The sequence below is a fragment of the Panicum hallii genome, chromosome 2 (genome assembly GCF_002211085.1).
Source record: "Panicum hallii strain FIL2 chromosome 2, PHallii_v3.1, whole genome shotgun sequence".
Lineage (NCBI taxonomy): Eukaryota > Viridiplantae > Streptophyta > Magnoliopsida > Poales > Poaceae > Panicum > Panicum hallii.
The window spans coordinates 39,092,347-39,163,707 of record NC_038043.1 but is presented as its reverse complement, the minus strand read 5'-3'; the positions used below and the strand labels follow the sequence as shown (position 1 = coordinate 39,163,707).

Here is a 71,361-nt window from a genome sequence, read left to right as displayed (position 1 = left end):
CCATGCGTCTCGGGGAACGTGAGGTCAGCACCTCCTTCCCCTGCACCGATACTCGATCCTCCTACCGGCTTGGTACCGCGCTTGCTAAGTCCGGACCGGGCCCACCCTCATAATGGGTAAGTGGTGTGCACGCTTACAAAGTCCCACAAGTCATGGTTACTCTCACCCGGTCCTTATCTGCCGGAGCGGGCATCTTCGTCAAAGGCGTATCCACCACGGTGGTCCGCAACTGCACCCTTAACGGGTGCCCCAAACACCTCACACGAAAACAAAACTGTACCCGCCACAGGTACTCCGTAGGGTGTGCCAAGATACACACCCCAAGCCCTCGATCCACGATCGAGTTAGGTCGCCCACTCCCGGCTAAGCCCTAATCACCAACTCCTGATAGGAACCTCTTCACACACGCCAAGACTATCCATCCATATCCCACACATACACTTTCAAGGGTTTACAAGGCATATCATATAATAAACAATTCAAGATGGGTTGACAAGGAGTATGGGTCGTAAAGAGGCCATGCAGGTTTATCTCGATATATATATATATATACACACATACAGCAATAGCATGTCTACAAGCAAATGTCTAATAGGAGTTCAATTCGTAGATGGGCGTGAACCTGGCGTCTCCTCGAAGTCCTCCTGAGTCTCCGGGTAGTCCTGGTCGTCGGTCAGCTCCTCGCGGACGGGTCCTATTCGTAAATACGAGTAAGAGTAGGGTCCATAGTGCAAAAGTGCACAAAAGGTTGCAAATAAGATCCAATTCATCACAAAACCTACTCTAACAGGTGGTTCATGATTTTAGAAGAATTATGAAACTGGTTTCATAATTTTTGGAGGTCCGGATAATTTATTATGAATTTCCTAAGGAAAAATCTATTTCTGAAATTAATAAAGGATTTTCAGAAAAGAAGGCCTGAAAACAGGGACACGTGGCAGCACCAGGGCGTGCCACGTGGCATGCTGACGTCAGCATGACGTCAGCAGAGGGGGTCCTGGATGATGACGTCAGCAGTGGGCCCTGCTGACGTCAGCGTTGACCGGTCAACGTTGACCGGTCAACGGTCAACGGTCAACGCGGGTCAGCGGTCAAGGGTCAGCGGGCCCCACCGGTCAGCCTCAGCCCGAGGCTGACGGATGGGCCCCACGGGTCAGGCTGGGTAAAAGGAAAAAGTCACGGTTCGATTCTGGGCCGAAAGGAAGTGGGCCGGCTCGAGGCCCGGCTAAACTCGGCTAGGCTCGTGTTGCGGCTCGGGGTTCAGCTCGGCCTGCGGCTCAGCAGGCCGGCTCGGGCAGCGGGCCAGCTACGCGTGAGAAACGGCTCGGCTTGACTCGGCTCGGATCCTTCCGCGGGCCGGCTTCCCCTCCTTCCTGGGCTGGGCCTCCTCTTCTCCCTCTCTTTCCTTCTGGCTGGGCTGGCTCTTCGTCTTCTGCTCCTCGCGGGCCGGCGGCGTCGCTTCCTTCTCCTCTCTGACAGGACGGGCCCAGGCGTCAGCGTCTGCGGGATCCGGTGTGGCGGCCCGGATCCGGTGTAGCGGTGCAGGCGCGCGTGTGTGTGTGTGTGGCGCCCGAGGGCGCGTGCGGTGAAGCTCCCGGAGGGTGCTCGGGGAAATGCCCCAGTGACCCGGCCGCGACGCGAACGCGATGTCACGGTCGCGTCGCGGGGTGGGCGCGCACGGCGAGGCTGGGCCAAGGCACGGCAGCAGCACGGCCCGGGCTCGTGCTGGGGGTGCGCACGCACGCGCGCGGGTTCTGGTTTTCCAGAGCCGCGGCGTGGCCGTGCCGTGCGCGGAGCACCGGCGGCCCGGGTCCGCGGCACGACGCGGCGGCGAGGGGCGACGGCGGCAGCGGGGGAAGAAGCGGCGCGACGGGCTCCTGCAAGAAAAGCGGCACGGCGGCCGGAAAGGGAAGTGGGGGGTTCCTAAGGCTCCTATAGAGGGCTCATCGGCTCGGCCGGCAGCAACGGGGTAAGGGAAAAAGGGCGGCGGCCGTGGTGCTCACCGGTGGGCTCGCTGGTGTGGGTGCGCGGTGCGGTGACGAGCTGACGCGGCGAGTCGGAGCAGTGCAGGTCGCGCGGGAACGTCGACGTAGACGATCGGGGCGCCGGCTCGGTGAAGCTCCGGCGTGGGGGCGGCGTCTTCCTCCTCGCGCAGCTCCGGGCGGCGGCGGTGTCCTTCTCCTCGCGCAGCTCCGGGTGGCGTCGTCCTCCGGGCTCCTCTCCTCCTTCTCCTCCTCTCCCTTCACTTCTCCTCGGGTGCGCCGGCGGAATGGGGAAGATGGCGTAGGTGGTTAGGGTTCCGGGGTGGCGGCCGAGGGCTTCTTATGGGGCGGTCCTAGGGTTTGTGGCACGGGCTCGGGCGCCGAGGGCGGTGATGCCCGGCGTCCGTGCCACGGCCACGCGGCGGCCATCGAGCGGCGGTAGCGAGGGCTAGGGCTCGGCAGCGCGGTCGGCCGAGGCGGGGGAAAAAAAAAAAGGGAGCGCGCGGGCGGTCGCGGCGGCTGTCGCGGAGCGGGGACAGGGAGGCGCGGCTGCCAGGTGACGCAAGGGGAGCGGGGCCGCGGCCGGGGGGAGAAAGGAGAAAAGGGAGCGCGGGCGGTTGCGGTTCCTGTCGCGACGCGGGAGCGGGCGGCGACGCGGGGCGGAGCGAGCCGGGAGAGGGCGCGGCGGAGGTAGAAGGGAAAGCTGACGGGTGGGTCCCGCCCGTCAGCTGCCCCGGGTGAAAGGAAAGGGGCGTCGCGGGGGTTCGCGAGGCCGGACTGGGCCGGGGGGTTGGGCCGGCTCACGTGGGCTGACGTGCGTGGGGAAGAGAAAAGAGAAAGGGAGGTTGGGCTCGGGTTGCGTGGGCTGGCGGCCCACGGGAGTATTAGGGTTTAAAGGTTTAGATTTGAATTTGAATGCCCATTCAAATTCAAATCTCACACAAAGAAATCAAACAATTTCGAAAATTCAATTCAAGTAAGATGCAATAGCTATTCAAATCAAGTCCATTCACAAAAAATTTTGAAATCCACGAATTTTGTTAAGAAATTCCCATAAGTTTTTAACATGGAATGTTACAGTTGAGAAGCCCCGATTTCGGTTGTGAGAGGTTTTGTGCTCACCTTGCCGGAGTGGTGAAGAGCAACTCTAGTGAAATCGAGGTGTGGAGCGGTTCCTTGTTTCTAGCCGGCTCAAGATCAAGAGGTTCTTGATAGAGGAGCGGTTAATTCTTGGAATCCACCTCAACGTGGATTAGGGGTGACCGGCAAGTCATCGACACCACGGGATAAATTTGTGTGTCAAGCTTGGTTGTCTCTCTTGCTCATCTTTATCTTTGTTTTACTTTGAGCAATTTAATTTATTAGAGCTTGAATTGTATCTTGTCACCCTAGGTTGCAAACCTTTTAGAGATTGTAGTAGCATGACATAGGACTCTCTTGTGTTACTAATTAAATTTTCTCTAGTGTTGTGAGTTTTAGTTTTAAACCGCCTATTCACCCCCCCCTCTAGTCGGTGTTCTTGATCCTACAGCGGCACCAAGATAGCAATCTGAGGCGCCCAAAGGACAACCGCAACGACAAAGGCCAGCGGGACTATTCGGGTCCACCTCGAAAGCGCAAGCCAGATCATCTCATCACGGCTATGGATCGTCCCTCGCGGGGCAAGAAGTCGATGACACAGGAGGAGTTCGAGAAGCTCCTGCAGAAGAAGTGCCCATGACATCCAGGTGCCAATCACGCGGCCATTGACTGCTACCACCTCCGGAGGACGTTCAGCAACTCCGGTGGTGGTAAGAAAAACAAGAAGCCTGCGGACAAAGAACCCGAGGATGATGACCACGAGGATCAAGGGCGCAACCCCAAGTTCCAGGATGCTTCGAAGACCGTCAATGTCATCTTCGGGGGAGATGGGGATTTCAGCTCCAGGCGGGACCAAAAGCTGCTCCTTCGGGAGATCATGTCCGTTGAGCCGGCAGCACCACAACCACTCCATTGGTCGGAGCTTCCCATTTCGTTTTCACGCGATGATCAATGGACGAGTTTCTCAGAGCCTGGCAAGTTTCCCCTGGTTCTGGATCCTGTGGTGGCTGAGGTCAGGCTCACCAAGGTCCTCATCGATGGTGGAAGCGGTCTCAACCTCATCTTCGCCAGCACTCTGAGGAAGATGGGCCTGGACTTCAAGAACATGCTGGTTCCCCCTTCTACGGCATCGTCCCAGGTAACGCGGCGCACCCACTTGGTACGGTAGTTCTCCCAGTCACCTTCAGCACGAGGGAGAATTATCGCACTGAGTTCATTAAATTCGAAGTGGCCAGCTTCGAATCTTCTTATCATGCAATATTGGGTTGTCCGGCACTCACCAAGTTTATGGCAGTGCCTCATTAAGTCTATCTACTTCTCAAGATGCCAGGACTAAGTGGAGCACTTACTCTCCGGGGCGACTTGAAGAAGTCGTACGACTGCAATCAGGAGGCGATCCAGTATGCTTCGACTTCTCGTGTGCCAGATGCTTCAGGGGAAGTACTCGCGGCCGCGCGGCAGCTCTCCCAGTCCAGGCTGGAGATTCCCTCGAGAAAGGCCAGCAAGTCGAGCATCCAGTCGACTAACGACGTGGACCTCAAGACGATCCAGCTCCAGGAGGGTGATTCATCTAAGACCGCTGTCATTGGTGCGGGCTTAGGTGAGAAATAGGAACTCGCACTCGTCAGTTTCCTTCAGGCTAACCGAGACATCTTCGCATGGAAACCAGTGGACATGCCAGGGGTGACCAGGGAGCTGATCGAGCATAGTCTGAAAGTACATCCAAAGGCCGTGCCTAAAAAGCAACGCCTGCGACGGTTTGCCCACGATGAGCGTGAGGCCATCAAACGGGAGATAGCTAAACTCCTTGCGGCTGGATTCATTAAAGAAGTAATCCATCCAGAGTGGTTAGCTAATCCTGTCCTTATACGAAAAAAGAATAATGAATGGAGAATGTGTGTTGACTACACTGATCTCAACAAACACTGCCCAAAAGATCACTTTGGGCTACCGCGCATTGACCAAGTTGTCGACTCGACGGCTGGTTGTGTCCTTCTCTGTTTTCTTGATTGTTATTCAGGATATCATCAGATTGCGCTCAAGGAGGCGGACCAAATCAAGACAGCGTTCATCACCCCGTACGGGACATATGCCTACAAAACCATGTCCTTCGGGTTGAAAAATGCAGGAGCAACCTATCAGCGTGCGATCCAGATATGCTTCGCAGATCAGCTGCACCGGAATGTTGAGGCCTATGTGGATGATGTGGTCATCAAGACCAGGGATTCCGACGACTTGATTGCAGATTTGGAAGAAAAGTTCAGCAGTCTGCGCAGATTTCGATGGAAGCTCAACCCAACCAAGTGCGTTTTTGGAGTACCTTCAGGGAAATTGCTCGGGTTCATCGTCAGCAACCGGGGCATTGAAGCCAACCCTATAAAGATCACGGCCATCACTTATATGGAGGCTCCGGCAACAATCAAGGATGTGCAGAAGCTAACAGGATGCATGGCAGCCCTGAACAGATTCATCTCCCGACTCGGGGAGAGAGGACTACCTTTCTTCAAGCTCCTGAAATGCCAAGATAAATTCCAATGGACGGAGGAGGCCAAGCAGGCTTTGCAAGATCTGAAACATCTCCTTCAGTCTCCTCTGATCCTCACAGCACCATTGCCGGGGGAAGATCTACTACTTTACATTGTGGCAACAACTCATGTTGTCAGCAGTGCTATTGTACACTACAAGAAATGTTGGCTTTTATGACAAACCGAATCTGTCATGTAAAGTACGCAATTGGTCATAAAAAGTATGTTATGACCAAAATCCCCGCGTCACAGGGTCGTCACAAAACGACCGTCACATAAAGTACGTCGTGACGTTTTTATGGTCCACGGTCACAAAATGTCTGTATATTTTGTGACGGAAGATTTGTGGCGTCACATATTGCTACCTTTTATGACCACTACTTATGTCATATATTAGCTAGTCAACGCATCACATTATGTACGAGTCGTCACAAATGCTAAGAAGAAGAACAAGTTTCGATGGTTTTTTGTGACACCGCAGTGTCGTCATGTATAGTTTTTGTAGATTATGTGACACTTATATTTTGTCATGTTCTGTACTGGTTCGTATGGTATTTAGACACATTTGCAGACGAGTCTGTGGCGTCACAAATTGGCATTCTATTCATGACGGCGTCGCCCCACTGGTCTTTCATCACAGCATACAAAAGCATAATTAATACACATATATCAGCCATCATCCACAGGAATGACCCCACAATTCACAAATCATTCAGAATTCACAGATCGACAAAATTCACTGAAGCCATCATGCATACACATGTTCCAACCACAAACTTGCAGCATACTTGTTCAACCACATAGTTCCAGGTTCTAGGTTGCAGCACATTGTTCCAGGGTCCAGCAAACAAACAAATATATGGCACAATCTAACATACAACCAGATGGCATATAGTTCTCACAAAGTTCCAAGCACAGACTAAGTTGAAGCAATGTAGCAAAAGCTTAGACAAAGGCCTCATCCTCAGAAACTGCAGTCATACCTCAATCTTTCTGAAGTTTAAGGACAGCTCGCAGCAGCGCATTAGTCTCCTCAAACCTGCTAGTCATCCCCCTCACTTCCTCTTGGGTCTGCCGCAGCAAATTTTGGTTTTCTTCAAGTGCGGCCTGCTAAGCTTGAAGCTGTGCCTGCAACTCTTCCTGTTTCCTAGCAGCTTCCTCTCTTTGAGCTTGGAGGCTTGCCTCAAACTCAGCTTGGATGCGTGCTTGTGCTGCTGTCGATGAGGACTGAGCATTCTTTGATGGTCGAGGGGCACCAATGTTAGGAAGAAATGTGGATGAGCGGCTGATCTCGCTAAGGGTTTCATCAACAATCTTGGTGGGAGATTTTTTTGCTTCTCCTTCTTCTGGCTCTCTATCCTTCTCTGCCACCATCCGTTCCTACATAAAGAGAATGCAGTTAATAACAAGGCCAGGCACGTACTTGAGTACAATAGATGTATCAAATCATTTTGGAACTTACATATATTTCATTGGCAAGAGGAGTGTGACCATTTTTGGAACTATTCATACATTCCCCAAAGAACTCTACAGCATCTGGATCGCTGTTGTTGTACTTAGGCCTCTGCAGCATGTAGAAGCCTTGGATGACTTTCAAGCACACATCTCAGTTTGCATTGCATAGTAACAAAAGGATCCAGCAGAACACCAGGCAATCAGTGTGCATACAGAACAAAATAATCACATACAGTACAAGAAGCAAAATGTTTAGTATCAGAAAGAGCCTTGCCCTTTTCATCCATATTTCTCAGTTTCCCTCTGCAAATAAATTCCAAAAAGAAAAACACTACAAATAGCTATTCAGTAGAGGAAAAACACTACAAATAGCCATGAACTACATTTTCCTTTGCAACATAACAGGAGCTTAAAAATGTTGAACATACAACCCAAAAGCACCCCAAAAGTGCCCCAAAGTGAAAGCAATAGTATTACCAGGCTGTATCGATAGGCTATGTAGGACCTAGAACCAGTTTTTTGCTGAAGCTGCACCTTGGATCGGTTTACTTTATTCTTCGCAGATTTCTCCTGCACCACAAATGCAATACAAACTTCTAATTCACAGGCACAGTTTGATTGCATGTTAACAAAAAGCAGTGATGCAAGGCATGGACCTGATTCTTTGGTCACACCGGTACTTTACGAGCTCGATCCACTCCTCTTTCTTCATTTTAGGTGGAGGTTCTTTGGCCAACAGCTGTTCCATTATCAGGGACTCATCGAAGTACTTCCTTTTTAGGTGATACCTCTGCTGCTTTACTCCCTTCTTAATGATATCAGTGCATGCAGATTTGCTTGGTCCATCATTCTTAACATCCACATCCAACCTATTGTGCAGTCACACAAATCATTTATTTGACAAAATTTGTTACATGGGAGTAGAGCTAGATAATGAAAGAAAGTAGTTGAAGTGAATTAGGTGTCTCACCGCCACTTTATCAAGCACTTTTTGTACTTCTACTGGCCCCCCACCTTTTTCATAAAGCTTTCAAGATGTGTAGATAGGCAGCTTGTCTCTAAGAGCTACACCAGTTTCTGATGCCAGCTTCGCTGCTTGATGTGGGACATCAGGTCTTTTCTTCCCTTCAGCCACTTGGATAGGCAGCTTGTTTCCTCTCTTTATCATCTTCTCTAAGCCAACCCCTATGGTTTTCTTGCGGACTTCCTTTCGGGGCGCTGCATTGGCAAATAACATGCAAAATGGGTAATTATAGCAGCCACAAATGTAGATATTGAATGTAGAAAATAATGGTTGGAAACACATATTGATTACCAGGAACAAAGTCACCAACTGGTTCTCCTTCAATTGTATGACCCTCTGAACCGGCATCAACTTGGTCATTTGAGTCATTGATGTCATTGCTTTGCCTAGAGCTCTGTACACCTGGCGAGGTTTCTATAGGAACTGATTGGTTAACACTAGTCGTGGGAGTAACGTGCGGAAACACGGCAAGGTGGGTGTAGGAGTAGGAGTACTATGCTCGGTGTTTCCACCAGGCGTAGATATGGGTGTACTGGTGCTGGGTAATCTAGAAGCACTGGAAATGGGATTAGTTTTAGGGTTGGCTTTTGAAGCGGTCTTAGGAGGCAGGGGCAATCTTTCCCTAGGTGGTGGACGGCCTCCAGGCGATGCCATGGCTGCCTGTTGCCTAGTCAATCTGGTAGGCGTGCACGGTGGCAGCTGGTTTGCATCCCTAGGTGGTGGACGGCCTCCAGGCGATGCCATGGCTGCCTGTTGCCTAGTCAATCTGGTAGGCGTGCACGGTGGCAGCTGGTTTGCATCCCTAGGTGGTGGACGGCCTCCAGTAGGCCTGGCTGCCTGTTTCCTAGTAAATTTGGTAGGCGAGCACGGTGGCAGCTGGTTTGCAGCCGCCATTTGTGCCGTCTTTTGCTTCTTAGGGCGAGTTCCTGGAACCATCGCTCGTACCTGCCAAGAGAAACATGCATCTTATCAATTAAGGAACAAGTGTCAAGTACTTTAAAAGACTACAATGAAGTACATGATTGAAAAAGACTAACAACATACTTGTTAATTGGCCTAGTAATGCATCTCACCTCAGTATTATCCTCGTTATTTAGGTCATCATCATAGTCATCATCACTGTCACATTGGTTATCAATGTCATAGGATGGGTCATATTCATTGTCAGAGTCTATTGTCTTCCCAAGCACTTTTCCTTTGTGGAAAAAACATCTCTAACATCCTGAGCTAGTATTGGAATACCCAGAGACGCAAAAAGTTCCTGGACATTCCTTACCCTTTCATCCCTTTCCAGCTCGTACGGGGTTTTTTTCATTTCTTACTTAGTTTCATCAAACGCATAGAGAGCAGAAACTGGATTCAGTTTCTGTAAAAGAGATGCAAAAGAACTAACAAATCAGTATTCTTTAAAATGTTAGGAAGAAGAAAAAATAACAATTAACAAAATGTAAGACAAAACCAGGTCCTTGGCAGAACCTGCCTTCATGATTCATTAATTCATTTGCAGGCAACAACTTCAGTATTCAGACTGTAACTTTTCTGAACATTTCTAGACGTGCCAATACCAAGCAATGGAGGAGAAGGGGGAAGCAGAGTACCTTTGGAGGAGGAGGAAGCAGAGTATAGCCGGCGTTGAGGAGTGCACGTGGATGCCGTCGGGGCGCCTCTGTCAGAGCAAAGTTCAGGATGTCGACGGGGCTCTCCGGCCTCTGGCGTTGAGGTGGACGTCGTCCGCGCTGGGCGCCGCTAAGTGGTGGGGAGGTAGAAGGAGGCCATGCTCGTTGACGTTGCAGGCTTGAGGGACAGCGGGGGTGGTGGGTCGGCACGGCAGCGTGTCGGCGAGGAGAGGGGACCAAGGATTGGGGATTTTTTCCCCTAGCCCTAGCCGGGCAAGAGGATAAGGCGAGGGGGGATTTGGATGGCTTCAGTGGGAGGTGGGGTGGGTCCCGTGTGTCGGCAAGCGGGATAGCACGGGAGAGAGTGGTGCGGCAGTGAAAATTTCGCCCTGGCGGGTGGGCCCGGATTGTCGGTGGCCGGTGTTGGGCCACAAGCAAAATTGGTTCTAATGCAGCGGGTCCACTTGTCAGTGACCCTTTGAGTTCTATTAGGATTTTAAACGGATTTTTAGGCCTAGTAAACGATTGAAAATGGAAACAATATATAAAACAAAAATGTTCAACTCGTCCAGATCTACATTTTTGGTTTTGGCTATTTTTTCATTTGAACTTTTTTTACAGTTTCAAATTTGAATTTCAAATTTGATGGTCTATGGACTAAAAATTGGTGTACTACATACTTTCAAATTAAAAAGTGATGAACACAAAGATTGCACATCTCATCAAAATGAACACTTTTTGGTTTGGTAGTTTGTTCATTCGACAAAGTGGCAGTAAGTATGTTCATAAAAATTACATATCTCACTAATAGTTCATGGAACTATAGGAGACTTTGTTCCCTCGACTTGTAAATCGTTCAAACTTTGTAACATGAAAATATGATCAAATCAACACAAAAATTTGAAAGATCATGATTTTAGAAATTTTTAGAAAAAAAAAGCATCAGATTTCGAGATAGTATGTAGGAGAAAAATTTGTTATAAGATTTAGACATGGATTATAAAAACAAATGTGTGAGCAATTGACAGTGCGCAAGAGAGGCTAATGAACATCTGGGCCCACATGTCATTGATACGCTGGACCACCTGGCACTGCCTGTAGGCATCAGGCCGCCCCAACCTGCTGCCTTGCCGGCAACCAGCACCTGCAGGCTTGCCGCCGACCTGCACTCACCTGCCACGCCGCCCCTCCCCTCACCTGCATCTCGCGCCCATTCGCTCACCTCCAGCAGCCGTCGCCCCTCCCCTCACCTGCATCTCGCGCCCATCCCCTCACCTCCAGTAGCCGCCGCCCCTCCCCTCACCTGCATCTCGCGCCCATCCGCTCACCTCCAGCAGCCGCCGCCCCTCCCCTCACCCGCATCTCGCGCCCATCCTCTCACCTCTAGCAACCGCCGCCGACGAGGCACTATGGTACGTGGAGCCCGGGCGTCCAACCCACTGTGGATCTTCACCAGCAAAACGAGCTGCTCCACCCCCCACCAGCATCCACGGCAACCACCCCCATACGGTGAGGTCAGTGATGTGTACCTCTTTTGATTTAGATTTTTTGTTGTAGTGTTCTAACTGTAGTCAAGGGATTTAAGATGGATTTGTTACTCTTTGCACCGCATTACTCCAGGTCGAGATGGATAGAAGTTGGATTTATGCAAGTGCACCATTTTCGCCGGCCTTTTTGTCTGGTGTTCAGCAATTCATGGAATATGTCAGAGGTAGATATAGTAGTGCAGATGAGAAAATCAAGTGCCCATGCTGAAAATGCCTAAACCAGAAAGAGAAAAGCCTAGATGATGTACACGAGGATATCGATCTCAATGGTATGTCTAGGTGCTATATTAGGTGGGCTCATCATGGAGAGGAACAAGATGATGTTGGACAAGATGATGATGGAGAACTCGCTGTTGTACCTGAAGATATGTCATGTGATGGAACTGACCAAGGCCAGGCACCACTTGATGAGGAAGGACAAGCTGAAGATGTCGTAGATGACGGTGCAAGGGGAGTTCAGGGGTTGATTCAAGATTTGCGCGACGCAGCAAGCCATGGCCTCAGTGGTAACTTATATAAACAACTCATGGAAGAGGCAAAGCGTGAACTTTATCCAAGTTGCACCGAGGAGACTAGGCTATCTTTCATGATTAAACTGCTGCACATAAAAGTGTACAATCAGATAACAACATCTGGGTTCGATACATTCCTTGAGTTGCCTTCTTCAACTTTGAAGAATGTGCTCGGACTTCCTAAGTCATATAACGAGATGAAAGCTGTGCTTCGGAAGCTTGGTTTCGGTTATGTTTCTATTGATGTGTGCAAGTATGATTGTGCCTTGTTTTGGAAGGACCATGAAGGCGATGATCATTGCCCAGTTTGTGGCTTCACAAGATGGAAAGTGAACAAGGAGGGCAGAAAGAAAGTTCCTCACAAGGTCCTCCGTTACTTTCCAATAATTCCACGCCTTCAAAGGCTTTTCATGTCAAAGCAGCGGGCACAATATGCAAGATGGCACAAGGAAAAGAGGGTACCCGTTGAAAAATAAAATGAGACATCCTACTGATGGGGAAGCTTGGAAACATTTTGATGAGACTTTCAAATCTTTTGCAGATGATACCCGCAATTTGAGGTTAGCCATTGCTACTGATGGATTTAACCCATTTGGTCAGATGAGCAATTCATATAGCATATGGCCAGTGTTAGTGGTACCATACAATTTTCCACCATGGATGTGCATGGACCAATCCAATTATATGCTTGCTTTACTAATTCCAGGCAAAAAATCACCAGGCAAAGATTTCCATATGTTTATGCAGCCTTTGATAGCAGACCTGATAGAGCTTTGGAAGGGTGTAAGAACTTATGATGCAGTTGAAGGCAAAGACTTTAGCCTGCGTGCAGCGATTCTGTTCGGAATCCATGACTACCCTGCATTAGGCACCATGTCAGGCAGAACCACTAAGGGTTACTTTGCATGTGTATACTGTGATGAGAATCCATGCTCCGAATGTCTTAGAAACAAATTGGTTTCATAAACCATAGGCGTTTCCTCCCTAACGACCATGCTTGGAGGACAAACAAATCTTTCAACGGCAAGCATGAAAAAAGAGAGCAGCCAAGGAAATTTAATGCAGATGAGGTTATGGCAAGGTTGGACGAAGTTTGCTATGTTCCAGGCAAGAATCCAGATAAGCCAAAACCAAGAAAACGACGCCATAATGTGGATGAACCAGTATGGCATCTGAAGGTTAGCTTGTATGCTTTACCATACTGGTCAAAATTGAAGCTACAGCACAACCTTGATGTTATGCACATAGAGAAAAACATATGTGAAGCCATTTTGTCAACTCTGCTTAATATCCCAAATAAGACAAAGGACACCATCGTTGCTAGACTAGATTTGGAGGATAGAGGTATAAGAAAAGAGCTTCATTTGCTAGATGATAATGGTAGTTCATCATCAAAGCCAAGAGCTTGTTACATTCTAAAACCAGAAGACAAGAAGAAGTTCTTGCAATTTGTGAGCAATGTTAAGTTTCCAGATGGCTATGCCTCCAATATATCAAGATGTGTCAATATGGAGGGAGGAGGATCAATCCATGGGCTGAAAACACATGACTGTCATATAATGCTGCAGCATATTTTACCAGCTGGCCTTCATGGTTTGGTGCGCAAAGATGTATATGAAGTAATTGCTGAATTGGGTAGGTTTTTTAGACAACTTTGCTCCAAAACTATAAAGGTTGATGCACTACACCAGATGAAGGAAGATATTGTGCTTATCATTTGCAAGCTAGAGAAAATCTATCCTCCAGCATTCTTCGATGTTATGGTTCACCTAGCAGTACACTTACCTGATGAGGCACTCCTTATGGGACCGGTGCAGTATGGATGGATGTATCCCATTGAGAGAAGGTTGGGCACCTTTAAGCGTTTCGTTCGCAATCAAGCAAGACCAGAAGGATCTATTGCAGAGGCATACACTGCCTATGAGTGTATAACCCAGTGCTCAACATATTTCAGTGACATCATTAGTAGGTTCACTAGGCCTAAAAGAAACTTAGATGGACAAGAGAACATCTCACCCAATGGTTACTCTATTTTTGGTCATGGTATTAACCTGTTGGGTGCTTCAAATCTTCATTACCAAGACAAAGACATAGACTCCATGGTTTGGTTTGTTCTAAATAACTGCGAAGAAGTTGACGAATACAAAGAGTGAGTGATTCCTGCTATTGCAGCCATCTTTATTCAATACTAGTGTCACAAAATAACTAATTACCTTCTTCCTTTGCAGCATGTATAGGGCACAATTAGAACAAGAAGAGGTCAACAATGTTGAAAAAAAGATGTCAACACAATTCGCTGCATGGTTCGAGAATCATGTGTGTTCTACTTTCTACAGCATGACTTCATCATTTATGATCCAATACATTTTCAAATTCAATAATTCTGTATGTTTTTTACCGGCAGATTACCAAATTGAAATATGAAGGCACAACACTTGTTGACGAAGACTTGTACTCACTAGCATGTGGGCCGGATCTGCGAGTGCGTTCGTACACAGCCTGTATAATCAATGGGGTACGGTACCACACTACGGCTCGTGATGAACATTGGAAGACACAGAACTCCACCATCAAAAGTTCAGGTACTCACGGTGATGACACAATGGACTTCTATGGGACAATCATAGATATTATTGAGTTGAGTTACAGTAAGAACAGCAAAGGGAGTAGAACTGTTATCTTATTACGATGTGAATGGTAGCATCTTGGGGAGAGGACATACCACATGAAAGATGATGGTTACTTCAAGAGCATAAACATCACAGGCCGATGGTATAAGGATGATCCTTTCATTATGGCCACAGATGCTACACAAGTATTTTTCTTGGAAGAGGGCCATGTTGGCGAGTGCTACAAGAATTTGGCCACCGACATATATTTGATGTCGAAGAGTCCGACACAAACCAACCAATCCATGAACAAGTACAAATGAGATCTCAAGAGGCATACCAAGAGGAGCATATTTGATCTAGAGATGGTGCAGTGAGAGACATTCCTCCAGATATGGATTTGTTGCACATGGATAATGAACCAGGCAGCACTATTAGTAGAGACCTCGTTGAGAGCATCCGTCGACAAAAACATATTGCTCAAGGTGATGAAGCAGACCGCGAAGATGAAGATGAAACCTACCTTGAGTACCATAGTCCAGAAGAAGGCAATACTTCAGGAGAAGACAGTGATGTTGATTGACCTTTGCATTTCTAGACATATGTGAACCATGCATGAACTTTTCTGTTATTGAATTTGTTGTGTTTCAATTATGCTACTACATTTGTATCTGAATTATGAGATTGTAAGACCTTATATGCAATGTTTCTGTTTTTAGTGTATACTTCATGTGTGACGCAAGTTACAGTACTGTCCAGATTTCATTCACATGATGTGTGTGTATATATATGGAGACTTCATGTGTCATGCCCAGAATCTGTCCTAAAATGGATTTCTGGGTTTTTATGACCCCAAGGCCATGTCATGGAATGTACATAATTTGTCACAAAATGTATTGGCCAGAAGTAACATACATTCTGCCAATATTTCATCACCCACAAGTTTGCTAAATACACTATTCCATTTCTTTCCTTTTCATTTCTTGCTTGCCTGAATGCAAGCCCATCCAATATTGACACATAATGTTTCACACATGAATAAAATGCATTGCTTGAAAAAAGAACCAGTTTGCATTGCTTGACCATCCACCAGATTGCAATGCTTGAAAATGCACCACATTGTTCATACATTACAAACGCGAAGACCAACTGCACCAAATTGCATTGTTCATACTACACTGTAACCATCACCTACAAAGACTAAAATACATTATGCAGTGAACTTGACTTCACTGCCTGCCTGCAACATACATCAACACACAGCCAAGACCAACTACTAAAACAAACATCAAAAGGTTGAACTTGCACATCAGATTGTCCACCTTGGCCTCAATCTGTAGTTCACCAGCCCGCATATTCATGACCATTCTCCCAGATGATGCATCTGCTACCTCTTCAGCTTCATCACCAATGTCCACTGCCAGGGGGAATTTGTGGATTGCGACAATGCCAAGCTCCTCCAGCTTATCCAAATACTGCCTTTGGAATTTATAGAACCCGCAAAGCTTAGGAAACTACAACAATAACAAAACAATTTCGTTAACCATAGCTAGATAAACAGGGACGAAGAACTTCTCAGCTCAAATCATACAAGTGGATGCTCACTGAGTTCCGTGGACATTTGAAGAACACACGCAGGTAGTTCTCGGTCGTGTCCTTCCCTGACCGCTTCTCTATCACCCTCGCCATCCCACAGTCAAGGCATGGGATCAAGGGGAGTCCAGTCTCCTTGCCAAGAGGATACGGCTGCAGCTCCCACATCGAGCTTGGCTCCAGATGGCGCTCAACCATCCTGGACGCTCCACTGCCCCTCGATTGACTAGCCGAGCTACCCCACTTGGACATGGCGCCGTCGTCGCCGTCGCCGCCGGAGCAGTCTCCTGGAACCGTCCAGCGCTGTTAGCTGGGGAGAGGGGGAGCCGACTCTGCCCAGAGGCAGCACGACGGCGGCCGTGCTCTACCACCCCAACCGACGCTCGCCCAGAGGCCACCCGCACGCCGAGCTCAGACCGCCATGCTCTGCTTGCCCGCACGCACTGGCCTCACGCCCGGGTCCGCCCACCCGCACGCCCTGGCCTCACACAAGAGGCCACCTGCTCCGCCCGCCCGCACGTCCAGATCCGCCGCCCGCCCTGGCGTCCCGCCGAGATCCGCCACCCGCCGCGCTCCACCAGGCCGCCCGCCAAGCTCGGCCTGCCCGCCCGCAACGCTACACCGACCCACCCACCACCGGCAGCCACGGTCCGCTCACCCGGACGCTGCCCGCCTGCCGCCCGAACACCGCCCGCCGCTGTGTGGGACTGGGAATTTTGGGGAATGATTCGAAATGGCCAAGTTCAACTTCTGTTCGGCTGATATATTCACAAACAGTGACGTACAAAAAAGGTCACAAAAAACCACTTCATGTCGTCATGAAACCATAACAGACGATCGGCTACTCTGGTTGACATTTTGTGATGACAGTCGGCATCTTTATGTGACCAAAAGAAGAGAGTTGTCATAAATAGTTCAAGGGCTCATGAATTTATGATGACATAGATTTTGTTGTCAAATAATGTTACAATATATGACGATATTTGTCCTCGTCATGAGGACTTTTGTCATAAAAAATCATAATTCTTGTAGTGTGCAGTCGAGCGAGGCGAAAAAGGCCATGCATTTGGAGTGCAGAGGCCTGTCTACTTCGTTAGCAAGGTACTCTCCGAATCCAAGGTACGGTACCCGGCTGTCCAGAAGCTTTTATATGCAATTTTAATCACATCAAGAAAGCTGCGCCATTATTTCGACGAGTATAAGATCACTGTGATTACGGATTTTGGCGGATATTCTTCACAATCAAGATGCCACGGGGCGTATATCAAAGTGGGCAGTGGAACTGGGGGCTTTGTCAATCGACTTCAAGCCACGCACTGCAATCAAATCTCAAGCTCTAGTCGACTTTATGGCTGAATGGAGGGAGAATCAAGTTCCAACTCCAGTCAACAAGCCAGAGTACTGGACCATGTACTTTGATGGTTCTCTCAAGCTCGATGGCGGTGGCGCCGGAGTTCTGCTTATTTCTCCACGGGGCGAGCAATTGAAGTATGTTCTTCAGATCCTGTGGGCGGTATCCAACAATGAAGCCGAGTATGAAGCCTTGCTTCACGGGCTTCGTTTGACGATATCACTAGGGATCAGGCGACTACTTGTGTATGGCGACTCTCTTCTTGTTGTTCAGCAAGTCAACAAAGAGTGGGACTGCAACAAGGAGACGATGGACGCCTATGTCCAGGAAGTGCGCAAGTTGGAAAACAAGTTTTCTGGCCTTGAGGTCCATCATGTGCTACGGGAGCACAATGTTGGCGTGGACATCTTGTCCAAGCTGGGGTCAACACGTGCTCAGGTTCCACCGGGAGTCTTTGTCCAGGAGCTCAAGCAGCCATCCATCAAGTCTTCTCCGCAGGTAACCATCGACGCGGGTCCCCAACAACCCGATCGAGAGGTTATGGTGCTGGGGGAGGACTAGCTAGAGGCTTTTATCAACTTCATCCGAGATCAAAGGCTACCAGTGGGAATTGACGCCAGGAGCGCAGAGGCAGCACGCGTCATGCGCAGAAGCAAGGGTTTTGTTCTAGTCGACAGCAAGCTCTATCGGCGCGGCGCTCGGTCAGGCCTTCTCATGAAGTGCGTCACAAAGGAAGATGGCTACGACATACTGCGGGAGATCCACGAGGGTGTCTGCGGTAACCACGCAGCTTCAAGAACGCTGGTGGGGAAAGCATACAGGGCCGGCTTCTGGTGGCCCACCGCGGTATCCGATGCGGAGGATCTCGTGCGCAGGTGCCAAAATTGTCAATTCTTCGGCAAGTAGTCTCATGTTCCAGCCCACAGCCTCATCACCATACCGCCATCCTGGCCCTTTGCTTGCTGGAGCCTTGATATGATTGGGCCCTTCACAATGGCGCCAGGCGGTTTCACCCATTTGTTGGTGGCTATCGACAAGTTTACCAAGTGGATCGAGTACAAACCGATAGGCAAGCTCACACCAGATCGGGTTGTTGATTTCATCTCTAATATCTTGCACCGTTTCAGCTTCCCGAATACCATCATCACGGACTTGGGATCAAATTTCACGGCCAACCAGTTCTGGGAGTTCTGTAAGAATGCATGCATCGAGGTTAAAATGTTTCTGTTGCACACCCAAGGGCCAATGGACAAGTCAAAAGGGCAAACGGTATGATAATCGACGGCCTCAAGAAGAGACTCTATGATGAAAACAGCAAGAAGGGAGGCAAATGGATACATGAGCTGCCACATGTCGTCTGGGGGCTTCGGACTCAGCCGTCCAAAGCCACAGGACAAACCCCGTTCTTTCTCGTGTACGGATCTGAAGCTATCTTGCCGGCCGATATCATGTGGAAATCCCAAGGGTTGAAATGTACAACGAAGGCGAGGCGGACAAGGCGAGGCAATTAGAGCTCGATTCTGTTGAAGAGGCTCGCTGCACCGCTCTCGTTCAGTCAGCTCAATACCTGCAGGGGATTCGGCGGTATCACGATTGCAACATGAAGGAGCGGTCATTCAGCATAGGCGACTTGGTCCTACGTCGCATCCAAGACGAGTCTAGCCTACACAAGCTCAACTCAAGGTGGGAAGGTCCGTTCGTCATCAAGCAGGTTACAAGACCAGGGTCATATCAACCACAATATCCCGAAGGTCAAGATGTTCCGAACTCTTGGAACATCCAGAACCTCCGCAAATTTTACCCATGAGAAGGTGTCTGAAGTTGTAGGTGGTCTCTTCTCCCTGAATCAATTTGGAGGCTATGTGCCACAAGATTCGGGTTGTAAATTTCTCTGTAAACTTACGGAGGCTACGGCCACGTGCATCACTTACATCAATCGACTTCCTGTCATGACCTTTACGGAGGCTACGGCCCCATGCAGCATCTATGTAAATCGACTTCTTGTCATGAATTTTACGGAGGCTACGGCCACGTTTATGTCTTATCGACTCCATGTTTTGACGGAAGCTTCGGCTTCGCTCTTACCTTCTATGAACCGATTCCGCAGCGACCTTGGATGGTCGCTCGCTACTGCGTTTATTCCAACAAAATCGATTTGTTCGAGTGGTTTATAGCCAGCTTGTTGGATGGGCTCGCATGATGAGCTACCTCGACTACATCTTGAGTCATTGCACTCAGGGTAGTTTCTCTCTTTGCCAGAACACGGTAGGCCCGCGGTGATGCCCGCGTTCACTTCCGACAAGTTTGATCCGCTTATCCAGTCCTTGCCTAACTCGTGGAGCGTGCTCATATGAGGAGAGACCTTAACTACATCCAGAGTCGATGCACTCGGGGTAGTTTTGTTTTTTCTGCCTTAAGCACGATAATCCCGCGACGATGCTCGCGTTCTTTCCTAACAGTTTTGACCCGCTTGATCGGGTCGTGGCTAACTTGTTAGATGAGTTCCTACTTGGAGCTATGGCTACTTCCAGGGTCGCTACACCCAGGGTAGCGTCCACTGCTTAGCCTCTAGGCGTGAAGGACAATTCAGCCAAGGCACACACGAGTGGTGACATTAAATAAAGCAAACACAAAAGGGAATGAGTATTTGTTTCTTACACCCTAATCCTGTAGTACACTTTGCACTATTTGTTCTGCTACAGGTTCGGCTTCTCGAAGGTACTCATCGAATTGTTCCTCGGTACAGTCCGCTGCCATTCCCTGAGCAAATATCTCTAGCTGTGCGCCTGGCAAGAAGGACTTCACAAACGCGAGGGTGTTGCTGCCGCACGCGACCGGAGCTTCTGAGAGGAATTTGAGCACCTTCTTCGGGGCTTCGCGAAGTCGCTCTAGCCAGGGCCGCTGGTTCGCGTCACCTTCTTCTGGTGGACCCACCATGTCCACCAGCTCCTGGGCGGCCCCCCTGAGGTCCTCCAGCTCCTTCTGTCGCTGCTCATTCTTTTCGCCCAACGTCTTGACTTGCTGAAGGCAGTCGGCGAACTGTCATTCAGTATCGCCGATCACCTTCTGCAGCCTCTCCACGTCATCTGTACGGCGATAGACCAGGTTCTTCACGTCAGTAAGCAGCTCTTCTTTACACATTAAGATTTTCCTAAGTTCTGTGGTGAAAAGTTTTTCAGAATCCAGGATAACTTAATGAATGCAAGTACTCGAGGGAAGCAATGGCTTACCTTGGTGCGCTTTCTTTTGCTCTTTGAGCTGCTCGTGGTGTGCGTTCCTTTGCTCCTCGAGTGCCCTCTTCTGTTCCTCGAGTTGCTGTTGGAGCTCGGAGTTGGCTTTCTCAAGGTTCTGCATGTCGTTCTTCAGGAGCCATGTCTCTCGAGTCCTTTCTTGCTTCAGCTTGTCGAGCTCCCTCTGCAGATACAAGTTCTTCATCTTTTCGTCGTCAATGCGCTTTTCCAGAGCAGCGAGTTCTTGGTGACCACTCACAACTGCCCGCAGTTTTTCTGATTTCTTCTGCGAGTGAGTGATCACATCCTGCACAAATGAGAAGATCGAGTCAAAACTATTTGACAAAGAAAACAAGCAGACAAGTTCTCGGGACTTACCATGGCAAAGTCAAACAGTTCCTTGTAAGCTTTCCTGAAGCCCCTTATGTTCTCGGCTGTCAGCATTGGGTCATCCACCAGGTCGGTGTTGATGACGTTCTTGTATCTGGGCCCGGCCTTCAGTATTTCACCAGGACCCTTTGATGTCCCGGCGGTCCCTTCTGGTGGTGTTTGCTGGGCTTCTTCAGGTGGTGTCTGCTGGGCACCTGCAAGTACAAATGTTTTTCAGTATATTGCGCCTGGGTCTCGGCAGTCAGCCGTAGGTGGTCAGATGCTTACCTGTGCCATCTGTACGAGCGGCATCAGGGGCCTCGACTTGTTCCTCGCCACCAGCTCCGGCCTTGTTCGAGCTCGGGAGGCGGCAAGTCGGGCAGCGTCGTGTCTACCTCGGGGGCTAGCTCCGCGGGCGTCGATCCTTTGGGGGCTGACGGCTCGGGGGCTGGCACAGCTATGACTGGCCCCACGCTTGTAGACTCTTCTCGTGTTGATGACCCGGGGGCTGGGGTAGTCGTGGCCGGTTTCAGCTGGAGGTTCACGGCGCTTGCAGCCCTAATGAAGTCGACTCAGTCATCATACAAGTCGAAAAAAGCAGAATGTTTATTGTCCAACCAGATGCAAACTTACAGTGCAGACTTCTTTTTGACGGCCCTTTTCACCCACAAGGTCTGTCGTGGCGTTTCCGTTGCTGGTGGCGGGGTTTCACCAGCCGGTGGCGTGGTCCCCGCCACGGCGATGGTGACGGCTGTGGTGGCCGATGGAGCTGCTTCCACTTCTTCGGGCTTGATCTTGGGAAAAGAGGTGGAAGGACTACAAATGGATACTGTCAGCATGTAACCATATCGACATCCAGCAATACAACAAAGCAGCAAGCCAGTACCCCAAAGATTCGATTTCCTGCGCCTTTCGCTTGCGCACTACCCGACGACCCTGCGGCACCAAGGGCAGAGCTTCGGTCAACTCCATGGCTGGCCCAGAGGAGTTGTTCCGTCTCGCCTCTCCTTCAGCTTCCTTCTCCACCAAGGGGCTCTCGTCCTCCGTGACTCGCTGCTGCGCTGAGCTGCAGCTACGCGAGCCCTCTTTGCTTCGACAGCGGCGCTGGGGAGGAGGTGGTCTGGCCGGGGGATATTGAGTTGCGGCGGGTAGCTGCGGTACAGTTCTGTGTGCCCCTGCAGAAGGTTTTCAGTTATCAGCGGCAGAACAGAGTTTGTCTTCAACAAAAAGTAGTCGAACACTCACCGGTATTGCAGCATTTCGCGCGGAAAACAATTCTGGGATGTAGGGGACGGCGTCCACGTCTAGCAGCACCCGCTTGACTCGGAGGAGTGCGGCATCGTCTGACAGCTCCTCTGCGCACATGCGAGACGGATCTTTAGAGCCCGTGTACTCAAAGCCAAGTCTGTGGCACTGTTGGATCGGCTGGACTCGGCGCTTGAAGAAAGAGAACATAACGGATGCGCCGGTCACCCCCATCAGCTTATTAGCTTCTATGATTTCTAGTAATTCCTCGAATTGATCCATGTCTCCCCTGGAAAGTTCAAGATTCCACTCCGGCCTCACTACAGGTGGATTGTTTGATTTTGCTGCGAGTTGGGGGGCATGGTTCTCGATATAGAACTAGTGATTTTTCCACCCGGGAAGGTTGGAGGGGAATTTGTATGATAGATATTTGTCGCCGGCCAGCTGACGCAGTTGGATGCTGGCGCCCCCTGCAACGGAAAGATTTTTCGAGGTGGGCTGTGGTTTGACGCGGAAGAGGAAGCGGAAAAGATCCCAGTGGGTTTTGATTCCTAGGAAAGCTTCGCAGAAATGGATAAAAATCGAAATGTGGCAGATGAAGTTCGGGTTGAGGTGATGGAGCTCAAGCCCGTAATAATAAAGAAGGCCGCGGAAGAAAGAACAAGAGGGGGGCCAATCCCCGTTCGGCAAAATGGTAAAATATGACGATTTCGTCAACATTTTCCATAGGGAAAGGTTCACGGAAAGAGGGGCGCCAGTTGACAAGATTCTTGTCTTGCAGCAACCCCTCGGAAACTAGCCTATTAAGATCGTTGAGGGAACACTTACTGTATGTCCACTCTCCGGTCGATGGCTGCGCCTCCTTCTTTTTCCCTTCGATTTCTGATCTCTTGGGCGCCATCTCCGGATCCGCTCACCACGAGAGCATAGATAGATTGTACATGGATGAATTTGACGAGAGAAGAGAAAGAAAGATGATCAAGTTCTCATAGAGCTAAGATCATGACATGAGGACGATAAATGTCGGTGACATTCATCACAAACTTATGGATAGCAAGTGAGGATAATACGAGAGATTCATAAGTGATGTTTGAAATATTCCTGCTCAGAGTTTATTACCTGAATGATTTAGGTGATGTTGATTGCAAAACATGCCTATTTATACCGATGCAATCAAGGGATAATGATAAAATGCTCCAACTCAGAGTGCAATGCTTAATATATAACCATGAATGTGATGCACAGTTGAGATGTATGTTTGCAATGATGGTGCAACACGAGGATGGAGAATTCCATGCACGATCGAAATGGTGCATATGACCCAATGCAATTACCATGATGCTGGCCAAATGATGCATACACCATGATGCAAGGATGATGATGCTTGCGATGTATGCACGTAAGAAATGCATATGGTATGATGCATACCGTCATGAGTTAATGATGCATATGATTCGTACCCTGCAACCGTTCTCTCGGGACTAACACTTGGTTAGTTCTATATCCTTAAGCGAAGATCAAAAGTTAGGACACTAGTAAGGTTGCATAAGAAGAGATTGCAGTGAGTTACGTCACATACACCTAGTCACCAGTGCGCCCCTAATGGCTCAATCATATGGCTGCAGCGCACATGAGGCCTTAGGTTCCGACACGGCATCATGGTCATGTGATTAAACACCACCACAAAAGAGGAAAAACAACCCTGTAGTGCCAACAGCAACAAGATAGATTAGGAAACCGAAAACAACTCGAAGTTGTACTAGAAGCATACCCGTTAGTCAATCTACGGATTTTCGATGACGATGCAACCCCATGCACTGACCAAAGATGGTATGTGTTATGATGCATGACTTTTGCCGAGATAATGGTATGCACAAAGTAATTATTGTCATAGATATGTTTTAATTTATCCAAAATCATCTGAGCAAGAATTAAAGGTACAACTTTCAGATGTTGTAACCAGAATAGCCAACAATATAAGGTACAACATCAAGAGAGGATAGACAAATCACTGAATGATGGATTAAAGGGTTTGCTGATGATTATCAAGGTTTAACCATCAAAGGAAAAGCTCAGTGCTTCTGCCGAAACAGATTCAAAGTAAGATCAAGGGTTTGATTTAGCTGTCAAGCTAAGATTGGCGATAAGGTTCAAGCACGATCCAACTCACTTGATTCACAAAAGACCTTTTCAACTCCAGGTTGGCCTAGCATATTACGTTGGCTCCTACCACACAAAGTCTAGGCGGGCATTCAGATACAAGCAACATATTTTAGTACAGCAACAGAACAAGCAAGGCAATCAAATCAATCCAAGATGACATGATGCATGCACGTTCTACACGTCCTCACAAACAAAAATAACTGCCAAGTAATCTTGGTCTTACATGATTAGTTACGGTGGCACAATATAAATACGTCTCTCCCTGTAATAACTAGTCGATAAATCCTATTCGCCTTAACTGATTTTAACGTGGTTAGTGTACCTGCAGAAAACACAATATGTAAATACTGAACCTTCCATGCCAGCATGTTATGAAAGCGTTCCCAATCATTACTGTTCACTATAGAAACAGCATCTGTACAATTACCGCCGTACAGAACATACGTTATCGAGATAACGTATTCTCGGGGGGTACCGCAAAATGCGGGGGTATTGCTGTTCATACCCTGTACCTAACTATATGCTCCCAATGTAGTCAACCGAAGTTGGTACATTGGCAGCATCTCAAGTAGGCCACTGCATGAGAAACAGCGTTCGGTTCGCATCACCGACGGGAAGGCCAAGCTCTCTCAGTTGGCTGAGGATCCTTATCTTCTTACCTCATCGTTGAAGGTGTCGTTACAGAATATAAGGTTGGGTTGTGCATGAATTTAAATTTTGACAGAAAAGTAATGCTGGTAGTTAGGGTTATATATATATATATATATATATATATATATATTATATATATATTATAGCCACCTCTATTTCCCTCATAAGCATTACCATAGGGCTTTACGTACTAAGCACAATCCTTAACGAATTCAACGCGGCTTTGCCAAACATTTTGTTGGTCAAACTTTTATACTGAAAGCATTTTTAAGGTAAAATGTATCTCCAGAGTAACCTTATAGCTCTGATACTAGCTGTGGCAGAACCAACCTGAATTATACCGGCTCAAGTACTCGAGTCCACTCCAGAGGGCTCCAACGTGCTTCAAACGGTATAACCCCTTGGCCTGTCGGGTAGCGTCCCGATAAACCACCGATACAGGATCAAATAAGGTTACCTCACACGAAGGTGAGTCCAGAGATACAGTCACCATCATATTTTACATCACAGGAAATTACATTACAAGAGTTTATAAAAGCAGTACGAAGTTCCAAATTTAGAAAAATTAATACAAACTGTTAAAGCTATGGTTTTTGGCAGCGGAAAACATACGCGATGATTTACAACACGTCGTCAAGACGGATGTCATGCTAAGCCCGGGCACGACATCACTCGGTACCATCAATGTTGGTCGGGGACGGATCCCATTCCACGGACCAACCATCTGGAAGAGCACAGGGCCAAGGCAGGGGAAGAGTAGGGTCTTCAAATATATTACCTGAAAAACATATATCTAGCAAGACTGAGTATACTAATACTCAGCAAGGCTTACCCGGGATTGGGTATACTTAGCCCGTAACTAGACTTATGAAGGCTTGTGATGGTTCTAGGTTTAGTTTCAGCTGAAAAGCAACAAAGAGTAGATCCTTAATTTCAACTTTTAGCTTTCAGGTTCTAGTTGATTATCCATTCTAGGTAAGCACCTATAACTACTCAAGCATGGTAAGATCTTTAGCCAAATATCATCTTTGATAACCATAAATTTGCTCTTGTTACTCTATGTGACAAAGGGATTAAGCAGTCTCAATCTCCGCGAGAAACGGACGATTCTGAATCGAATTTCAAACCTTGCAAGGTAAACCTAACTCACACGCTTGGAACACCAAAGGGTCGTTCCGAAGCAACCGTTTGCCTTTCATTCCAACTCGTGGATCAGAGCCACCGCAAGCGACTACAGGACCATACGCACTTCCAAAGTGCAGGACGTACGCCTGTAGCGCGACTACATGTCCGTACTCCTGGTTGCCTTTGCAACACGTATTCCTACACGTCGAATCAAGTAACCAGAAGAACCAAAATACGAGTGGTGGGAGGTATGTCCACTCCTCGGGCCGATTGGTTACTAGGCTTGCCGCTTACCCAAAACTCACGGCATGTGGTTAGTACTTTCAAACGCTTAACCCCGATCACCACACACTGCGACCTTATCAAATTCAACAACACAGACGGGGTATCATCTCAACCATGATACCTCACATACTTCCCGTCCGTCATCCTTATAGTGATTGCAGGAATGTAAACATTATAACTCCTATATCGCGCGAGTGACAGGAAATCACCCGACTTCTACCGGTCCTATTAGCAGAGCATCTATTCTATAAGGACTCAGGTACAGTACATTGGTTCCTAGGATTTATGCATCTAGGGTTCCATCTCATCTCATAGACCTAATGCAAGATATAATATATAGATATAGAATTGCATAATGTAGTAATTTGAAATACTGGGTTATGCACCGGGGCTTGCCTTTACTGGTGGGGCTGAAGTCAGGGATGTTAGCATTGTTATCTTCCGAACTTTGGTTCGGGGCTTCAGATAATCCCTTGGTGACGTTCACTTGGTCTTCAGAAACATCTTATGCAGACTCCTGGGAGATCTTGTAGGTACTGTTTGCGGAAGTAGTCGTATCTACATGCAATGCAACATTACATTCAAGGTGTGCACATAAAACTATCTTACTTCACAATGAAGTTGTATTTTAACACTCATTTAACATACTACTCATATAACAACCAGAAAGATCTGAACTAAACTTAGACAGAGCTTTAGGAGGACAACTAACTAGAATCGGCTATTCGTTGAAGACTACAACAAAGTCTATTGAAAACAACAGGGTTCAACTGATAGAAGTGTGCGGATAAGGATGGGAAGACTAAGGATTGATCGGTCATATTTGACCGTTATGGAAAACAACCAGAATCGGCTTGGATCGGCCGATAGCAAGAATCCTAAGGTTGTGTGTGCATCTTCGATACATTGACTATGTGCAGCCGATGTAGGACAGAACAAAAGAATTGTATCGGCAGTAGTCGATATTAGAAAGATAACAATCGTATCAGCTAACCAGCCGAAGGTAAAAACATATCAAAAGAAATGTATCGGCTGACAGCTGTTATATAGAAACATCATAGACTTAAAGGAAACGGATGCTTAGCGGCTGAGCCGATAGCCGACGCTAAAGCATACCTGCAGAGATGGATGGGCTAAGCAGCGGATACACACGGACTATCAAGGATCCTTATACGAGAAGGACCTTAAGAAAACGGCAATCAAAACAAGGATAAGGTCTTGATGGTAGGGATATGAGCACTCGTGGGAAAAGATTAACTAGATATTACACATCTCTACTTAAGACATACATCCTACGATTTACTTTTTAGTTATAACATATGCATATAACATAAGGTACAAATAAAGCATTCATTTCCTAACATTTAACCTAGCCCACAATTCAAAGACTTCAACTCAAGACTACAACATAAATTTGTAGGTTTTGATCTAAGGTTTCAAACAAAGCTGATTTTGTACTTTTATGAACTTTTTATGAAAATCTATGAAATATAGAAGTTCACTGATTTGAAATAAAGAAAGTTCTGGAAATTTTACAGAGAACATCCTAGAACTTTCTAAATCGAAGCAATTAAGTCCCTGGTCGGCGAAAACAGAGAACAGGAAGATAACAACGATGTTCCGGCAAAGGAGTCACCGGCATTAGGAAGATTTCAGTGGATCAGGGCAAACCTTGGGGTAGCCTTGGTTGTGGAGGAGAACAGGCAAAAAGTGAATTTCCCGTGGCGAACAAGATCGGCGATGAGAAGTGCTCGACGGTGATGAGATTCCGTGGGTGACGTAGAAGCTTGCCAGGGAATTGTAGTGGGTGAAGAATAACCGGAGAGGTATTCCTCACGGTGATCCGTGGCGACGATAGTCGACTTTGCCACGGCGACGATGTTTCAGCGAAGGGATCCGAAGAGGCTCGATAAGAGGGTTTACGAGCTTTCTTGAGGTGTTGTGGTCCTGCTCGGCGATCGACGGGGAATAGGAGCTGCTCGACGTCGTGAACTCATGGGAGAAACCGATAGGGCCGAATTGGTTCGCTATGCCGACTCCTTCGTGAACCTCAGGGTTTTCCTGCTCACGGACTAAACCTCCACTGCTCACGCGCGTGTGCTGCAGAAACACAGTCGGCACACCCGCGTAGCCTCCTGCAGGATCGCCGCGCTTGGTTGTATCTCCGGTGCGCCGCTTCTGCTCTGCTCTCGCTCCACTGGCTCTTAACCTGCTCGCACGTGGCCTGTTGCCTTGCACGCGCACTCGCCTGCGGAATCGAGCTGAGCAGTCCACCGGTAGAACACTTCCGCTCACACTCACGAACGCGGCGGTTCAATTCCGCTCAGACCTCCGGGTCCTGTAACTCTGCCGCCGGTCTTGCGCTGCGCGTCAAACCCGTGCTGCGTTGCTCCTGCCCTGACCGCCTTGCCGCTGTGCAGCTGCTCCTTCCGAGCTCGCCGCGCTATAACCGCCGCCTTCGCTTCGTCGCTTCTCCTTCCGGCTCGCCTTGCCATAACCGCCCCTCAGCCTCCGTGAGGGTCGCGGTCCGCCTGCATTAGGGCCATGCCTTCTGCTGCCTTCTCCTCGACGGCCTCTGACGTTCTCCACGCGCGGCCCCACTGCTCCCGTGCGGAATCGCCGCAGCCGCCGCACTGTAGCTCCTCCCGCACCACGCGTGACCTCACTGCACACCGTCGCCCTGCACGCCGTGCAACTGCTCCTCCTCTTCCTGCTGCTGGACACGCGCTCGCTTCGGCCTTGCCGCGTCACATCTGCACATGTCCGAGCCGCGCGCATCCTTGACCCGCTCCCACTTCATAGGCTCGGCGTCGGTCACCTCCAGGTCTTCACGCGTGCGGTCCACTCCCCGGTGCTCCCCGGTCCTGCACGACGCCAGCTCGGGCCGCCCAGTTCTGCGCCTGCACACGCGCCTGCCCAGCACCGCGCGCCTCTGCTTCGGCCGCCTGCGCGCCGCCACTCCGCCTCCCGCGCGTGCCACGCCAGCGCGCCGCCCGCGCGCTCCACACGCCGTCCGCGCGCTCCGCTCCACCCGCGCCTGCCGCGCACCCCAGCCGAGCCGCACTGCCTGCTGCGCCCGCGCCTGCTTGCGCCGCAGCCGCCCGCCTGAGCCGCTGCCGCCAGCCACCGGCCGAGCCGCGCGCTCCGCTCGCCTGCGCGTCGAGCCGCCTGCGCCGCCAGCCGCCCGAGCCCGCGCCCACTCGCACGCCGTGGCCCGCACCGCCGGACCCGCTCCTGCGCTGCACGCAGCGCCGCTCTGCCGCATAGAGGAGAGAGAGAGAGAGAGAGAGGAAGAACCGGGGTGGAGATGAGGATGGAGCTGCCGGTGAGGAAAAGAAAAGGGGCGCCAGGATAAGGGAGAGCAGAGGAGAAAGACAGATGGAATTTCCTAGGGGCTTATGCGCATTTTTAGAAAACTGCCGGGACCTTTCTGTAAAGCATAATTTCTCATCAATCCAAAACTCTAATGAAGAAATGCCCAAAATGAAAGTTGGAGAGTTTTTCAAACTCTACAACATTGCTTTAGGGCTCAAGTTCAAAAACTCAAAACTTATATCTTTACACGTGAAGTTTTGAACAAAAGTTGGATTTGAATTACTTTTGTCCTAAAAAATGAAATTTTATAACATTTAGGACCTAAATGCAAGAATTTATGACACGTCATGATGACGGGATAGACACGTCATAATGATTGGATAGACATGTCATGATAACTTGCACCTTTTACACTTTAGTCCTAAATAACTTTGAGAATTACTTTTGTAAATCAAATACTTGCATAAAAGGACTTGTACTTTTATAAAATTACATAAATACCCCTATTTTCATAACTTTACCCAAAATTTTTACACACTTCAACACATACATTTCAAATAGAATTTTTGGATAAATATATATATATATATTTACAGGGATTAAAGTAAGAAAAACACGTTTGCAAAACCACCCTTCACTTATTTTGAAGTTACCTCCTGTCCAATTACATTTTCAAAAACAACCCTAGTTTTTCCATAATTACAAGAATACCCTTTTTTACTTGCACTTTAAATTTTCAAAAGCTTCACATAAACACACACAAACTTTACACTAACAAGCACATACTTCACACTAACAAATAATATGCCTAGATTACACGTACATGAACTGTCACACATTTACCTTGTGTAATTTCTACTGTTCTATTTACGTGGACCATATAGATGAAAAACTTAGAAAATTTAATATTTTTCTTTCCAAAAGATACATTTACATGCGAAATAGTGAATATATTAGGTTTGTATGAGTATATTAGTATATAGACAGTCCCACAAACCTTCGGAAGTATTACAGATATTTCACGCATATCATATAGTTTCCCACAGCTCACAGCTGCTCTAACCATACGGTCTTCTGTTTTTCCCACAGCAACTTTTTCACAGCAATTTTTCCACAGCCCACAGCGGCGAGCGGGGCACCGAGCAGGGCGGGGCGGCGCCGGGGCGGGCCGAGGCGAGGCGGCGATGGGTAGGCGAAGCGGGGCGGGGCGGCGTGGGGCGGCAACGGGCGGGGCGGCGTCGGATAGTGCGGCACTAGGGCGGGGCGGCATGGGGCGGCGTGGGGCGGCGACGGGCGGGGCGGGGTAGGGCGGCGCCGGATGGGGTGGCGGGCGGGGTGGGGTGGGGCGCGAGGCGGGGATGGGATGGGGACGGGAGTGGGATGGGGACGGGTTGGGGAGATTAGAACGAACCGTTTTTTCATAACCAGTGGCAGGTGGGTAATTTTTTACCCGAAAAACCACTGAAAGCAGGGGGAGTGGTGCTTTTACATTTATACTACGGTGAAAGTTACTTTTGGGTAAAAGCATCTAGAGCGTTTAATCTCTTTTGTTGGCTTTTGCAAAAGTAAAAGTAGTTTGGAAAGTCCAACCAAACATACCCTAAATTGTCATGTGTGAATTGTAGTATGTTAAATTGTTCCACAATATATTCTTGGCGCCACTACGTGGTATGCAACTTATTTGCAATGAATGATTAAATCCAGCTCCTTATTATATGCCATGTAGGCAGGTATAGAGCCTTGCCGGTAAGTGATGGTGTGGGTATAATTTTTCTTTTCATACTTGTGGCAACTAAATTAGGTGTTGGCACGAGCTTGTAATAAATTACATGGAGGGCATTGACCTATAATATGACGTTTGCCATCCCGAAACTTTCCGCCTCTTTTTTCCAACTTTTTGGCGCGGGATAGTGGTGGTGCACAAGCACAAGTTGCGGATGATGATGCTGCTAATGGAAGAGTCTGAAGATTATTACAAGGCCAATAGTAGCTTCACTCAAATGTTGACGGTAGAGTTCATATGGTTAGTTTACAAATCTAGAAATGATAATATCAAAAAGAAAATCCAACCTGTCTGTTTAATTTACAACGGCAAAGTTGTCACATATCTTTTTACCGGAGAACAATTATAGAGCTTGTGTTCCGGCAAAGTACTTCTGTGTTTGGGCAATCCCGTGCCTTCAGCTGAACTGTTATTACTATTCATTGGGCTTCTAAGGATGTTGCTAGTTGAATATTCATGTATATCAGGATGCCGAACATACTCTATATACATTCAAGTTTACGGTAGCTCAAAATTTGCAGATTGTTTCTGCTATTTTTGTTTGTTGTTCAATCTTCGGAGACAGGTATAGGTACAGATACCGAAAAGCCAAAATGTATATGTTGCTTTTGAAAATTTCCTATTTGACACCCGAAAATAGAGATTTACTCCATCTCTGAAACATAAGATATTTTGATTTAGGACAAACTAAAATACCTTGTATTTTAGAACGGAGAGAGTAAAAAAAATTAAAAAAAATTAAATTTTTTTAATTAGGTTGAACTTTCATTTCTTATTTGACACCTATGTCCATTCTATCATGTAAACAGTAACTCTGATTCCTCCCTCATCTTTTCTTGACAAAAAGATCTCTAAGTCACTACCAAATTTCATGAACCCATTTTGCATAAAGATACATATGTAGAATCTAAATATTAAACCTAAAATTCACCAAAATAGACTAATTTTGAATAATATCTGAATTTTTAGGCACAAAAATACTTTCCAAAAATTGTGAAAAAACTAATATTCTTATCAAAAGATGAATAATTTATAAAATAGTTTATATCATAAGCAAAGAAAATTTTGGTTTATTTAAAAAATTTAAAGTTATTCCGAAAACCAAAATTTTCGAATAAATTCAAAATTCTCTAAGTAATTTATGATAGAAATAATTTTAGAACTTTTTGAGTGTGAAAACCTCGATTCTCCGGGTGTGAAATAGTCATTTTCTCTTGTTGCTTCGTTTTTGCAGGCTTCAACGCGTGCGGGTCGTTGGGCCGAGCTTGGGCCGCGACGATGCAGGTACGAGGGAACATTTCTCCCCACGGACGGTGGTGGATGGAACCGAGTCACGACGGCACCGTGACGAAGCTTGGGCGAACATCAGAGGATCCGGTTCCTCCTGGGGGCATCACCGCCTCCCCGCTACTGCCCTAAACCCCACCGGGACCGGGAGCTCCCGACCCTCGCCGACGGTTCTCCCACCCCCGACGCCCCGCCTTGTTCCGCTGCACGCTGGTCAGTGCCCCCCGCCTTGTACCATCCCCTCTCCTCGCAGTGCCGAGCGGCGCGCCGCTGCCCAGTTCTAGGGTTTTGATTCGCTCGCCCGCGCGCTTGCCCGTTGCGGCGGCTAGGGTTTCTGGCTCCTGGTTCCGCTGGGAGATTGGGGGCGCAAGATGCGGAGCAGCTTTTTGCTTGTTTTCTTTTTGTGGATGGAGAGGCGAGGGATCCAGGCGTCGAATTTCCTGCCCCCTGTAGCTAATCCGCACTCGTCTCGACCACAATCTGACCCTTAAGTCTCGTTGCCAGTAAGAGGGAACACTTTTGAGTGCGGAGAAGTTCGATGTTTTAGTTCAGCAGGAGTTCAGTTGTGGATGCAAATATATTTTTATATAAACTTGGTAAAAGTTAGACAAGTCTTACTTATGACAAAGCTAAAACGAGCTACAATTTGTGATGGAGGGAGAGTACTAGTGGTAATTTGGTCAAAGTGTGCCTAATCCAGTGCTTGTAATTCACTCGCCGACAAAAGAAGGGGTCGAATTCCTTCAATGAAGAAGGAAAGGTGGTGTGCTCACGTGCTCAAGGTTGAATCACGGAAGGGAAGGCAAAGCGCCAAAAACCTAGAGTTTCCTGGACTTGTTGTATTGGTAGATGGCGAGCACGTGGCAAGGACTGTTTTAAGTAGCTGCTGCAGTTCTTATGCAATAGCTTATTTGCTTTCCACTTCTATGTTCTAAGCAGTCTGTTTTTTCCATTCTTTTGGACAGTTTGCAGCCGTGATCTCTGGGGCCAGTTTACCTACTTTTTTTCAGTATTTTGATGTGGATTAATGGCCAGTAATATGCAGCCTTCTGGGCCACCTCAGGTAACTGCTGTCTTTTGGTGTAAATATAATTTTGTTGTCTGCAGTGTACAGAGTGGTAATCTTCTTTATTGTTTTATGAACAGCCTCCCAGGCCTCCCATGATGGGTTCTAGCTCTCAGCCACAAAATCTTGGACCACCAATGCCTATGCAGGTAAACTGAAACTTAAGTATTTTTGCTTCTTAACACATATGTCACCTACAGACTTGTAGGCTATGTTTCTAACATTGCACTTCACATTCCATTTTCAGTTTAGGCCAGTGGTTCCTTCGCAACAGCCTCCTCAGTTCATGCCACCAGCGGCGCAGCAGTTTCGGCCTGTTGGTCAGCCTATGCCAGGAACTAACATTGGCATGCCAGGGCAGATGCCACATTTTCCACAACCTGGGCAGCATTTGTCTCACTCAAGTCAGGTTCCACCTGCATCACAAGGGGTTCCTATGGCATATCAGCCAGGTAGACCAATGTCATCAGCACCCATGCAGCCGCAGCAACAAGCTGCATATCCTGGGGGCCATTTGCCCACCATGGGTGCCCCTATGCAGCCCCCGTCTTATACAGTGAGAAATTTGTCCCTCTTTGCAAGTTAACTATTCCTTTGATGTATGAGTTAGTGTTACGTGGCTTGGTTATTGTTAAGTTGCTAACTTTTAAGTTCTACATTTCAGTATCAACCAACTTCGATTCCTCCTGCAGTGCAACCCTGGGGCACAGCTCCGGGACAGAGTGTGCCTCATGTGACTCCTTTAGTGCAGCCTGGACACCAGCTGGTGCCAGCTACAACAAGTTTGCCTTCAGTAAGTATCGTCAAACCTCTGCTTAGTCACTTGACTTTTGTCAACTTTTATGGCCTCTGCTGCATCAATTGTTTTGTCTAATGTGCCAAATTTTATATCATTTACCTTGGAATAACTGAGTTTGCAAATAACAAGGTCAACTCGTCTGAACCTAGCTCTTCAGATTGGCAAGAACACACTGCGGCTGAAGGGAAAAAGTAAGTGTTTTTTAAATTCTTTTATGTTATTAACTTCATGATGTTCTTGTCATTTAAGTATATCATGCTTTGGTTTTCCCCTTATTTGGCCTGCCTTCTCTTTTTATTTCCTTTTCTAGGTACTACTATAATAAGAAGACAAGACAATCAAGTTGGGAGAAACCAGTTGAATTGATGACACCTTTGGAGGTGAGTTTTGCGGTGTACTTATAGCCAATGTAGCTTAACCATGTGATTATCATCTGTTTAGCAAATCCAATGCAAATTCTGTGTCTTGTGCCTGCTTTATATCATTTTTCGCTAATCACTATTAAAGTTAAGGAGTCCAGACAGTCGGTAAGCGTAATAGAACAATTCGTACTTGGCTGTGCATTCCTGTGTGGAGCATGATCACCCAGCAAGTACAGTATTTCGTGCACATTTCTTGTTATTTTGCGTTAGTTATGCTTTCTATTTCTTTATATCGCCTCTTTGACAAGTAGCACTTAGGGACCAAGAAAACATCCTTCTTTCTTTTTCTCTTGAGGGCAGCTTAAGTTCTAATATAAATAATAACAAAATGCATTCTTTCTGTGTTAAAATGCACTTATATGTTTTGGTGATTTAACAGAGGGCTGATGCCTCAACCGAGTGGAAAGAATTTACTACACCAGAAGGACGAAAGTAAGTCCATACTGGAATTAATTGCCACTCCTGCTATTTGTCAATTATTCCTCCATTTTCTCTCCATATTCTGACTGTTCTATCATTGAAGATACTATTTCAACAAAGTGACAAAGCAATCAAAATGGAGTATTCCTGATGAGTTGAAGGTTTTCTTCTTGCTTTACTTTTTGTGACATCAATATTTGTTTAATTGTCAATTACATTATTGCTACAATTTTTTTTTCTTTCAGGCGGCACGCGAATTGGCAGAAAAAGCATCAAATCAACAATCAGATCGAGAAACAGGAATAACTGCTGCCTCTGAACCTTCTACCGTACCTGCTAATCAGTCTTCAACTGCAGTTGGTTTAATTGCTCCAAGCGCACATGATGCATCAGCAAACTCTGTTCCTCCTGGTGCTGGCCCATCACATAATGTGGACAACACCTCCAGTTCTTCCACTGTTGACAAGCAAAATGGTGGTCCAAATACTGCTGCTTTTCCTGTTACAACAAGCACAGAAGTTCAATTAGTTGCAACTGATGCAGGAACCAGCAGGTTTTTACAGACATTTACCATTTTTCAATCCTGTAATTATTATACTTGACACTATTCAAATGCCTGCTAATATGGTGTATTTGTTGAACATTGCAGAAACAATAATGAAAATTCATCTGTAACAACTGCTGCTGACACAGAAGATGGTACGTCTGCTGAAGATTTGGAGGTATAGTGCTTTATATGTGCTATGTTGTTTAATTAGATTGTCATGTGCTTCCTAATTGAGGTACATAAATCCTTTGCTCAATGTTGTTTAACTCAATGACTCGACATTGTTACAATTTGTCTCTGGTTGCCTTTTTGTTGTCATTAACTTCATAGTTTTTGCTGCATTTCTCATTTGTATGTGAATCTCCTTTTCAACATCCTTGTCAAGCCTGTTTTTACGTGCCTTTTTACATTTCATTTGCTTTCCTTACTTAATGGATGATAGTCTTTTGTTATTATTGTTTCTATGGTATATTTTTTGAAAAATGGCGTAGCTAGACACTCTGCACCTAATGCATATTTTTCCCCTTTTGGAACCATGATCTGGATTTTATGTGTTTGGGATAAGGACATAGTAACAATTATTGAAGAAGTTTAGAGAACAATGAAGAGATATACACCAATTGAATTGCAGAATAGATTGTGGTGGGTCTTATTAGGACTTTAGCAGAAGAATACAGATACATGGGATGTCAAGAAGAGATAGGTATGGATTACTGGATGTTTTCTCTTCCTGAAACAAATGTATCGGCACCCCTCTTCTTGTAGATAGGACTAACACACTGCCTAACCAATCCTCGTAAATTTTGTACTATTGTATTCCTATATATTAACTTCAGTATATTTGACTTGGACTTAATTGTCTGTCTACTCCTTCTGTTCTGAAGTGTAACATTTTAGTTTTGTACTAAGTCAAAACTTCTAACTTTGACCAAGTTTATAGGAAAATATATTAACATCTACTTTACAAAGTTTATTGGAAATATTTCATAGTGAATTTAATGAAACTGATTTGATGTTGTAGATGTTGGTGTATTTTTCTATGAACTGACTTAAGATAAAACTATAACAACCTACATTTTGTAACGGAGGGAGTAGTAAAACTGAACTTGTCAACAGATGATCTTTAATTATGACTGATGATTGACTTGTGTCCTTTGCTCCATTCTTTTTGTTTGGTAATTCTACTTCCTTACCTGGCTTTAGTAGGTAAGGATGTTTCTGTACTGGTGAAGTAGATTTTACTCATATAATCCAGTTGCATCTAGTACTCATGCATGTTTCTTCTTAGTCAGCACTTAGCGAAAGTGAGTGTTTTAGGGATACTAGAATCGTTGTAGTACAAAGTACTGCAACTCAGTATGTAGAAGGAACTAAGGAGTCGCCTTTTAACTTTCTTTTGTGGGCAGAAATTACTGTTAAGGAAAGATATCATGCTCAACATAGACCTTCTCTGCATCTTCCTTTTTGTTCAATTAAAAAAATCATGGATACTTGAATGGGAGGGAAGGACGGAACATCCTCTGTACTCTCAGGCTCTCAGCAATATATATAACTTTTTTACTTTGAAGGAAATTAGAGTGATTTGAACTGGACAGTCCCTTTTCTGTGGATGAAATCATATTTTTGCACTTATTTTATTGTTTTCTATAGTGCTTAGTGGACTAGAGCTGCCTACTCCCTCCTCCTCTCTGGAACTGTATGTGTTAATGCCGCTTCCTCATGCTATTCTCTAGGAGGCCAAAAAGACCATGCCAGTGGTAGGGAAGATTAATGTCAGTCCACTGGAGGAGAAAACAAGTGAAGAAGAACCTGTAGTCTATGCCACTAAGGCGGTGAGGATCACTTGAAAGAAACAAATAATGAGTTGGATATTTATTCATGAAGTGCTCATCTAATTTATGTACCACATGTTTTTTGATATGTAGGAGGCAAAAAATGCATTCAAGTCCCTGCTCGAGTCAGTAAATGTTGAGTCTGATTGGACATGGGATCAGGTATGAAACTTTAGTCTACTTAACCTGAACTAGTGAAACGTGTAACACTGTTTTAACATTTACAGACTATGAGAGTCATCATAAACGACAAAAGATATGGAGCTTTGAAAACTCTTGGAGAGAGAAAGCAAGCTTTCAATGAGGTCAGTTTTTGTTTCTCATAAGATCCTAACCTTTCTTAGCAGTATCCTCAACTCCTCTGGCTCTTTATGGTAAATGTTTCTAAGGTTCGGGTCTGATGATTTTATTCCTGCAGTACTTGAACCAGCGAAAAAAGTTTGAAGCTGAAGAAAAACGTATCAAACAGAGGAAAGCACGTGATGATTTCCTTGCAATGCTGGAAGTAAGCTTGCTCTACGTTAGGAAGCTTTCTCCTTTTTATTACTGTACCATATTGACTGTTTCATTTTGTAATTCAGGAGTGCAAGGAGCTTACATCATCAACAAGGTGGAGGTATACCTCTAATTCCAGTATTTTCTTTTTCAGATAATTGAAGTTCCTGCTTGATTTTATATTTTTTTGGTTGGAGGTGCACTTATTATTTTTTTGTTCACCGTGCAGCAAAGCAATTCTTATGTTTGAAGATGATGAAAGATTCAAAGCTGTTGAGCGCCCAAGGGAGCGTGAAGATTTATTTGAGAACTATCTTGTGGAACTGCATAAGAAGGTTCTTAGATATTAAACTTTATACCTTGTGACTACTTTCATTATGGTAGTTCTTACTGTTGATCTTGATCGTTCTTATGGCTTTCTTTGATACTGTTTTGAATTCTGTGTGCTGTATTTATTTCGCTCTCTTCTATTTATCAATGTCTTTATGCCTCAATTTATCAATGTCTTTATTCCTACATACTTATCTCTATTGCTAAGTGGTTTTATTTGTTTAGTTTATCAAACTATTTTTTCTGGAATCATAATTAGTCTTTACTTGAAATAGGTAACATGAGCATTTCTGCTTTATGGTTGTAGTTATTTTTGTCTCTTGTATTTTGTGAAGCTGTTTGCTTCTTTCATAGTTATCATAAGCACTTTATTGAGTGCCCTTTTATTTTGGATAGGATGGGTTGGTCTTGTTATGAGCGTAAACGTTATTTGTACCATGACCCAATCCATTGGTGCTTTTGCAGCATTATAGCCAAGAGGTATTGCATGGTGAAGGATCAACCTCCTCCATCCTCTGAACCTAGGATAAAGTTTAGAGTTAGGATTGTGTTTAAGCACTTTGTTAATTTTTGACTATTGAGATTTTGCTTGAGTGTCACATAGATCAGGAATTGATTACCATTGATGACACAGTTGTATTGTATACCGTGCATGATATAATATGTACACTACTGTAGGAAAAAGCCAAGGCTCTCGAAGAACACAGAAGGCATTTAGCAGAATACAAAGCTTTTTTAGAATCATGCGACTTCATCAAGGTTATTTCTTTGATTTCTCCTATAGCCAGTAAGTTCAGACAAAGCTCAAAAAATGAACAGTTGTTTTTTCATGCCTGCAGGCAACTACTCAGTGGAGAAAAGTTCAAGAACGGCTGGAAGATGATGAGCGCTGTTCCCGACTTGAAAAGATTGATCGCTTGAATATTTTCCAAGTTAGTAACTTAGTATTTTCCTGGCCCTTAGTCAATTTTTGCCGTTCTGTGGTTCAAATTCTATTATATGTTTTTGTGTGTCGCAGGAGTACATACGGCATCTGGAGAAAGAAGAGGAGGAACAGAAGCGGATACAAAAGGTATTATTCTCTTACCTCATCATGAATCTTGTTTTGTTATTCTGTTCCTATAGATGAAAATTAAGCTAGCCTGCACATACAGGAACAAGTAAGAAGACAAGAGAGAAAAAACCGTGATGCATTTCGTAAAATGTTGGAAGAACATGTCACTGATGGCACAATTACTGCAAAGACTCGGTGGCGCGATTACTGCTCACAGGTTCTTGGAATATTGATTTTCATAGATAAATAAAATGATAAACAAGTTTTTCCGGTCCTGATTTTTTACATTATATCAATTCACAGATAAAGGATTCACAAGCTTACTTGGCAGTGGCATCAAACACGTCTGGCTCCACGCCGAAAGAGCTATTTGATGATGTGATTGAGGAACTTGACAAACAGGTTATTTTCTGATATTCAGCATATATCCTTGTAGCTATTTATCCAAAGTATCAATGGCTTTCATGTGTTTTTTGTGTGTCTTAGCTCTTGTATGAGGATGTTTCCTTCCATGATAAATTAATGAACCTTGATTGATTGCACTGGAATTTCTTGGAAAGTAACAAACCAAATATTCAGTTAATGATGTAAATGCAGGCATATTTCTATGCACTGTCCCTAATCACTTTGTGGACTTGTATTCACTTGGATAAAATGATGTAAATGCAGGCATGTTATACTTACTAACTTCATTGTACCTGTGTTAATGATTGGACGCACAGATCTTTAGTAATTAGTAATAGTAAAATAAGAAATATCTTAGCATAAACACTTGCTATTTGATCTCTTGGTATTGTGGAACTACATTTCACTGCTGTCATTATATCTGTGTTGCTTGTATGCTAAAATTGCTGTGCATCTACCTTTAGGGTGCCCACTACTTTCAACACTTGCATGGTTGATGCTAATTTAGCAGATGTTTTCGCTATTTGAAGTATGCAAATCGGTTGGTGACCAGGCATCACCTTTAGTGAACATATGATGAATCCAAGATGTTGCTACGTTTTAATAAATCCTTTAGAAAACCATGTATATAGTGCATGAATTCAATTTCGAATTTATGGTACCGTTAGCGTGATAACCATGCCAGATCTGTTTTACTTAGTTCATTTAGAAAGTTATCTTATATTTGTTTATATGCACGTATGGTTTATTGCTATATTGTGTCTTACAGTATCTAGATGACAAGACCCGTGTCAAAGAAGTGGTGAAATCTGGAAAGGTACCCTTTTCTTTTGTATACAGTCATGATCCACATTTACCATGTTAATTGCGTTTTATAATTTGCAATCCTCTTAATCTTCCAGATTCCAATGACAACCTCATGGACATTGGAGGAATTCCAGACTGCTATTCTGGATGATGATGCTCTTAAAGGAATATCGATGATCAACATCAAGGTGTTACATTGATTGGAAGTTTTAATTGATGTCTAAATATGTTATTAATCTGATTTACTTTGCTGGATGGTTGCAGCTTATTTATGATGATCAAATTGAAAGGCTCAAGGAAAAAGAGCAAAAGGATGCTAAGAAGCGTCAGCGATTGGGTGAAAATTTTTCAGATCTTCTGTATTCAATAACGGTACTGCAGCTAACTATAAGCATGTTACATTATTTGCTTACATGCAAATTAAGTGCTCTAATATATTCTGTATGGTCGACTGCAGTGACAAAATGTCTAGAAGAACTACTATAATTTGTTACATTTCAGGTTAATTAACTTGATATGGTTCTGTATATAATAATCCACGAGTCTCTTGTATATACACAATGGATTGGTTTGAACTAGTCAGTGCTGAATTCAAAACGATAAACTTATGGGTGCTTTAAAAATTCAAAAGCTTATGGGTGCTTACATTAGTTTTCAGTGCTTACACAAGTATTTGAATACAAAAACTTATGGGTTCTTACAGTAGTTTTAAATGCTTACACAAGTTTGATAAACTTATGGGTGCTTTAAAAATTCAAAAGTTTTCAGTGCATACACAAGTATTTGAACACAATTGCTGAATTCTTATGCCTGGAGCAAATTTATGGGTGCTTTAAAAATTCAAAAGCTTATAGGTGCTTCTCTCCTGTAGCATCTTTTGAGCGGCTTTCTTACTTGGTAACTGACTTTGCATCAGCTACTTGACTACTTTGGCATTTTTCTCAGTATCAGTCCTAATCTAAGATGCTTTGGTTCTAGAGTTTAGCCTGAACCAGGGAAAAATGTTTTCTGCTCTTTTATATTTACATTTTATGTCACATGTTTTTTAAGTTTATTTGTTATGAACATAATCATCTACAAGTAGACTCTTCATTGGTATTACTGAAACCATATCATCTTCCTCCAAGCATTCTCTTTTTCTTTATTGAGAACCAGATCTGATCCCTTGCTTACAGCCTCACAACTGGAGATGTTACCAGTGTTATAAGCATGTTCTCTTGAGTCCATATTTATGAATATATATATATTTTTTGCTTGCAACAACATGCATATTTAGTCCAGCGTTATCTTTTCTAACGACCTGGTGAGATAAATCGCTACAGTATTTTTTTCTGTATATCAGAATATGGCATATTTTTGACGTTACTTATTTGTGTTTCTTTGAAACATTGTAGGAAATATCAGCTTCTTCAACCTGGGATGATTCTAAACAGCTATTTGAGGACAGCCAAGAGTTTAGGTACTGGCAAATGCCAACCCTCCTTCCAACATCATAAGAGCTGTTTACCACACTACCTGCATAGTTGACGTACTTCAATTGTAGATTGAAAAACAATGAACATTTACTAGTTCAGGCTGCTCGCTAGTATAGTATAGAGAATATAACAATAGTGGTTACAGTCCAATTGCTTATGGTAACAAGGGTAGATTCAGATTAGTGGAAAATACCATTGAGTAGTTGTTACTTCTGGAATTCTTTTTATGTGTAGGAAAAAAAGTGAATCTATTCCAGTTCTTTAATATTTTGGGTCTGGATTCTTTGATATAACCATAGGTCTCAATTTTTTTGGACTTTTATGAGCCTTCATACAAGTAAAATTAATATGTCAACACATGATTGATTTAATTCAGTTCGAACAATGATTGTGTTGGACTATAAATAACTCTATACAAATCTTTCATGCAATACGTTATGCCTCGGAGGTGAATGACTATGTGTTGGATGTTTGAAATGCTGCATGATAAGGACCTATCAGATTCTCCTACATGTTATTGTTGCGGAGTGAGTGATTTTCTTATGATTTTCTTATGTCGGATTTATTGCATTAGGGCTTTGGACAGCGAGACTTATGCTAGAGAGCTTTTTGAAGAGTGTGTTGTCCACCTGAAGGAAAGATTAAAAGAGAAAGAACGTTTGAGGGAGGAAGAAAAGGTGAATGTTTGTATTTTTATGTCTCCTTTCATCTAACTGCTCTTACGTACTTTTTGTATTATTTCATGGCTCCAAGCACAGTTGCTACTTAATGAGAATAGTAAATACCATTTGTCCACTGTGCTACTTATCATAGGTGGGCAAAGATGATAGATCCAACCTAGCTGAGCCAGAATAGCTGATAACTTTAGTAACTGGCTGACTTCAACTGAGTAACCTGTACAACTGATGAGCTGAATTATTATGGAATGATGTAACCACTTAACATGTTTGTAGATATATATACCTTCAATCCTTGATAATGTTAAATTCAAGAGCACGGTATTTTAAGGTTGTTTCTTTATTTTAACTAATATAAGTTGCACAATTCACATCTGTAAGATATGACTTTTTATGCAAAAAATGAGTGAGAAGATGATGAACTGAGTAACCTGCTCTTAACCAAACACCATATTTATCTTCATCGGCTACCTGTATCAGTTGCGGCATACAGTAACTTTTGTCAGTTATATCCTATTCGATTCTCTTTTTTTGCTGAAATTTTTCTCTTCTTAGGCAAAGAGAGAGAAAGAGCGTGAAGAGAGAGAGAAGAAAAAAGAGAAAGAAAGGAAGGAGAAAGAGCGCAAAGAAAAAGACCGGGAGAAGGAGAGAGAGAAGGAAAAAGGGAAGGATCGATCAAGGAGAGATGAAATGGATATTGATGGTGCTGATGTGGAGAACCACGGTTCAAAAGATAAGAAAAGGGATAAAGAAAAGAAACATAAGAGACGCCACCATGACACAGATGATGTAAGCTCTGAGAGGGATGATAAAGATGATGCTAAGAAATCTCGGAGGCATAGCAGTGATCGCAAGAAATCTAGGAAGGTATAACATTTGTTATTCCGTGCAAAACAAGCTAAACACTGGGGATGTAGCTCAGACTTGTTATATTGCTCATACAACCTGTGGTGCTAAGGCTACAAACACCAGCTTTAGTGTATCTGTCACTAAATGTTTAGTGCCAGTATATCAGCAGAGCTTGGTACAACTTTTCCTAATTACAGTACTTTTCTATTTACTGTTTGTGTTATTTGACTTGAAACATGTTTACCTTTTTCTTTTGATGTTCAATTCTACAATTACTGGGGCTTTTGTGATGCAGTTGTTGCTGCTAATTTTATTTGTTCTAATATTCAAATAATCTAAAATAAAAAGGGAAATTTGCTGTTAGATAGCTATTGGAGAATTATTGCTAAGAAGCACTAGCATTATTGATCGCTCTACAAAATTTTTATTGCATTAGTTATACTATTCTGTGTTATTTGTATCAACTAGACTGCATCACATACTATGAATATACCTACCTGTTCATGTATAATTGGTTGGATAGGTCACAGAATCAGCCAGCTAGGCCGTCTTGTCTTTATTAGGTGGGTTGTTGAAAGAATACCTTGCACTGTTTCGAATGGGTTTATGTTGTTCAATTGGAAATATGGCTGTAGGATAATCCATGAATTTTCCACAGCTTTGAAGGATTGCCGTCATCTCTTTTGTGCTTTAAAGCTTGATTTTGATTTAGTTGGTTTTCGGACTTTCACAAAAGCGCTGTTTAAGTGCATCCATCACATGAGTATAAAAGGATAGCATGGCAAGGAACATGTTTGGCTAAAGTTAACTTTCTGTAGCTTTGTAAGATAGCCAGACTCAGGACTTTTCTGCAACTTTTGTTTGTGATATGTAACTTTGTAGGGATCAGTTTCAACAATTATTGACACAGTTATAAGTGAATGAAACCTGGCATTTCGTTGTGACATTATGCTATTTATAGCCTTGGTTCAAATGTGTTAGTCAGTCCTTGCAGTGAGGACTGTTAACACTGTTGCTCCTTGCAAGTTGAATGTTTTGAAAATTTTTTTGAAAGAAAGTTACAAATAGTGTAGTATAGCTAGCTACCAGCACATGTTCTGGAATATATTGTGTTTACTGGGATTTGAAACCCACAATGGCAGCACCATTGTCAATCTGAATACAATCTAAACTCTTTGCACTCCATCAAAAATTAACTGAAATGCCAATTATAAATGCAGTCGATATGTAATTGTTGTATTGCGTTGCCTATTTTCTGTTCACAGATTACCTGAGTTTTGCCATGGTTATTTCCATATGGTTAAGCTTGTAATAAGATCATAATTGCCATTCATGCAGCATACACATGCTTCAGACTCAGATAGTGAAAACCGGCACAAAAGACATAAAAAGGATCGAGATAGTTCCCGAAGAAACGGTGCACATGAGCTGGAAGATGGTGAACTTGGAGAAGATGGGGAGGTCCATTAGTCTCTCCTTTTGCTACCGAGATTGTCGGTACCTACTGCCCTTGGTCATGTTCTCCATTGCTTCTATTTTCTTTCTTTGGGCAAGTAGCGCTTCTGCTTAACAATCTACTAGTGCTATAATTATTAAGTTTAGTTCTGAAATATTTTCTTTAATCTTGACATTCCTGCGATAGCATATTGTTGTATGCTTCTTTTCTGCGTAAACAGTATGCTTTATTTTTGGCAATTGCACATATTATTCTCTGAAATGATGCAGTCCTTGGTTTGGTTCTTGTGGTTGGTATATCCTTGTTTGGGATGGTGTTAGTGAATATTAACTTGTTTTATCTGGATCTGCAAAATGTAGTCGTGTATTTTGTAACATCATCAAATTATTTGCCTTCCTAGACACTTTTTTACTTCTTTTCTCTGCCTTCCAACTTTCCATTTGTACTCTCTTCATAGCTTGTATTTGGGTCACAGGGGAGCTGAAAAGTGTGAGTGTGCCTTAAATGTCCTTTAGATGTCTTGGGTGGACATGCAACTGTAGATAGCCCAAACCACCAGTAACTTCCTTCTCTTATTCTATGCCACCGAGAAAACTCGTAATCCCTCATGTGCCATTGTTGTGTCTATGACACGTGGGTCCCCCCAGTCACTTACAGTGGCATATAAGGGATTTAGGGTTTAACCAATGGCATGTGAGGAATTTTTCCCTAACAAAAGAGAAAGAAAACCATTAGTTTATCATATTTCCAACAATAAGCTTGTATCCTTATGAAGTTTATTGCTGACAATTTTGATTGAACATCGTCATGTTACCTGTAGCATTTGTTACACATGGATTTGATGTCATCTCTTGCATGTTGCCTTGCACTGGAGAGTAGCACCCGGATATTGCTCTGCTGCATCTGTGACAGCTGCTGGGGGCCATGGACATGGCAATAGCACCAGCCCAAGCATGGCACCTTCTCTTGGTCCTGCTGTTGCAGCTTTTCTGACATCTGATCTGGCTAATTTTCCATTCCCTCTTTAAGCATGCGGTGCCTTTTGTATTTAACTAACATGGTGGTCTGTGCTGAGGTAACAGGTTGAAGTTACTCAGTTTTCAGCAAGTCTGGTACTTAATGGGATTGCCTTTGGGACGAAGCCGTTGATCTTGTCACGAAAATGTTGAGCGTTTGATTAATGTCAGGATAGTTGATGTTGGAAGAGTCAGTATGTTCTCACTGTACTGGGGTTTTGTTTTTGTTGGAAATATTTAGGATTTTTAATTTTGGAATAGTGTGTTCACTGTATTACGTTTTTCACGTAGCAGCTTATCCAGGTTTATTGTTGACTCGTATGGTTTTGTACCCAGAATACTTGTGTACTCGATGCTGTCAGATTGCAGGCTTGCCCACCGGGAGGTGGCAGCCTCTCTTAACGCCTTCCAGCGTTGGTCGGGCCTTGCGAATTGTCTTTGCCCTAAACATTGCATGTGCATATTTTGTGGAATTAGATTGTTAATGCGCTGATGGGTGTTTAATAGTTTCTCAGCATATGCTTCCCTTTCTGTGTTATTGCATTATTACCATTTGGCCAAGGCGTTCTATTTTTTCCTGAAGTCGAAATCTCTGTTAACATTGCTTGCGACTTGTCTTTTTTAATATTACGTTCCTTTTATAGGTTATATTATGATTTAAGAAAGAATTTAGTCCTTGTCATATTGAATCTTTGGATGTTAATTAGGACTAAACATGAGGTAATTATAAAACTAATTACACAGATGGAGGCTAATTCGTGAGATGATTCTATTAAGTCTAATTAATCCATTATTAATACATGTTTACTCTAGCACCATATTGTCAAATCATGGGCTAATTAATAATTAGGCTTAATAAGATTTATCTCGCAAAATGTAATAATTAATAATTAAACATTCGATGTGATAGGGATTAAAATTTAGTCCGCAGAATCAAACACCCCCTTAGTCAAATTATATGTACAAAAGCTGTATCATCAGTTTATCTGTATTTCATAGTTCTTTTGATGTGGTTCTGATTTTGCTGTAATTGGTAGCACATGCAAGAGAAATCGACCCACGCGGGAGTACCTCATGTCACCACCCAATGTTGCAAGTTAAGGTGCCAGAATGACCCCTATTTCTGGTTTTGCAGTTTAAATAGCAGCAACTGAAACAACGTCACGATGAGTATAAAAGTATCCACCTTCAGGGTCACACCCACTCAAGGAATCACACACTTCCCAGATCATAACTGCGTAGTGAACCCACACAAAACACGCCCGAACGGTGTGCGGCAATCTGACCAATGCAGGGAACGAAGAATTAGCAGGTATAGCACCATCTTCTGCCGTAGGGCACGATATTGTTGGCTGAAGATCTTGAAGTTCTGAAGAACACCCTCGTGGGTTAAAATCATTCAGAGCATGTCACTACACATGTTTGCATACCACCTCCTTGGGTTATCCTCACGGGTCTTTTGCCCGTGCCCCATTCACAGTGGCGGAAGTACGAATTTTGAGAAGGACGCTGATCGGATAGCTTTTTGAAAAACACAGTAAAGATACAAACGTTTACAAACACGCACGCACACTTATCCCTATGCATACACGTACATAACCATACCCTATGAGCATCTTCGAGAGACTGAGACGGTAGAATCTCGAATTTGGGGTCAACCAGACAGCTTATACTATAGGGAAAATTCCCTGGAAGGCCCTCAAGAAATGACGCTTTCTTCTATGGTCCTGGAAAACTGAGACGCCCTTCTGTGGCCTCCTTTTTATTTTCGTTCCCTTCCACGGCCCTCCCGTTACATCTGCAGTTAAGTTCCAGTTAAGTGGCTGTGAAAAGACCATAGTACCCCCAGGCGAAATCCCCTGCAAGGCCCTCAAACAAATCACGCGTCCTTCTATGGCCCTGCAAAACTGCAATTTCCTTATTTGACCCTGATGAGCTCACAATGTTTCCTACATTTGAAGCACAAGAAGAAAAATGGCACATAAAATGAGCAGCCTACTTCCAGATATCATGAAATGGCAGCAAAGAAACTTGTGATAAATATTTCTTTGTTTATTAGCTCTAAGATTCCAAACAAGCCAGCACCGGCGCCCGCAGCCCGCCGCGCGAAGCACGCCTGCCACCGCCCGCAGCCCGTCGCCCACTGCCCGCCGCGCACCCGCCGCAGCTCGCCGCCCGCCCGGCGCCCGCAGCCGCCCGCACGCCGCTCACGGGATGGATGGGGAAGATGGGGTCGGGGGCGTGTGTGGGAGTGCCAGGGGCAGTTCAGACCAAGATATTTTTCTTCTCACCTCAAACCTTAAACCCTAACAGAATGGGCTAACGGATCTAACGGGAGGGCCATGGAAGGGAACGAAAATAAAAAGGAGGCCACAGAAGGGCGTCTCAGTTTTCCGGTCTCAGTTTTCCAGGGCCATAGAAGGAAGCGTCATTTGCTTGAGGGCCTTCCAGGGAATTTTCCCTATACTATACGTGAGAAACTATATCAAGATATTTTAACCTAAATAATCTAAAGTCTGAGCTCTTGTCTTGTACAGTTTTGAGCTAAAAATATACAAAGGTCAAGTTGGATGGCAAAGAGAGCACCAGGTTATGATCCTTTACCACCCTTAATATATATATCACCAATATTTTAGATAGGAAAAATACTTCATATATGATCTATTTACATTGCAAATTTAGCCCATAATATCAGCCTTGTGGTTGGATTTGACTAGTATTTAGCTATCTGCCTAGCTAGATGAGTATCGCATGCATCCTTCGGTAAGTGCTGTTGGGTGTGTTAAGAATGATATCTGAAAAACTTAAACACAAAATATTGTTGCATTGGTGACATGTGTGTTGGCAGGGGTTAAAAATTTACACCGGTGTTAGAGGCGCCAAGGCCCCTGTTCGCCCCCCTGGTTCCGCCGTTGCCCATTCATATCAAGGCGTATGGTACGTACGACTGAAAACTTTGTGACTGGATGGTTTGGACCTAAATCTGCAGTGGCGAGCATCTCAAAAGTGTGAAGGTGCGCAAGCATACCCATTACATGACCTTCGCCATCGACCTCAAAAACACTACTTGCTCCATCCTCTAAATTTTTTTTTTAGGACTCAAATTTTATCTAAGAAAATAAGTCATTTTACCTCATTTAGTCTGTGCATGCAGCAATCAATTAATGTTAAATATTGCTAATAAATAGAGGTTACCTCGTTGTTAATCTATCACAAAATTTCTGAAATGACTTTTCTGTTGGGATGGAGGGAGTAACAAAATTTCTGAAGTGATTTTTTGTTGGGATGGAGGGTGTATGTTTCGAACATTTACCTGCCACAGTGACCAAGAACCATTTCTCATGCTTTGGCTTCCTCCTACAATAAACCGTAAGGAGTACATCACCCAACACTCACGCCAAGAGTATTTCCAACCATCTCACAGCAACATTGGCCCACATGACAGAGTCATACATAATACTAAGCTTGGTATTTGCACCATCAAACTGTAGAAGATGCTTCTTGCGCAATTTATCTACAGCATAAGATGAACAACGGCCATGAGACTCAAAAGCAAGAGATTCACCATGACCAATGCCCTCTAATTGCCGTTGCAAAAAGGAACATAGTTTTGATGCCACGCCCGGTTTTAAGGAGAAACCAGATGCATCTCATATGTGCGCCAGGATCAAATTCAGTGATAGACGATACAGTGTATATTCAAAAAATATCATAACTAAAGAGAGTATTAAAATACTTTATTAAATAACTGAAAGTTTTAATCTTAAGCAAACCAATAAACGTCTTAAACCAGTAGCGGAACTTCATCTTTATAGGCAGATGACTAGGAGACATGCGCCTAGAACTCCTCAAAGTCTTCAGTGAACTGCGGACAATTATCTTATTCTGAGCAGCGTATATTTTAATGAAGTAAGCATGAGTACACTTATGGTTGGTACTCAGCAAGTGGAGTAAATTATATAACATGCAAGGCCAATTTTAAGGAATAGCTGATATGGTTTAACTGCGATAAGTACTTTTAGTTGGTCATATTTTATTTAGCAAGCACTGACTAAGTAACAACCCTTAAATATATAAAATAGATAGATAAGTAACAACAACATAAATAAAGAACATCAATTTAGATCATCTTCAAGTTTAATTATCATAATTATCATATGAGGGTTCAAGCCCTTTTAACCGTGATCACGACTGTTATATCAGTTTAAACTCCTCAGAGGTTGTCCACTTTACCCACAACTCGTGTTTTCCTTGATGCCCGGGTTTGCAAGGCCCTTAAGCACTTCTGAGATGAGTGACAGGGATTCACTTACAAGACCTTTACAAAGATTCTCTAACTTGCAATGATCCGCCAAGCTTTTAGACCGTAGTGGTCATAACCCTCCTTAAGGAAGCGGTACCTTAAATAAAGCCTCCAAGAGGACCGGGCTATACCCCATCAACGTACTCCCCTCTTGCCGTTTCGGTAAGACCAATTATAAGCTAAAGTTTCTAATTAATTAGTCAAGATCAGAGCCATGTAGTATTGTGGTTGTATAGATGGTTCTCCATGTTCCAATTAATGCAGTGATCTTATAGTTATCACGATAAAGTATTCCAAAATATAAAGTAAAATCAGTTGTAGCATTTGTTTCAAGCTTACCAACCATAGCCCAAAGGTATAAGCAACTAGCAAAGCTACCCTACATAAAGTAAATAATCCAGATTTAATCAAGAAAGTACAAAAGAAACTAGGCATGTTTAATTTGGGATCCCTTCATATTATAGATACATACATGCATATAGAGTAAATATATATATTAAAATTTATTGGGACCGAAATATGATCAAGAACCACTTGCCTTCCTCAAAGCACTGCTGTTGCTCAGTAGCATCTTCAAAGTCTTGGTCTTGCGGATCCTTGAATTGTGCACTGTCTATCGCATCACACAAGTATATACAGGCAAACAAGTACAATAAATAAAAAATAGTACACCAAACAATGTAAATAGAACAAAATGAGGTGATAAAGCTACTGCAAGGATCATGAGAGTGCAAAAATCGATGAAAACGGAATTGGAACAAGAAGTTATGGCTAAAACAAGGTTTTAAGGATTTATTTGTAAAAGATTTGAGTCTAGAAGGGCTCTGAACGAAGAAACCAAGAGTCCAAACAAGATTCAACCTAAAATCTAGGGTTTAGATTGAAAATAGAGAGATTTTGGACTGCAGGTTTTATTTTAGAAAAGTTCAGAGACTAAAATAGAAGAAAAAGGGTGTTTTCATAAATACTTTTGAACTAAAGTGGAGTGCGGGTTGATTTTTGTAAAAAGAAGGGCCTTTCTGCAAACTTCGCTAGGTTGACCGGGACGGATCTATTTGACGTGGGTCTGATTGGATCTAATCTGTCGGATCCAGATCCGACAGCGGCGGCGGGTTGGAGAGGCTCGATGGCGGCGCTGGGTGGCCGGTGACGCAGCTTGCGGCGGCGAGCAGCGTTTGGATCGTCGGAGGAACACGATAACGCGATTCTGACCTCGGTTTGGCTCGGGAAAAAGGCGTAGGAGAGAGGGGGTGACAGGGAACGCAATGACGGGGTCGATGCAGGGGTTGTGCAGCCAGGTGGCTCATCGACGGCGAGGTGCGACAGCTACGGCGAGCTATTGCACATGTGAGAGGGCGAGATAGAGAGGGAAACCGGGGGGCTACCTTGCTCACCTCAAGGTGGAGCTCCGGCAGCGGCGGGGTGACGAAGAGAGCGGTGAAGCGGCAGGCCGGCGGTGGCACCGAGAGCTCGGCGGCGGTGGCAGATTTGAGAGCTAGGGTTTGCGAAGCTCGTGGCGGCTGCGGCGCAGGTCAATGGGAGTCAAGGGGGATCGCGGCTGCTTTTTTAGGGGCGGCCAATAGGGGTCTTGGCGTGCGTGCCTAGGGCATGACGCGGGAAGGCGTGTGCCGGCCGGACTCGGGCTCGAGGTGGAAGAGGGGTCCGACAGGTGGACCCCACCTGGCTGTGAGAGAGAGGGGGGAAGAGGGGTGCGGAGCAGGCTAGGAGTGGGAAAGGGCTGAATTTGGGCCGCGCGGGGAAAAGAATGGAAGGGAGGTTGGGCCGACTGGAAAAACAAGAAAAGGGGGAGGGAAGATTGGGTCGGGCCAAAAGAAAAAGAGAGAGGAAAGGGAAAAAGAGAAAAGGGGTTGAAATAAAAGAGAAAACCACTAAATTCATGTGAATTTAAATTAAGGAATTTAAATTCAACTGAAGGACAAACAATAAAACAATGCAATGCAGCGCGAAATGTACAAGACTTATATTTCCTTATATTTATATTTTGGCCAAGTAATTGATTTAGTTTACGATAAAAGTTCTAAGTTCAAGATAAATTAAATAAAATTTTATCGAGCCTGCTGAAAGGACCTCAAGATGCCTAGAGGAGGGGGGGTGAATAGGCTAATCTGCAACTTAAAAACACTTTGAACACGGTTAGTAACACAGATGTCCGGATACTCCGGATATTGTGTCCGGAGTTTCCGGAGATAATGTCCGGACTATCCGGGTATGAAACAAACTACACAAAAACAAAGATAATGATGCTGTAAATTGGATCCAGTAAATTTAGAGGAACTAGTGGTACCTTTGGAGTGTTTCTCACCAGTTGTCTTACTCCTGAGACTTGTGTAATAGTAGATCACCCTCAAAGCCTAAAAAGTTAGTCTCACAAGCAAACAACCACAAATACAAGCTAGAATTGCGAGAGTGAGACAGAATTTGTTTCCCAAAGTTTACTCCCAAAGGAGCTACGTCTCCATTGAGGAAGAATTCAAGAGACAGTGCTCAAGAACCCCTATGCTCCTCTTCCAAGGGTGAGACCAACGCTCAAACCCGAGGTCACTTACTATGAATTCCTCGGAGAGGAATGAAGATTACAAACTTGCTGTGATGCTCACAATTCAATCACGCAATCATAAGCGATGCCTAGCCGTCTAGGAGCTTGAAGCTCCAAGAGTAACAAACTAGAATCCACGGGCTAGACTTGAATTATGTGCTCAAGAGATGGAATCAAGGCTTACTTGCACAAATCTTAGCTCTTGCAACAATCTCACTTCAATCCCCTAAGAGAATCACTCAAGAATGGAGCAAATGGGGAGTGAGAGGGCTCTCTTTAGCTTTTAGGCTGTTCTGGTCGAAAATGAGCAAGAGAGAGGAAATGAGAGGGGGTATGGGGGTATTTATACCCCCTCGCCCAGAAACTAGCCGTTGGGAGAGCGATACCCGGAAACTCCGGGTATATGTCTGGATACTCCGGACATAGGTGTCCGGAGACTCCGGACCAGTGTGTTTTGCGGACAGGTAACAGTAACCCGGAGACTCCGGGTATACGTCCGGATACTCCGGACACTCTGTCCGGACATTCCGGACTGGGACCCGGACACTCCGGGTTAGACAATGAATTTCACAGGAAGTCCCTTTTTAAAGTGGTAGGATTGTTTCTCATGGTTTTTGTGGGTTCTCTTGAGCACAACTACCATGTCTACACTTGTGTATCAAAGTTCCTCTTGATAGTACGGCGTTCCTATACTCAATTTCAAAAATAAAATCTAGTCTTTTAGTACACTTGAGAACGCCGCTTTTCATATCCTTTTTGAGGGTTCACGCTTCGTTATATGCTTTGCTCAGTCACCCTTAGCACCTGCACACATGCTTAATAACACGATTAAATATACATGTGCTTTGTCATTTATCACCAAAACCCACTTAGGGGCCTAGATGTCTTTCAATCTCCCCCTTTTTGGTGATTGATGACAACTCACATGTATCTCATTTGATAACCATAAAGAAGTAATCTTAAGCATGTAAAGAGCTCCCCCTTAATTTATGCCATGAATTTGAATTTCAAATTAACTTCTCTAAAGTCAAGGTTGGCGTATTAGTAAAAGATATAAAAACTCTTTATACACTCTACAGTGGGGTGAGCAAGTGTGTGCTGAGATAGTGTGTAATGCAAATGTCATGTCATTCAATCAAGAAAACTTGTGTTGATAACCATAACCCGAAGACTCCGGGTATATGTCCGGAGACTCCGGACCATGTGTCCAGAGTATCCGGACCATTAGCACAGAACACAGAAAAATAACATTGCATCACAATCTAAATAAGAGTCACACTAACAGTTCATTCTTAAAAACAAACTTCAAACTGATAATCAACAGAGTAGCACACATTACAAGTTTTCTCACACCATATAGTCTTTACATGACGATTGTTCAAGCGAAACGATAAGACAAAGTTTGATACAAAGCCCAAATGAGTACATAAATAATCATTTCCACTCCCCCTTTGTCATCAAGTGCCAAAAAGGAAATGAAAAAGAGCAAGGAGGTCTTCTACTCATCATCATCTTGGGCATCCTCATCGGAGGTATCCTCATCCTCATCCGAGTTGGGGATCTCACGGTAGTTGGGGGGTGCTTCTTCCTCAGTCTCTTCCTCTTCATCAAAAATCTCTTGGCCGCGAGGAGGAGAGCGACGAGAGCGAGTAGGGGCACGGGTGCGTTGACGTGGGCGAGGAAGAGGAGCATGAGCAGCGGCAACGGCGGCCTCATCCGCAGCATCCCATTTGGCAAATGGGTCATCAAACTTGGGCAACTCATGGTAGGGATCCGCCGGAAGCCCCAAGTGACTCTTGATCTCAATAATATCACGGCGGTTTTCATTGATTTCTTGAGTTGCATTTTTGCACATGCAGAAAATGCTTTAAGTGCTCTCTTGATGAATGAGTCATGGTGACCACGGCGAGAAGATGATGGACCTGAATAAGATGGAGCTGGGTCAAACCTCGGGTTTCTTGTAGCACCGGCATGAAGAGGAGGTGCGTGCGGTGCATCACTGATTAGAGGGCGTGCTATGGCGAATCGCTCGTATGACCACAGCTGCAGCAGAAGTGGACAGCCTATGATGACGGCGGTCCTCTCCATCTTGAAACAGGCCTGGCAAAAGCCTCGGTACGTGGCCCAGCTCCGCATCCGCAATTGCGCTCGCATACTGGATGAGAACCTTGCCCACATAATTGCCGCCAGAGTTGCAGAAAAGAGTCCAGCCGGACAACCACATCAGATATGCCTCCAGGCAGCGCGACACCTCGTACTGCCCAGCCAGAGGGTGGAGATCCTGAGCCTGAAATATATTTCTTCAATGCTTAGAGGTAGTCACATATGATTCAATTAAATTAATTAAAAATAATTGTACGTACCCTATATTGTATTACCCAACCCTTAGTGGGGCCGAGCGCATCAGGTAGGTCCAAAAAAATGTGGCGGGTTCACCGGAGCAAACCGCTCCTGAAGCTCCACCCTCCAGGAAGGTGGCATGGCAACCAGGCCAACAACTTCACCTGCAATGGGAAGCCCGAGCAGGTACGACACATCCTGCAACGTGGGGGCCATCTCCCCGCACGGCAAGTGGAACGTGTGCATCTTCGGACGCCACCTGTCCGCCAACGCCGCAAGTAGAGAGCGGTCCAGCTGCATCTGCTTCTTGGCGTCACTGTCTTGGCCTTCGCCGGCCTGAAGCATATGTGCGAGTGGCAGCAAACCAGCCTCACGTAACATGTATATTTTGCATTGTGGTTACAATTATCGTACAAGTTATACATTCATTCCGTAAAAAAATACAAAGTATCACCTGTCAAGCCAGCGGTCGTCCAGGTGCAACAACTCCTTTGCTACACGAGGGCGCAACTCGTGAAGCTGCTGCCCCTCCACCGCTGCCAGGTACGACCTGTGCCGTTCGTCGGTGTTCACGTCTAGGAGCTCCGATGTCTGCGCCATATCTGCATGAAAAATATAACTACCCTAAGAGATATTCCTAGAAACAATTGAAAATACTAAAAACTATTCAAAATATAACTACCCTAAGAAATATTTCTAAAAAATATTGAAAATACTAAAAACTTTTCAAAATATAACTACCCTAAGAAGTATTCCTAAAAACTATTAAAAATACTAAAAATTATTCAAAATATAACTACCTTAAGAAATATATCTAAAAACTATTGAAAATACTAAAAACTATTCAAAATATAACTACCGTAAGAAATATTTCTAAAAACTATTAAAAATACTAAAAACTATTCAAAATATAACTACCCTAACAAATATTCCTAAAAACTATTGAAAATACTAAAAACTATTCAAAATATAACTACCCTAAGAAATATATCTAAAAACTATTCAAAATATAACTACCCTAACAAATATTTCTAAAAGCTATTGAAAATACTAAAAATTATTCAAAATATAACTACCTTAACAAATATTCCTAAAAACAATTGATAATTATACGACTAGAACGAGAATATACCTCCAAACCGACATGTGAACAGGGCTTCGCCGCTTCCTCTCCTCCCTTTCTTTTTTTTCTTAATTTTTGCTGAATAATATGGGAATTTGGGGGTGGATGGGGGCTTAAATAGTGGTGGGGGAACGTCCCACCCGTTGGGAGGGCGGGATGCCCCTCGAGGGATCTCCCGCCCGTTGGAGGGGCGGGATGCCGCCGCGGCCGCGTCAGGGGTCTCTTCGCGAATAAGAAAAGTTTCTTATTCGCGAAGAGGCCCTCAGGAGGGGCCTGGGAAATATTTTGGGACCTCCCGCCCGTTGATCAGGCGGGAGGCACTCATTTTTCGAAAATTTCCAAAACAGCATCTTTTTTCGAATTTAATTTTTTTAAACCCCTTTTTTCAAAAAAAAAGTCTGTACACGCTTATATGGGCTTAGCCCGGTCAAGCACTGAAGTTCTTTGACCCACTTGGACCTGACCACTGGACTATTGGGCCTTCCGGGCCTCGTGATCTCTCTTGGTTTCACCACGGCCGAGCACACGGCTAGCGGGGCCTCCTCGGGTGCGGCTAGGCATCGCTAGAGGCCATACAATCCATCGCTGTCACCCGAAGTACGGACCCGAGTTAATTGGGCCGCTTTTCAGCCCAATTAACTAATTTTGTTTTGACGATTGATTGCATGTATAAGACGTGCTTAATTTATTAATGGAAGAATTAGTTGAACAAACCACGTGCAATTATGGCACTATTTTTTTACGGAAAGGAGAGAGACTGTGCCAGACTCGGGGTCACGGGACTGCGCTTGTAGCGTACAAATTCTACAATAAGAGATGAGAAATGATCCATATCCTACATCAGTTGTAATTACTCGTACAGGAATAGAACTAGTCAGAACACAGAAGGAAACTACCCGAGCAGTACTCGGGTAGGACTCTTAAGCTCGCATCTGGTTAAAATTTCCATATAACCCTATCCCCTAGGCTATATAAGGCGGACAGGAACCTTCTCGAAAGATATCAACACGTAAGGCAAATACAAACCACCACACAAGACGTAGGGTATTACGCTCTCGATAGCCCGAACCTGTCTAAATCTTATATTTCTTGCACCTTCAAGTTTCTGATCTCGGCGACACCCCACCTACAATCTACCACCTTGGGGGTATTTGGATTTGAATGTTAAACACCGAATGACCGCAGGCATGATAAAGATAGAATTGATGATATCATCATGCATGCATACAAGCGCGAAACTAAAAAAGTTTATAGATCCTAAACTAAGAATCAAAATTAAACTATGATTGTACCATTAAATTTCTTCCAACAAGATCTTCGAAACAAGATGCCAGTTGACTATATTTTGATAATTTCTTTACAAATATCCTTTAATACAAATTAATTATTTTTGAGTATTATGAGTTTTTTCCGTGAACAAAATATGAAACATGACGAACAAATAAAGATGGATGATATGAATTAAAAAATTAGACTATAATCAGAGTAAAGAATAGCCAGATGAGGCTTAGAAAAAAATAATGGAAAAGATGAGAAAGGAAATAAATAATTATGCCAATGATTGAAGGGGAAATTAAAAGCTCAAAAAAGGAAAGAAATATAAAAGGAAAAAAGAAACGTGAAGGAGAAAACCTTACGTTCAATTTACTTTGATTCTCTTGATCAAGAAAATAAAACAGGTAAGAAGAAAAAAGAAAAAAAAACAGTCTACGACTTTGCTAGCTGACCAGACTTCGCACGCTCCCCATGCCATGTCCGTGCATGCTGCACGTCACCTCATGTGCAGAATCACTCAGAATACTTAATGGGCTAAATTAGTTCACGCCGGCTCCCTTGCGCGCTGAAATTAGTCCCGCTTGCCCGCTATTTATTTTCAGACTATGGATCCAATATTTATAGCATAAGCAATGTATATCCTTCCATGACCTTCTCTGATATTTAGACAAGCTATTTTTGGTGCGGATTTCTCAAGCTGTTGCTTGGCACGTTGGCTTGATGGAATCCTATATATCTTCTATGCACCTCTGCGGGAGGGAGGAGGCACCAGGCAGTATTGACACATGTGGCATATGCTGGGTTGGCCGGATCAAATGTGGATTGCAAACGTTTATATTTTCTCTCAAACGGTGAATCCTTTTCAGAATCCGCTTTCACCATTATATTGCTGAGAATTAATCCTAACTAATAAAATCCGACATGGATATATTTTTGTATTTTTAAAAAAAAAATCAACGTTTTAAATGAACTAGTTCAACATTTCTAGTATACTAATTCAACATTTGCAAATAAATGTTGAATTTGCTTGTACAAAATGTTGAATTAGCTTTTATATAGTGTTGTTGAATGTATATGGAAGTGTCACCGTTGTCATACAAAACTCGATTTGAATAAAGTCCATTGAATTGTTGGCTGAACATAGAATAATAACAGTTTCATAAAACATATTAATTACTTTGGCAAAACAATAAACTAAAAATGAATATACCATACCTGATTCAACCAAAAAAAAAAGAGCAGATCTTATCAAATTCAGCGTGGTAGATGCAAGAATGCAAGCTACATCCCCACGTGTGCTGGTGTGTAACATGCATGATGGGCCATCTTCCTTATCAAATGCAGCGTGGTATATGCAAGAATTGGGCTTTACTGGGTTTTAAAGATACATATTTTACGCACCTTCCGGTAGATGCATAGGGACGCCCGGTTGGCTCGTGTCTTGGATGATTGTCTCATACTCGAATTGCGTACGCAAATGCATACATCTCGGTTCAGGAAACAGCATGTCAGAACCGTGGTGCAGAGCACAAAATTTCTAATGCAGGACGGGACCTTTTCCTACAAATGTCGCTACTTGAGCAGTTCACAGTGACAGCTTTGAGTTCCTTAAACAATGTTTATTGCAGCAGGTACGTGATACATGATACGTGCATTTTGAAAGTGTTTGTTTTCATTGTGCGTTGACAATACCATCTTGATTGGATGACTACCATAATTTGATCGAGTCGTGTGAGGAATAGCTCTATTTGATTTGATGAGGGACAAAGCCTCTTTTTTTTTACAAATAAGCAGGTTTTTGTTTGCCATCCATGTTCGATCTCCCGCATTTTGATGTTAGAATTTGTCCATTGGATATATGCCAAGTTGTCAACACATTTTTGCAAATAGTTTAGCTTGTTCTGACTTAGAGACAGTTTACTAAGCAACTTGTGCAAAATATGTACAGGCAAGCTGTAATATAATAGGGACAATAATTTGTAGACCTAAGTACCAAAACTTACAGTTTAATAACTACTTTGCCAACTAACAACTTTTCGTGCAAAAAATCAGCTTCCTAGAAGCCGACCCGTGAAAGCGACTGTACCGCAACTAATCTGGTTTACTTATCCTTTTCAACATCAACATATACAGTGAACAACTCATATATTTGACCACTGCATTATCATAGTATATTTTATCCTAAATTCAAATGACGTAATGACGTAGAAATTTTGGACATTTGACAGTTGCATGCACTCTTTGAGTGGAGGATATCTGTGTTGGGTAGAGCTGATTACATTTTTTTATGATAATTATTTTTGTTTGTTTGTCCCATGTTACTGATAACAACTTTGTAATGATGGAGACAAGAATTATTTGTGCTTGTGTCATTAAAACATACAGGGGAAAGTCACTTTACTCCTCGAACTATCATAAAAGTCCAATTATCAATTTTCAACTACAAAACCAGATCACGAGGTCCTTCCAACTGTCAAAATCAAAAAAAGCTTGATGCTTTGGGTTGTTTTGTATTTTTTGAGAAAATAATTTCTCATTAGATAAAAATTATAACTAATTCATTTTAAATCAGAAAAATATGAAACTAGTACTAAAATTTTTCTAAAAAAGTAACCTATCTGTTGGTGGTTTATTTGAATCTTATTTATTAAAAAATAATAGATATGACTATAAGCAAATAAATATTAGGAACATGAAAAAGTTGGATCCGAATAACTGACAAGTAGAGTGCCAACATATAGTTTATATTTTTAGAAAAAATATTAGCACCTATTTCATATTTTTATTTAAAATCAATTACTTATGATTTTTAATTTAAATTTGAATATTTTTAATTTTCATAAAATGGAAAACCACCTTCAAACTACCTAAAGGTTTAAATTTGTCTGGTTTCGGTCTTTGTTATTGAAGATTAAAATCGAACTTTTATGACAGTTCGAGGATTTAAATTTGATTTTTCCCAATCATATATTCACTGATACTTACAATCTTGTCATAAAAGGATAGAGCGACTGGGAAGCTGAAATTGGGTGAGATTAGACCGATTTATATTCTGAAGCCAATCATTGCCCATCCAAATAAAAAATTGGCTAATGAATAAATAAATGGAATCTCACAAGCAGAAAGCAACATCTCAATGAACCTCTAATATGTAGTCCCCTGCGTGTCTATCTTCAAGGGCACAAAAGCAGCCCCCGAGCTAATGAAGTACCCGACTCTCAATTTCCACGTCTACTCTCTTGAAAAGCAGATGCGATATCTCTATCCTCCCAACCGAATATGTTCTCCAGTCGCTGGCATGCTTCGCACTTTTTTTTTTATCGATCGGCTACCATTAAAATGGTCCTACTTTTTTAAAAATATTCAGAACAGATGCCTTCCAATTTTTTAGTTTCGATCAGTTCTCGGCGCTATATATCCACTGCTGATTTAAGTAGTTTTATTTCTTTTTATTTAGAGCCAATGGAAATGTGAGCTTCTTCCTACATGTACTTGCAGCAGCTATGGGTATGTAGCACACTGCCATCAGCTTACAACAGCAAAAACTTTCCGACTCCGTCGTGATAGCTAGCAATGGCTGTTGCATCTTCAACTCCAGAGACCCATGCGCTCCCTCACATCGCCATCTTCCCGTTCCTGGCCAAGGGCCACACGATCCCGATGATCCACCTCGCCCACTACCTCCACCGCCACGGCCTCGCCGCCGTCACCTTCTTCACCACGCCCGGCAACGCCGCCTTTCTCCGGGAGGGGCTGTCCGGCGCGGACGCCGCCGTCGTCGAGCTCACCTTTCCGGCCGACGTCCCCGGCATCCCGCCGGGCGTCGAGAGCGCCGAGGGCCTCACGTGCCTGGCCTCCTTCGCTGTCTTCGCCGACGCCACGTCTCTGCTCCGGCCACAGCTCGAGGCGTCCCTAGCTGAGATGCAGCCGCCGGCCAGCCTCCTCGTCACCGACCCGTTCCTGTACTGGACGAAGGCGTCCGCGGATAGGCTCGGCGTCCCCAAGGTGTCCTTCTTCGGCATCTCGGCGTTCGCGCACGTCATGCGAGAGGTGCGCGTGCGCCACGACCCGTGCGCGACGCTGAAGCACGACGACGTCGACGCGGATGGCAACCCGGCCACCTTCACGGTGCCGGAGTTCCCGCACATAAAGCTCACCTTCGAGGACTTCATGGCGCCCTTCGGCGACCCGGCCTCCATAGCGCCCATGCTGGAGCTCGACGGTAAGCTGGGCAAGGCCATAGAGGAAAGTCAAGGGCTGATCATCAACACCTTCCACGGCCTGGAGTCTCCATACGTTGACTTCTGGAACCAGCATGTGGGCCCCAAGGCCTGGCCCGTCGGGCCCCTCTGCCTTGCCCAACCAGCAACTGCGCCGCCCAAGGCCCGGCCCTCTTGGATGGAGTGGCTCGACAACAAGGCGGCCGATGGCAGGGCGGTGCTGTATGTTGCTCTCGGGACGCTGGCAGCGATCCCGCAGTCGCAGTTGAAGGCGGTCGCGGATGGGCTAGAGCGGGCTGAGGTGGACTTCATATGGGCTGTTAGGCCCAAGAACATTGACCTTGGTTCCGGTTTCGAAGAGCGCACAAAGGGCAGAGGCTTGGTGGTGAGGGAGTGGGTGGACCAGTTGGAGATCTTGAAGCATGAAACTGTGCGAGGGTTCTTGAGCCATTGCGGGTGGAACTCGGTACTTGAGAGTGTTGCAGCCGGTGTGCCGCTAGCGGTTTGGCCTATGCATGCTGATCAACCTTTCAATGCGAAGTTCGTAGTTGATGAGTTGAAGATCGCGGTGAGAGTTCAGACAAGCGATAGAACTATCAGGGGTTTGGTCACAAGCGAGGAGGTTTCGAAGGTGGTGAGGGTGCTCATGCTAGGTGAGGAAGAGGTGGAGGCAGCGAAGAACGTGGCGGAGCTATCGGCCTGTGCTAAGGAAGCCATGGAAGAGGGAGGACCATCATGGAAAGCACTGAAAGACATGATCACTGAGTTGTGCGTGAAGAAGGTGAATGTGAGTTTAGAGGAGAGCCAGGACGAGAGGGTGGATGTTTAGCGTGCGTTTTGAAGTTCTTTTGTTGCTTGTAATCATCTTTAGAAATAATAATTGGGTGGTGTGCAACATGCATCTTGAACTATGAACTCTGAATAAAATAACTGCTCTCTGCATGTCAATTTTATTTTGTTGTTTTTAATCATCTTGCACTATGAACTAATATGAAGCAAAATGAACTGTAGCTCTCCAGTCAAAGTTCAGAACATACACATATATTTGTTTAGCATGCGAAGCGTTTCTTTTAAATTTTGAGGAATTCCATCTAAAATATTGGGATGCGTATGCTTGCTCCATAACTTTACCTATGCGCACTGTGAACTTGATCACCATGGTACGCAGTGTCATGGTTGCATAAGTGTCTCTGACAAAAGTTTTGCTGAAAGAAATTGTCACCACCAATGCAAGTTTTGCGTCAATAGTCTTTGCCGATAGGTAGCATGCCGACACTAGCTGCAAAGGGTCAGCCCAAAGACCAAGCAGTCACATATTTTTAGTGACTGATCGAAGTCTTTACCAAAGATCGTCTATGGTCCAAAGCTATGCCAATATAAGGGGAGTTCAGCGTAGATCTAGCTTTGGGAGCATGAATAAATAAAGTCATTTGCAGGCCCCCATCTTTCTTCAGTCTTCTCTCTTCTCCCAACATGTCAACAACTCAACGTGTATGCGGTGAACCATATACTCTATGCACATTTTTACACATCACCTTTTGCCAACAGTTGATCAATATATAAGACCTGCACAATGCATTTCCAATAAGACCAGTTGGAGCTAGCATCGACGTAATGCGCCATTTGCACAAAGAATCGTTCGCATCAGCAAGGGGCTAAACTATTCCAACCAATCGGCTGTCCATACGTCAGAATTCAGAAATATCTTGCAGCCTTTGCAGAGCCATATGAGCAGTAATGAACCACCAGAGTCTGTTGCCACTTGATATCGTACTGCTTACCAGTTGTTCAGGCTTTCTTGCAGTAGTGCTTTCTGCTTGAGAGAAAACAAACCCATTCACCGGTGCACCTTCACTAGTTAGAACTGATGAAAAAATATACAACTGATGATAAGGATTGCTAATAGAGTTTGCAAATACAACTGAAGAAAACAAGCCCATTCCATCACCGGTGCCTACAAGCTCATCTGCTAATAGAGTTTGCAAATACAATTATATGGATTGCTGGCTGAGACAAGCCAACTTGCTGCAAAAGTTGGAAGTTTGCACAGAGATCAGCTGCAGGACCCTCATAAGCAAACACCGATCGATGCCATGGCAACAAAACGCTCGAGTGAAGTCAATCTAGAACGCATCATGTTCTGGCCCTTCCAGTGTTTTGAGAAGCAAATGTAACTGAACTGACAGATCGCTGCAGTGCAGGTCAAAATACCGGGCTGGTTCTTCCAGCAGCTTCCAGCAGGAGGAAAAGGAATGAAAACTACACATATACAGCTGCTGATTAGGCTACAAAAAAAAATGCTTGTTATCTACTCGTGCTCGTGCATTGTTGTTGGTCACTCATCTCCGTCTCCAAGGCTGACGAGACGTTAGCTGAAAATGACATGATGAGGAGAGACGACTTTTGTGGCATGCTGTGTAACTGTGTTGATTGATATCCTGGGCTCCTGGCAAAGCCACCGACGGGAGCAGCAATTGCATCTGCAGCTGCTAAGGGCCGCGTGCCTAGGAGCTCCTCGACAGATCGGCGAGTGTGGCAGCTGGTTTTGAACTCGATCGTATCCCCGTCCAACAGCTAGCTTCCCAGTTAAATTTGCAGACTTCTGGTAAAAAGTAGCTACCTCAGTGTAAACTTATACTAATAACGAGGGTCACGGGACAGCTTAAATTAATAATCATGGCTTTTTTGTTCAAGGAAGTTTATCGATTTGTTACCTTGAGAGAAAAAACTGTTGGGGCCAAAGAACTTGTGATTTTCAAGCCTTTTTTATGCATGGTTGCACGAATGAAGCAGCTCATCACAATCACAACCACTTCCATGTTAGCGAGGATTAACAAGTGGTATTAGCGTGTGTTCATGCACTAAACTAGTCAAAGGGTGCCAGACAGCGGTGGTGCAAGCAGACGAAGGAGGTTTAGAGGAAGCAAAACCTACAGCATTATTGCATGAGGCGGTTCGTTGCAGGGGCGGACCCACAGTGGGGGCAAGGTGGGCCATCGCCCCACCTCAATTTTTTGATCCTTTAACAGCTATATAAAGTACACTGCAAAATTACAAAAAAATTAAAAATTAGGTGGAGCAAAACACGCTCTACAGCTAAATTTGGCCCAGCAGACCACCATCCGGCCGGTCCACTTCCTATCCCACCCACCCTCGGCCCACCAGCAGTCCGGCCGGCCCACCACCGCGCTTCCGCCCCCCCCCCCCCCCCCAGCAGCCCGGCCTCCCCACCCCCGGCCTCCCCGACCCCCGCGCCGCCAGGTCCCCCCGCTCCGCCGCCCCCCACCCTGAGCGCCGCCCGCCCCACCGCCTGAGGCCCCCCCCTCCCCCGAGCGCCGCGCGCCCCCTCCCTGAGCACCGCCATCCCCCCCCCCCACTGAGCGCCGCCAGGCCGCGCCCCCTCCCCTCGCCCGCGGAGCGCCGCCGCCCGGCCTCCGAGCGCCGCCATCACACACCCCCCCCCCCCTCCCGCGCGGAGCGCCAGCGGCGGCCCGAGCGCCGCCAGGCCGCGCACCCCCCCCCCACCCGCGGAGCGCCGCCAGGCCCGACGGAGAGCCGCTGCCAGCCACCCCCCCCCCTGCGCCGCACGCAGAGGCCGCCGCCCGTCGGGACCAGAGCAAACCCCCTCCAACAAAATCCAGCGCCAAGCACCCTGCTCTCAAAAAAATCCAGTGCCACGCCACGTCCTGCTCTCAAAAAAATCTTATTTTACTGTCTTCTTCGCCCCACCTAATTTGCCATCCTGCGTCCGCCACTGGTTCGTTGTGCCGCTGAAGCTCTACAACGAGAAGCTACTTTTAAAGCTGCACTCGTTCCTTTTTTTTTTTTTTGGTGGCGGCATGCAGCGGAAGAAGGCATGCACATGCTCTTCCTTATTAACTTTCAGCCCAGCCTTATATCTGACAAGATTCCACCGTTTGCTCCCCCCAATAGCCCAACAACAAATGCCACCGCTCAGTCCATCATCAGCCCATGGACATCATCAGTCAAGGTCCATTTATTGCCATGCAACTAGTTTGCGCAGCCCACTCCTCTCTCTCGATAAAGAAGAACTAGCCAGCCCAAACACATGGTAAGCTATCCCTAACAATTGCAAGATGGGGAGTGGTCCTGAATACTCTTGTGTCCAATGTGAACTTTGCTGGTGGCTGCTAAACATGGAGGATAAGAGGATCATGCTGATGGCAGAAAATTCACCCAAAGCAGAACCGGAGAAAATTTGAAGTTTTGATGTGGTGCTGGTGGACTGCACGCAATAAGGCAAATTCGGGACTTAGTGCATGCAGTCCACCAGAACCACATTTGGTGTAACACCAAACTAATGATATTTTCTTTCCCAATACATTAGCCCCAGCGTAAATGTGCATCATATTTTCATAAGCACCTTTTTTGTTAAGATATCTCAATAACTTTTCTAAAGCTTATTAAGAGAATTTGCTTTGATATTAAATTGAAGAACTTGTTAAACGAAACTGAAAACCCTTTAGGAAACGGCCGGCTTTCTATGTGTATGCTTGAGGGGAGGGCAAAGCCCATATAGTGATATAGTTGCGCAGGATACATAGTGCAGGAGGTAGATCGGTTGTGTTAACTAGATCATTGTTCCGTTACTGTGCTATATGTAGTTTAGCAGGCACAAGGTGCTTCCAAACAACCACTGTCACCAACAAGAGATTTATTAACCTATTTCATAGTTCTTAATTTGATTGGCTATGTGAAAACTCAATTTGATCCACATATTTGTATTAGCAACGAGTCCAAAAGAAATCTATCTAAATTGAAAACAAAAGTAAGGAGAATTGATTAGTTATTTCTCAAAATTGAGAAGATTGAGCAGGAACAGTTAGGCCAAAATCCAACGGTTTTTGGATGCCTTCAATCAATAAGGGTCCAAGTCATGTCCCCCTGGAAGATCCAGTGGCAGACCTCGATCTCGCCGGGCTTCCCGCCGAGCGCGACGAACGCCCCGTGGTTGGGGCTCCAGTCGGACGTGTCGAGATGGCAGATGGCCACGCCGTGGTTGATCTTCCGGTTGGAGTCTACGTCCAGGATGTCGGCCTCGTACAGCCGCACGCGCGGCACCGAGTGGCAGTAGTACACCATGTACGGGAACAGGCTCTGGTGGCACGACACGGACCGCGTCACGCCGCCGCCGGCGATGCCCGCGATCCTGCCCAGCCGGACGTCCCGCCCGCCGCCCGCAGCCGACTCCGTGCTGCCCACCGCGACGCTGCTGCTGCCTAGCATCTCCACCGCGAAGTCCACCACGTCCTCCGCCGACGTCGCGCACCGCTTCGTCTCCCCGCGGCTGGGCGCGCGCGCGCACTCGGCCACCGTCGACGCCACCACCTGCCGCATCGCCGTGCCCGGCGCCGCCCCGAACAGCGCCGACACGGCGCCTTCCTCGAAAGGTATCTTCGTGGCGATGTCCCTCGGCAGGAACGCGCGGTGCGGCATCTTGTCGGCGATGTCCGGCATGGGCATGCGGTTACCCATCATGAGGTCGCGTTCCCGGAAGAACTTCCCGGGCTCCGGTGACCACTTCGGCTGCCGGTGCCCGAGCGCCGTCGCCGCCGACGCCGCCGCGGCCGTCTTGGACACCTCCATCTTGGACATATTCTGGTACTCCTTGAACTCGACGCCTTCGTTGGAGTAGGCCTTGAACGTCGTGTTGTCGCCGGAGTAGTGCGTGAACCCTATGCGGTGGTTGGGGTTCGAGCCCTGGCCGTACCCCTTGAACGCCACGCTCCCGGGGTTGGTCGACTTGCCGTAGCTGTCGAAGTCGGCCTCCGCGCCATTGGCGTTGCTCGCGTAGGAGGTGAAGCTATCGTCGCCCATGTTGGCTTGGTCCCTGTACCCTTTGAAGTCGTCGACGGCGGCGTTGCTCCCGGAGGCGTAGCTCCGGAACGTGTTCTCGGGGGCGTTCCCGTCGAGGCCGTAGGACGCGAACGTGTCGTTGAAGCCGTTGGCCTTCTCGCCGTAGTTGATGAAGCCGGAGGCGATCGTGTTGGAGTTGTTGGCGTAGGTCTTGAAGGACTCGGCGGCGCCGTTGGCGGTCTTGCCGTAGCTGGTGAAGCTCTCCACGCCGGCGTTGGCGTCCTGCGCGTACATCGCGAACTCGTGCTCGCGCCCGTTGCCGCTGGAGTCGTAGGCGGCGAAGGTCGCGGCCACCGTGTTGGTCTGCCCAGCGTACCCCGCGAACTCCCCGGCGCCGCCGGTGGCGCCGGTTGTGTACGAGCTGAAGCTGGACGTCCCGACGTTGCCCCCCACCTCGTAGTTGGTGAAGGAGTCGTTCCGCCCCAGCGATCCCTTGCCGTAGCGCTTGAACGAGTCGAGGGGGCCGCTCTTCCCGCTGGAGTAGACGGCGAACTGGTCGGCGCCGCCGCCGCCGCTGTTGCCATAGCTGCTGAAGTTGCCGTTCTCGTAGTTCTTGAACGGCGCGGGGGAGCCTTCAGAGGCGCCGGCGCCCGCGCCGGAGGAGGCGGCGCCGCCCGCGGCGCCCTCCACGGACGGGGACGACGCCGACCAGGACGCCGCGGGGGTGGATGGGCAGAGCAGCGACGCCGCGGCGCAGAAGTCGCGGATGCGGGAGGCCAGCTTCCCCGCGGAGGCCAGGGTGGAGAACGCGGCCGCGTCGGGGGCCGAGAGCGGGGACAGCTTGGCGAAGAAGAAGGCCGGGTGCGGGCGGTTGCTGCGCACCTTCCGGTTCCAGTACCGGATGAACGCCGCCTTCGCCGTGAACGGGTTCGCCGGCAGCGACCACGCCGGTATGATCCGTGGCAGGCCCCGTGGCAGCTTCGGCACGGGCGGTGCCGGGGGAGGGTAGGACGGTGATGTGGCATTCGACGGCGGTGAAGGTGAAGGCAATGGCATTGCGCTAGATAGATGGCAGAGTAGCAGTAGCAGAACGGTGATGGTCAGGAGGAGGTGAGCGCGGCGAGGGGACGCCATTGTTGCAAGTTAATTATGGCTGGGGGTTTGGAAGGGAGGAGTTGCGATGCAGAGGGAGATTTATAAGAGCTGGTAAGTTTGGAGGGAGGGCGAAGGGGCGTGATGCGCGAGATAGGTGGGCGAGTTTGGGGCGTGGTAGTGCTGGAGTTCGTACCGGCACACTGATGCCATGCGTTCGAGTCGTCAGAAATCAGAAGAGAAGTCGCTGCTCTGTTCAAACCAAGTCTCTTTCAGTCAACCGTGAGTTTGGGAGCTCCCTCTTCACATTTGACCACTCGAATTTGCAGTTCTTCATGGTGAATCCATGAACCTGCTGCCAAGAGTAATTAGCACGCGGGCTTAGCAACCCGGGAAAAATCACATTTATACCACGTGGCTGCAAGGTCAATCTGAACCGTTCAAGTGGCATCAAGATCCTATGGCATGTAGCTGGATAAAAAATCAAAGGAGGGAGATTCGTGCATCGAGATTTGTGTAGGAGGAGAGGTTTGAATGGCCAGGATAGCTCTTATGACCATAAAGTGCATGGGCTCTGCTTTTCGAGTGGCATAATAAGGATTAAGTAGCAAGGAGTCCAATGCCAGTATGAAGAATTCAAACATGATGTATGATAATTTCATAATCCATTTTGCTACATTTAGATCCTATTTGGATCATCAAGGATTAATGTTTAGTCTGAACTAAAATTTATGTATCTAAAAATTAGGTGACTGAAATTACTCCGCGAGCTGTTTGGATCACAGGACTAAAAGGTAACTAGGTGGCATATAAAGTCCATTTTATCCTTCCTTTTGCATAAGCATAAAGGAATAAGGTGGAGGGGTACTCTGGTCATTTCTTGGATGGTTGGATCCTTGCAGCTTCATTTAGTTCCAATTAGGTGGTTTTGGAGGAAATGGACTAATGATTAATTTGGGTATGACTAATGTTTAGTCCACATTTTAGTCCTCATATTTGGATCACCTAAACTAAAATTTAGACCTAAAGCTGATCAGCCATGTGATCCAAACAGGACCTTGTGAATGGTCAAACATCACGCGCAAAAGTCGATGGTGACAAATATTTAGGAACAAAGACGAGCAGTTTTGTAAACTCGACATGCTAAATCTGCACTTTTATTATGTATCTTCTTACATCTGTACTTCTGCAATAACTTGACAAATAATATCTGAAATAACTTGTTTATACTAGAGTTAAGGTTGGTGCTAGAATTAACCGAGAGAACCAGTTTTACTTATATGGATTTTGCTACTGTTGAATGGACGGGGCTTTTCTGACTTTGGCCCTGGCACGTGGATCCGAACCCACGTGTTAATGATCCAAATGTAGAGGAATCAAAGTTAGAGCAACCATTTTCCTGTCGAATGCCCCATGCAAAGGCCACTCGTGTCATGATCAGAGCGGAGTGCGAAAGTGATCAGCAGCTTTGTAGGCCAGCCGTGACAATTTCAGCGTTAGCCAATGCCAGTATAGATGCAACAGACGATGAAGTTGCTATAAAACCAAGATAAGCAGACAAACAAATCCTTTGTTCAATCAGCCTATAACGATGAGCAATGGCCAACAGCCACAAGAACAGAGCATAGACGAGAATCCTTTATTCAGTTCTCGCACATGCAGAGCAATCCGCAGCTTGAATCGCGACGGATCCGATCCGTCGCTTTACTTGTCACCGTACTTGTCCTTGAGATAGGCGATGAACTCGCACACCTTCTCCGGCAGGTGCATGTTCCTGGCGACGCTCTCCCTCTCGCCGCACCGCTCCGCCCACGCCGCCAGCCTCGGGCACACCTCCTCGAGGCTGAACTCCCCGAGGCGCGCGTAGCCGGGGAACCACGCCGCGAACGGCACGACGGCGAGGTCGGCGAACCCGAACGCCTCGCCGGCGAGGTAGGGCTTGTCCCCGAGCTCGGCGTCCAGGGCCCGCAGGGCCTCCACCATCTCCCCTCGCGCCCGCGCCCGCGCCTCCCCATCCTTGAGCTTCCATAGCCGGGTCCCGCACTCGAACACCTTCCTGTCCGCGATGTCCGCCCAGAACCTAGCGTGCGCGCGGGCGCGCGGGTCGGAGGGGAGCAGGGCCGGCGCCGCCTCCGGGAACGCCTCGTCGAGGTAGTGGAGGATGACGAGGGACTCGCAGATCGGGCGGCCGCCGTGGAGGAGCACGGGGACCTTCCCGTGGACGGGGTTGGCGCGGA

At 45.6% G+C, this 71,361-nt stretch overlaps 4 protein-coding genes across 7 annotated transcripts in view; 2 read left to right on the top strand and 2 right to left on the bottom strand.

The window, feature by feature from the left end:
• The first annotated feature begins 32,789 nt into the window (after positions 1-32,789).
• On the top strand, positions 32,790-46,906 carry LOC112880037 (pre-mRNA-processing protein 40A). 4 transcript variants are annotated; one of them, XM_025944500.1, is made up of 30 exons: positions 32,790-32,960; positions 33,713-33,810; positions 33,894-33,962; positions 34,061-34,369; positions 34,478-34,606; positions 34,742-34,803; positions 34,923-34,992; positions 35,414-35,466; positions 35,558-35,615; positions 35,700-36,007; positions 36,104-36,176; positions 37,735-37,833; positions 37,927-37,995; positions 38,061-38,138; positions 38,252-38,338; positions 38,415-38,449; positions 38,558-38,663; positions 39,337-39,417; positions 39,498-39,590; positions 39,677-39,730; positions 39,813-39,929; positions 40,016-40,114; positions 40,887-40,934; positions 41,020-41,112; positions 41,189-41,296; positions 42,319-42,383; positions 42,974-43,076; positions 43,632-43,943; positions 45,264-45,422; positions 46,734-46,906. In XM_025944500.1, the coding sequence occupies exons 2-29, from the start codon at positions 33,775-33,777 to the stop codon at positions 45,393-45,395; spliced, it is 2,946 nt and encodes a 981-aa protein (XP_025800285.1). In that variant the 5' UTR covers positions 32,790-32,960; positions 33,713-33,774; the 3' UTR covers positions 45,396-45,422; positions 46,734-46,906. The 4 variants fall into 4 exon arrangements, with proteins under 4 accessions (XP_025800285.1, XP_025800283.1, XP_025800284.1 ...); XM_025944498.1 differs by lacking the exon at positions 46,734-46,906 and adding an exon at positions 46,464-46,732; XM_025944499.1 differs by lacking the exon at positions 46,734-46,906 and adding an exon at positions 46,261-46,457.
• Positions 46,907-61,438: 14,532 nt separating this feature from the next.
• On the top strand, positions 61,439-63,163 carry LOC112881711 (UDP-glycosyltransferase 90A1-like). Its single transcript, XM_025946536.1, has one exon. The coding sequence runs from the start codon at positions 61,569-61,571 to the stop codon at positions 63,042-63,044; it is 1,476 nt and encodes a 491-aa protein (XP_025802321.1). The 5' UTR covers positions 61,439-61,568; the 3' UTR covers positions 63,045-63,163.
• A 3,927-nt stretch (positions 63,164-67,090) lies between these two features.
• On the bottom strand, positions 67,091-69,166 carry LOC112882416 (BURP domain-containing protein 14-like). The gene is made up of 2 exons (XM_025947471.1): positions 69,103-69,166; positions 67,091-68,991 (listed from the first exon to the last, which is right to left on the bottom strand). Exons 1-2 carry the CDS (start codon positions 69,164-69,166, stop codon positions 67,091-67,093), a joined length of 1,965 nt encoding a protein of 654 aa, XP_025803256.1.
• A 1,263-nt stretch (positions 69,167-70,429) lies between these two features.
• Positions 70,430-71,361, bottom strand: part of LOC112882417 (probable glutathione S-transferase GSTU1) — a 1,126-nt gene continuing 194 nt past the window's right edge. Inside the window, exon 1 of the mRNA XM_025947472.1 lies at positions 70,430-71,361. This exon is cut by the window's right edge and continues 194 nt beyond it. Within this exon, the coding sequence (XP_025803257.1) occupies positions 70,829-71,361 (533 nt within the window). The 3' untranslated portion in view covers positions 70,430-70,828.

Excerpts from the sequence above, each read along its gene's own strand:
- LOC112882416 (XM_025947471.1), bottom strand. The coding sequence starts at position 69,166 with ATGGCGTCCCCTCGCCGCGCTCACCTCCTCCTGACCATCACCGTTCTG. Across the intron at positions 68,992-69,102 it reads TCTGCTACTGCTACTCTGCC|GGATCATACCGGCGTGGTCG; the intron begins ATCTATCTAGCG and ends GGGGCCTGCCAC.
- LOC112881711 (XM_025946536.1), top strand. The coding sequence starts at position 61,569 with ATGGCTGTTGCATCTTCAACTCCAGAGACCCATGCGCTCCCTCACATC.
- LOC112880037 (XM_025944500.1), top strand. The coding sequence starts at position 33,775 with ATGGCCAGTAATATGCAGCCTTCTGGGCCACCTCAG. Across the intron at positions 38,450-38,557 it reads ACATCATCAACAAGGTGGAG|CAAAGCAATTCTTATGTTTG; the intron begins GTATACCTCTAA and ends TTCACCGTGCAG. Across the intron at positions 43,077-43,631 it reads GTTTGAGGGAGGAAGAAAAG|GCAAAGAGAGAGAAAGAGCG; the intron begins GTGAATGTTTGT and ends TTCTCTTCTTAG.